The 66,411-nt window shown below is 47.8% G+C and overlaps 1 protein-coding gene and 1 pseudogene across 1 annotated transcript; one reads left to right on the top strand and one right to left on the bottom strand.

The window, feature by feature from the left end:
- Nucleotides 1-5,669: 5,669 nt before the first annotated feature.
- LOC117090908 lies at nt 5,670-57,863 on the top strand (annotated as a pseudogene).
- Nucleotides 52,038-63,628, bottom strand: LOC117090907. Its single transcript, XM_033223498.1, has 5 exons — nt 63,534-63,628; nt 62,362-62,707; nt 58,096-58,222; nt 54,713-54,938; nt 52,038-53,250 (listed from the first exon to the last, which is right to left on the bottom strand). Exons 1-5 carry the CDS (start codon nt 63,626-63,628, stop codon nt 53,247-53,249), a joined length of 798 nt encoding a protein of 265 aa, XP_033079389.1. The 3' UTR covers nt 52,038-53,246.
- Nucleotides 63,629-66,411: the final 2,783 nt, after the last annotated feature.

Raw genomic sequence — 66,411 nt, 5'->3', positions numbered from 1 at the left:
GTAGGATCCACTGAGGCCAGGAGTTTAAGACCAGCAACATAGCGAGACCTCCACCTCTACCAAAAAAAAAAAAAAAAAACGTGCGTGATGGTGCACACCTGTGGTTCTAGCTGCTCAGGAGGTTGATCACCTGATCCCAATAATTTGAAGCTGTAGTAAGTTAGAATTGCACCACGGCACTCCAGCCGGGGCAACAGAGCAAGATCCTCTCTCAAACAAAAACAAAAAACCATATCACTTAATATACTATTGTTGTTGGTCAAGTATCAGATTTTGTTTAAAAATTAAATTTTTTTTTTTTTTTTGAGATGGAGTCTCGCTCTGTCGCCCAGGCTGGAGTGCAGTGGCGTGGTCTCAGCTCACTGCAAGCTCCGCCTCCCAGGTTCACACCATTCACCTGCCTCAGCCTTCTGAGTAGCTGGGACTACAGGCGCCCGCCACCACGCCTGGCTAATATTTGGTATTTTTAGTAGAGACGGGGTTTCACCGTGTTAGTCAGGATGGTCTCCATCTCCTGACCTCGTGATCCGCCCACCTTGGCTTCCCAAAGTGCTGGGATTACAGGTAAATACTCATTTTTATCAAAGGTGTACAGGCATACAGCTCTAAGAGTCAGAAATTAACAAGGCTTAGAACAAAACCCAGCAATCCCCTACCTTGCCCTTCTCCACCCTGGTCCCTGCTCCTTGGAGGTTACTGTGTTTATGTTTTAGCTCATTCTTCTAGATTGTGTGAAAGACAGGGAGATGTCCTACTGTGGAAGACAAGGATAATCTCAGTATAATTATTGTGATAGTGAGGCCAGGCATGGTGGCTCGTGACTTATCCCATATTTTTGGGAGGCCAAGGCGCGCAGATCACTTGAGGCCAGGTGTTGAAGGCCAGCCTGGCCAACACAGTGAAACCCCGTCTCTACTAAAAAATATATAAATTAGTCAGTTGTAGTGTTGCACACCTGTAGTCCCAGCTACTCAGGAGGGTGAGGCACAAGAATTGCTTGAATCTGGGAGGTGGAGGTTGCAGTGAGCTGAGATCACACCACTGCACTCCAACCTGGGCAACAGAGGTAGACTCGCTCAAGAAAAAATTATTGTGATAGTGGGCTACATAGTACAATAGTGTATATATTTAGTATTCTTCCTGGTTTTTGGCCCAGAGCTTCTAAAACCCTTGTAATATCCTGAGCGATAGGAACATCATTGGTTATAATATTTGGTCTTAGGTTTCAATACCTGACACAAGAGCTTCTAAGACTTTTGGAATCTCTGGGGTGATAGGAGTGTCTTTTGTATGATCATGAGATGACAGGTGGCTTCGGGCCCCTGGACAGGTTCAGGATTAGGGCTGGTTGCCAGAAAGATGAGTCATGAGTAAAGAGTTGGACATATCAGCCCCACCCCTACCTCTGGGAGGGGAGACGAGACAGGCTGGAGATTGAGCTAGTCATGGGTGGCCAATGACTTAATCATGTCTATGTTATGAAAACTCCATAAAACCCTCTAAATACTGGGTTTGGAGAGCTTCTGCTTTAGTGAACTTAGTTGGTGCTGGGGTGGTGGCACTTCCAGGGATGGCATGGGAGCCCCGAGCTCTCTGCCCCGTGGTGTGCCCTGTGCATCTCTTGCATTTGGCTGTTCCTGTGTTCTCTTCTTTGTAATAAACCAGTAAGAGTAAGTAAGTGCCAAGCACTTTGCGTCTGTCACCTCTCTTACTTTTTCAGCAACACTGTGTGGCAGATAATGTCCTCATTTTGCCGGTGACAAAATGAGATTGATGCATTGAGTAACTTGCTCAAGGTCACATAATAAGTGGAATTGAAGCTCTGACTCTGAAGCCTGTGCTTTTAACCAGCATGCTGCATACACGGCCTCTTTATTTGTTAGGAGTTTTGGTGTCTCTAGGGCCTGACACCAAGTTGATCGTTGTGGCCTAGAGCTGTTATAACGGAGCTTTTAGTGGCCCTGCTGAGAACAGAGCCAGCACCTCCGGATTGGCAGGGCAGGGGCTGTTCCTGCTGGGAGCTGCAGGCCACTCTCTGTGGCCCTTGGCTGATCTTGCTCATCCACTCCCTCCCTCATTCAGTAGTTCCTGAGTGCCGCCTCTGTGTGGAGAAGGAGGCAGCCTTCCAGCCCAGGTGGGCCTGCAGGTACACACAGGGAGAGGCAGGTGTGCACTGAACTGGCTGTAGGCTGGGTCAGTGTGGCTCCACAGGTGGCGATAGAATGCTCTGGGACTGCAGAGGGAACACGTGCTTGTGAAAGGGAGGAAGGAGGCGGGCACCGCAGAGGAGGTGTACTTGAGTTAGACTTTGAGGGAGGACTTGGATTTCCACAGTGGAACCGAGCAGCTTAGGCTTTCTCAGCAGCTGAAGATTACAGCCAGCCAGACTCAAATGCTCAGCTTTTCCTGCATGCTGATTTTTAGGACAGTGCAGTAAGTTTTCAACAGAGATAAAGCAGTCATCTCCGTGTCATTCATGTTCTGCAAATCCTGTGTGTAGTTTTCGATCCTTAGCAGATGGGGGCAGCCTGGGTCATAAGAGAAGAGCTTGTGTGTCCACTTGTTTGGACATCAGTCAGGTGTGGCACGGGGCAGTGATCACTGCCTGCCCCTGAGGAACTCAGTTGTACTTTTATGTGGAGAGGACAAAGAAAGCTGTTGTACAGGGGGCAGGAGACATTTCACCTGCAAAGCAAGGCACAGAATGCATAGTCTGTACCCTGCATGAGAAACCTAGCAGAACTGTGGGCTGATTCCCACCCCTGCCTCCCCTCCTGAGAGCGAACCGTCCATTGTACCACGGTGGAAGGCATTTCTGAAGCCTCTGCAATCGGAGTGATCTGTTAGTTGCCCACTGAGCCTTAGGGGCAGCAACCAGGTGGTGTGGCCGAAACACAGGCCTTGGCCAGACCTGGTTGGGCATGTTGGTTCTGCCACTGATTGTGAATTACAAAACCTTGGAGAAGTCATTGTCTTTCTCTGTGCCTCTCATGTAAGATGGGGAACACTGTGGCCATTGCAGAAAAGCCAGATAGATGGAGCGAGTATGAAGTGCTTTGTATGTGTGTGTCATACGGTGAATGAAATGGCACTGATTGACATTATTGATAGTAATAACAGGTTTCATTCAGGAATAAAACTGGTAAAGTAGGCCAGGTGCGGTGACTCACGCCTGTAATCCCAGCACTTTGGGAGGCCGAGACGGGTGGATCACGAGGTCAGGAGTTTGAGACCAGCCTGGCCAATATGGTGAAACCCCATCTTTACTAAAAATACAAAAATTAGCTGGGTATGGTGGCATGCCTGTAGTCCCAGCTACTTGGGAGGCTGAAGCAGGAGAATTGTTTGAACCCGGGAGGCAGAGGTTGCAGTGAGCCAAGATGGCATCACTGCACTCCAGCCTGGGTGACAGAGTGAAACTCCGTCTCAAAAAAAAAAAACCTGGTAAAGTATTTTACCCAGCCTGGGTACGTGTGGTAGAGCCGAATGAAAGCTTAGAAAAAGATGACTTGAGAACTAGCCCAGCAGAGGAATCAGGTGGGATGTGTTGTTACTGAGTAAGTGAAATTTGCACCTGCTTTCTCCCAGGCCTCGCTGAGTTGTGTACAACAGAGAGCTCAGGTGTTGGGGGCAGTTGACCGGTTGAAGAATGCATTGCTATTATGTGAGGAACATTGGGCTTTGAAAAAGCAGAACTGGGCCAGGGCGGTGGCTCAAGCCTGTAATCCCAGCACTTTGGGAGGCCGAGACGGGCGGATCACGAGGTCAGGAGATCGAGACCATCCTGGCTAACACGGTGAAACCCCGTCTCTACTAAAAAATACAAAAAAAAAAACTAGCCGGGTGAGGTGGCGGGCACCTGTAGTCCCAGCTACTCGGGAGGCTGAGGCAAGAGAATGGCGTAAACCTGGGAGGTGGAGCTTGCAGTGAGCTGAGATCCGGCCACTGCACTTCAGCCTGGGTGACAGAGCGAGACTCCGTCTCAAAAAAAAAAAAAAGAAAAAGCAGAAGTGGATCCACGTTCCTGCTTGGTAACTCTATCATCTAGTTTGTAAAGGGGAATACAGTTCACTGAAAAATTCTTATGACAGTGGGGAAAGGATTGGGGGGTCTGCATTGGTTTGTGTCATATAGATCATGTGAAAGAGCATTTAGGCTGGAGGGAGACTTTTCATCTCTATAACTTTACTTTCACAGAACAATTCCATCATGATTTGAAGATTTTTGAGTCAAACTACATTGTTCTGCTATGTTTTTGGGGCAAATTTATACATACAATTGGCTTAAATATTTTAGATGATACAAGAATATATGGTGGGGTAAAAAGCTGAAATTTGCATTCCCCCTTCTGTAAAAGTAACCAGTGTGAATAGTTAAGTCTGTATTCCAGCTTTTTTTTTTTTTTTTTGAGATGGAGTCTCACTCTGTCGCCCAGGCTGGAGTACAGTGGCCGGATCTCAGCTCACTGCAAGCTCTGCCTCCTGGGGTCACGCCATTCTCCTGCCTCAGCCTCCCGAGTAGCTGGGACTACAGGCGCCGCCACCTCGCCCGGCTAGTTTTTTGTATTTTTTTAGTAGAGACGGGGTTTCACCATGTTAGGCAGGGTGGTCTCGATCTCCTGACCTCGTGATCCGCCCGTCTCGGCCTCCCAAAGTGCTGGGATTACAGGCTTGAGCCACCGCGCCCGGCCTCCAGCTATTTTGTATATTAGAAATATACTGTCAATATATGAGTGTGTATATTCATATATGTTACACAAACACATTTTTAGAGATGGAATATTGCTGTGTTATGCCCAGACCGTTTATTCCCCGAAGAAGACCTCCAGAGTCAAAGCCAAGCGGCAAGGATCTTTACTGCAAGTTCGAACTTGGTCCCTCCGTTCCACAACATACAAGAGGGCCCCGAACAATGCCTGCACTCGCTTTTTATAGCCCAATGTAAATGGGACTTTTAAGGTTACAGAGGAACAAGGGAATTCTGTAAGTTACAGCATTACAATTGGTTAACATATTATGTTATACATTTAGCAGTGATCTATTGGTTCCCGTGCTTTCAGTAAAACTACAAACAGCTGTGTCGTTATCAGGATTTTTCCAGTGGCGTTTTCTAAAGTTGAGATATATGATGGGACGTGTTTGTACTGGGCTCAGGAAGTTGAGAGATATGGGAGATATATGGTGTTTGTACTGGGCCCAGGAAACTGAGAGATATATGTTGTTTGTACTGGGCCCAGGAAATTGAGAGATATATGTTGTTTGTACTGGGCCCAGGACTGAGGAATGTGCCTGATTTCTTTCAGCTGTGTTGCCCATGCTAGTCTCAAACTGCTGAGCTCAAGTGACACTCTGGCCTCAGCCTCCCAAAGTTTTGGAATTACAGGCATGAGCCACCGTGCCTGGCCTGCATGAGTGTATTTACTAATTGCTAAGTTACTCTGTTCAATACGTGTCTGTTGAACTTCTCCATGTGCCAAGCATTGTTCTGAATACCTTATATGCACTAATTCACTTAATTTTTAGAGCAGCTCTATTATTGTGGTCCTTTTACAGTGAGGAAACTGAACCACAGAGAGGCTGGGGACGTTGTGTAACATCACACAGCAAGTGCTGTTGGAATTGAGGTTTGAACCCAGACAGTGGCTTCAGATCTCTTAGCTGTTATCATAGATGGCACACCCAAACCTGAGGGCCACCTCCCAAGCCTTGCCTTCGGGCTCGCCTGAGCTCTGCGAGAGCCGTGTATGTGAGGTTTTTTTTTTTTTTTTTAAGCTGAGTCTTTCTTTGTGCCCCAGGCTGGACTGCAGTGGCACGATCTCGGCTCACTGCAAGCTCCGCCCCCTGGGTTCACGCCATTCTCCTGCCTCAGCCTCCTGAGTAGCTGGGACTACAGGCGCCCGCCACCACGCCCGGCTAGTTTTTTGTATCTTTTGGTAGAGACGGGGTTTCACGGTGTTAGCCAGGATGGTCTCGATCTCCTGACCTCGTGATCCGCCCGCCTCGGCCTCCCAAAGTGCTGGGATTACAGGTGTGAGCCACCGCGCCCGGCCAAATTTCTTTCCTCTTTAAGAACACAAGTCTTGGCCGGCGCGGTGGCTCAAGCCTGTAATCCCAGCACTTTGGGAGGCCGAGACGGGATCACGAGGTCAGGAGATCGAGACCATCCTGGCTAACACGGTGAAACCCCGTCTCTACTAAAAAATACAAAAAACGAGTCGGGCGAGGTGGCGGGCGCCTGTAGTCCCAGCTACTCCGGAGGCTGAGGCCGGAGAATGGCGTAAACGCGGGAGGCAGAGCTTGCAGTGAGCTGAGATCCGGCCACTGCACTCCAGCCTGGCGACAGAGGGAGACTCCGTCTCAAAAAAAAAAAAAAAAAAAAAAGACACAAGTCTTGGAATTGTCCCAGACCCTGGTAGGACCTCTTGAGGCCCCAAAACAGGGATTCTTCAAGCCTGCCCCAAGGCCAGATCAGATCTCTGATTTAGCTACTTGGGAGGTAGACGTGGAAGAGAGTAATTTTGCCAGAACAAAAAGTCAGGATGACTAGGCTAACTCGGCCAGATGCGGTGGCTCATACCTGTAATCCCAGCAGTTTGGGAGGCCGAGGCAGGTGGATCACCTGAGGTCGGGAGTTTGAGAGCAGCCTGGACAACAAGTTGAAACTCCATCCCTACTAAAAATATAAAAATTAGCTGGGTGTGGTGGCGGGCGCCTGTAATCCCAGGTACTTGGGAGGCCAAGGCAGGAGAATTGCTTGAACCCAGGAGGCAGAGGTGGCAGTGAGCTAAGATTGCGCCACTGCACTCCAGCTTGGATGACAGAATGAGACCCTGTCTCAAAAAGAAAAAAAAGAAAAAAAGAATGAAGGGGAAGGGGAATGGCTGGGCTGACTCATCCTAGGGAAGAGGCCCTACAGCAGCCATAGGACCTTGGCCAGGTGGGTGGAAAAGAAGGAAGGAAGAGCTTCACCCATGGCGGTGACCTGGACTGCAGAAACCACACTAAACAGTCCACATATTGGAGCTTGGCCACCCCATTTGCTTCTCTTCTCCTTGGGTAGAGGGTGTGGGGAACTTTCTACCCTGGAGGCTGAGCAGCGCAGCTTCTAACCAGGGTAGGCATTTGTCTGTCCCTGGGAATACAAACAACATTTTCATAACCAGCCCAAATACTCCTGAACAGCTTTTTGTAGGGCGGGGCGGGGCAGGGCAGAGGGTCATTTTGACTCATAGGTACCTTTTCCACTTTCACTGCTGACAACTGTGTTACAGATTCAAGTTTTGTTTTTGATACTGAAGAGGGCTTAAGAGAGTGAGCTATTATGGCACATCTAAGTCTGCTAAAATAGAACCGCAGGGTAGTGTAGGAAAATCTCTTCTAAATTATGGATCATATATGGTGAACGTTAGAAGCCATGCGTACCTAAGTTGAAAAATCAAAACTTGTCTTGTATTTGGGTGACCCCGGTAAGTCTGAATACCACTGCACCTTGTGTGAACACAGGATGCTGAGGTGTAGGGATCAACAGGCTTTTTCTGGATGTCTTGGGCTTCTCCCTTGGAGTAAAGTGAGGCAGCAGTAGGAGCGCACAGCTATTGGGCCCCTAATATTTGTCAGCTGTTTTACATGTGGGATTCCATTTAATGCAATCTTGGAGGTAAAATTATTTTATTGAAGATGAAGATAGAGGCTTACAGAAGTTAAGATTATTCAAGGTCATGTCATTTTTTTGTTTTTTTTTTTGAAGAGTTTTGCTCTTCTTGCCCAGGCTGGAGTGCAATGGTGCGATCTCGGCTCACCACAACCTCTGCTTCCCAGGTTCAAGTGATTCTCCTGCCTCAGCCTCCTGAGTAGCTGGAATGACAGGCATGCGCCACCACGCCAGGCTGATTTTGTATTTTTAGTAGGGATGGGGTTTTTCCATGTTGGTTAGGATGGTCTTGAACTCCCAACCTCGGGTGATCCGCCCGACTCGGCCTCCCAAAGTGCTGGGATTACAGGTGTGAGTCACCACGCCTGGCCAAGGCCATGTAATCTCTTAAGTGGAAAGATGAAATACTTGATGAACTCAGAAGTTTGACTTCAAGGCCCTTGATCTTTCCATAACACGTGGTTCCTTCCCTGGTTGGTGGGGAGTGACTGAAGGACTCAAGGAAGTTGTGTTTTGTGGAAAGAGGACCTGAGGGGTGTATGGTCTTTCCACGCTTGGAGTCTGCCATGCTGGGCTTCTGAATTGTATAGCTTGGCCATATAGAGAGAAGCCCCTCGTTTAAGACTTATTCTTTGGGGGAAATAAAGGAAGGCCACCCACATGAGACAGGCAGAGGCGAGTTTCTCAGAGCTGCTGTGGCAAGGGAGTCGGCACCGTCACTTGCGTGTGGCCGAGACTGACATGTAAGTGAGTGGCGGATGAGGAGTGGGGACGCTTCAGGATGGAAAAGAACAGCTCCCAGTGGAGGCTGTTGTGGGGGCTGGAGGCGGCTGTGCAGAAGTGGGGTGTCCTATGTGATTGGTTAGGGGTGTATTTGGCTTTCTCTGAATGATCCTACCTGGGAAAGAGGTGCCAAAATTAGGTGGCTGTTAGTTTTGAGTCAAGTCCTGGCCACGTGGGGCAGAGTTGTGATTTAGTTTCTGTGTTGTTGAGAGAGCAGTCTGGCTTCCTGTCTGATGTACTAGCCTGGCTGGCCTCCTGGCTGTTTACTGTAGATAAGGGATTGGTTTCCTGGGTGGGCAGCTACCGGTTGTGGTCTGAGTTCTGTCTTTATACATATGATCAGGCATGGTCTGTTTGTATATTCAGTCCCTCATTTTTCTTGTCAGTAAAAATATCAAATGACAAATTGGATACATTGGGAACTTTTTAGATGTCTGTGTCCCCTGGAGGAAGTTTTCACGTTCACATTTAATCAGAATGAAGATAAACAATTGGGCCATTTATCTTGAAGATTTAAAACAGGAAATCTTCAACAATACTACCTAGGCACCATTGCTTCTCTGTCCATCGTTAGGGAATGTGTTTTTATCCACCGCTGGCTCATCATCCACCAGTTTGTGGTTGATCCAGTTATCTATACGTCTTGTCTGGTGTGCATCTTATTGTTTGCTAGTGTTAGCTTTCCCCTTCATCAGTGTAGTTTATTTGTGTAGCCTCTGTTGGTAGGAAGTTATTTGTGGAATTTGTGAATGGAAGGGACCTTGGAGGTCTGCTAGGTCAGCCTAGTGATTTTAGAGATAAATGGAAATACAGGGAAATGTTCCAGCTTTTCTGTTGGCAAAACCAGGAATAGAAAGCAGTGTTCTTTGTGCCATGATGTCATTGAAAGACAGCTCAATGTGGGCCTAAAATGCAGAGTGACTAACTTCCATTTATCTCTGCTTCTGACTCTTGTTATCAGACATTTTAAATTGACCTTAATGTGTTAGCAGAAATATGAGAAGTCCTGACTTGTTTACATATAAGGTACTTCTTCGCCTACTCATTTGGTTGTTTCTTCAACAGGATTGAAAAGACATTGTTATAAACTGAATGTTTATGTCTCCCCCAGATTCTTGTACTGGAGCCCTCACTGCCAGTGTGATGGTATTAGGGGATAGGACCATTGGGAGGTGATTAGGGTTAGATGAGGTCATGAGCGTGGGCCCTGGTCTGACTGGATTAGTGTCCTTAGAAGAAGAGAAACCAGGCCAGGTGTGCTGGCTCACACCTGTAATCCCAGCACTTTGGGAGGCCGAGTGGGCAGATCACGAGGTCAGGAGATTGAGACCATCCTGACACCCTGTTTCTACTAAAAATACAAAAATTAGTTGGGTGTGGTGGCACGTGCCTGTAATCCCAGCCACTCGGGAGGCTGAGGCAGCAGAGTTGCTTGAACCAGGGAGTTGGAGGTTGCAGTGAGCTGAGATTCTGCCACTGCACTCCAGCCTGGTGTCAGAGCGAGACTCGTCTCAAAAAAAAAAGAAGAGGAGAAAGCAGAGAGTTCCACTGCCCTGGTGTGAGGAAACAAGAAGAAAGGTGGCTGTCTGCAAGCCAGGAAGAGGTCCCTGTCCCAGAACTGAGTTGGCCGACACCTTGATCTTGGACAAATAAACTAATTTTTAAACCACACAGCCTATGGTGTTTTTTATGGTATTTGCCTATGGTATTATGGCCATCTGATTTGACTGATACAGAGATGGTTCCAGAATAATGTAGCCTGTATTTAAGTTGGTGATGCCATGAAAATAAATGTGGTAGTTCATTCCTTTATATAAAGCTAGCGCTGTGAGCCCAGGGCCTTTGCTTACGTCTTAGTTGAGTCTTGTCTTCTTATAATAGCTTCTTAATTTTTCTTTTCGCCTCTAATTTATATTATATATCTGGATTAAATCATATATGGTATGATTTTATACTTCATGTCTATACAAACTTGTAGTGATTTTATTTCATTTTATTTTATTTTTGAGACATGCCCTTGCTCAGTTGCTCAGGCTGGAATGCAGGCGTGCCATCACAGCTCACTGTAACCCTAAATTCCTGGGCTCAAGTGATCCTCCTGCCTCAGCCTCCTGAGTAGCTGGGACTACAGGTTTGCTATCCTGCCTAGCTAATTTTTAAATTTTTTGTAAGGACAGAGTCTTGCTGTGTTGTCCAGAGTGGTTTCAAACTCCTGGCCTTAAGCAGTCCTCTCGCCGCAGCCTCTCAAAGCACTGGATTACAGGCATGAGCCGCCGCACCCGGCCCAGTGATTTTTTGTTGTTAAGATCAAGGACGTGTTCCCTGGCTTGGCATTCAAGGCTCATGATCAGGGCGTGATATGCAAGTTTGGGTTTCAGTGTTTCCATTCCCGCCATCAGCCTTGCACTCCAGCTTGTTGCCTAAGCCCTGTTCTGAAGCCCAGCCTGAGAACTGCACTTAGAATCTGCACCTTCTCATCTCTTCATCTTCTTCGCCTATGTTCTTATCTCCATCTGGGATATCTTCTCCACACTTCTGCCTCTTTAAATCTTCTCCATCCTTCAAGACTTGAAATACTCGCTTCCTTTACATGATCCCCGCTCTGACATCCAAGCTAGAATAAATCTTTCTTCCTTTGAACTCTGATAGTGCTTAATGTTTTTCATCCTTTGATTATACAGCAATCCTGTGTGTTAGATATTATTCTTCCCCCAGTTTTTCATAGTTACTTTGAAAATATTTACTGTAGTCATATATTTTGAATATGTAATATGAGCGGCATTCAAAAGGTCCTGGAGAGTGAAAGGAAGTCCTACTCCCATCATTGCCCTGTGACCACTGTTGCCAGTTTTTGTTTGTTTGTTTTTCTTTTTTTTTTTTTTTTTTGAGATGGAGTCTCCCTCTGTCGCCGAGGCTGGAGTGCAGTGGCCGGATCTCAGCTCACTGCAAGCTCCGCCTCCCAGGTTTAGGCCATTCTCCTGCCTCAGCCTCCGGAGTAGCTGGGACTACAGGCGTCTGCCATTCGCCCGGCTAGTTTTTTGTATTTTTTAGTAGAGACGGGGTTTCACCGTGTTAGCCAGGATGGTCTCGATCTCCTGACCTTGTGATCCACCCGTCTCGGCCTCCCAAAGTGCTGGGATTACAGGCTTGAGCCACCGCGCCCAGTTGTTTGTTTGTTTTTCCAAGACAGAGTCTTGCTCTGTCACCAGGCTGGCGTGATGATCTCAGCTCACTACAACCTCCACCTCCTGGGTTCAAGCGATTCTCCTGCCTCAAACTCCTGAGTAGCTGGGACTACAGGCGTGCACCACCACACCCAGATAATTTTTGTATTTTTAGTAGAGACGGGGTTTCATCATGTTGGTCAGGATGGTCTGGATATCTTGGCCTCATGATCCACCTGCCTCAGCCTCTCAGTGCTGGGATTACACGCGTGAGCCACTGTGCCTAGCCTATGTGTCTTCTTTTTAAAAACATAGATGTTGGCATAAGATAAACACTATTCTCCACCAGTTCCACACTGGTAAGTATTTAGGTTGTTCCCGACCGTTTGGATTAATCAATGCTGAGTTGTATGTAATTCTTGCATATTTGCGTGAATATGTTCATAGGATGCATTGCTAAAAATGGAATTGTGGGATCCAGGGTTCTGCACATTTTAAATGTTGATGGGTGTTGCTGGATTCCCTTCTGTTAGGGCCATACTGTTATCTCACTGTCAACGTGTAAGGGCGCCTATTTCTATTTCCTTGCCAACAGTTTCTTCTCAGCTGTTTTGTTTGACATCACACACACACACACAAATAGCCCCCTTGTTCCAAAAACGTGGACATTTTACATTTCTTTTTTTTTTTTGAAATGGAGTCTTGCTCTGTCACCCAGACTGGAGTGCTGTGGCTGGATCTCAGCTCACTACAAGCTCCGCCTTTGGGTTCACGCCATTCTCCTGCCTCAGGAGCCGGGTAGCTGGGACTACAGGCGCTGCCACCTCGCCTGGCTAGTTTTTTTTTTTTGTAGCTTTTAGCAGAGACGGGGTTTCACCGTGTTAGCCAGGATAGTCTCGATCTCCGGACCTCGTGATCTGCCCGTCTCGGCCTCCCGAAGTGCTGGGATTACAGGCTTGAGCCACCGCGCCCGGCCGACATTTTACATTTCTACTTAAAGTGTGCACACACTGACTGAAGCTCTGTGTTGCAGTGATGTGTGCTGCTAGGATTGTGGCTCTGTTTCGAATTTGCTAGCCAGGCTATGACTTTCCAGTCAGGTATTTTTTGTTCTGTTCATGTTGTTGCTGCCATTGGGCCGGGGTAACCTGTGTGAATTTCCCTCCACTGCCCAGCCAGATTCCTTTCCGGTGGACGGGCTTAGTGTCTCATCAGGCAGCTCTGTTTCCTGGTGATCTGGGCCGTGTCTCATCCGGCAGCCCTGTTTCCAGGTGATCTGGGCCGAGTGTCTCATCCGGCAGCCCTGTGTCCGGGTGATCTGGGCCGAGTGTCTCATCCGGCAGCCCTGTTTCCAGGTGATCTGGGCCGAGTGTCTCATCCGGCAGCCTTGTTTCCTAGTGATCTGGGCTGAGTGTCTCATCTGGCAGCCCTGCTTCCTGGTGATCTGGGCTGAGTGTCTCATCCGGCAGCCCTCTTGCCTGGTGATCTGGGCTGAGTGGCTCCATGAGAAGTTGCACCCATCTTCTGCAGTAGTGCATTTTTCACAGCAAGCAAAACATTTTCACCACGTTTCTAGTGGGACAGGCACTAGCTCTTTTCTGGGCATCAGGAGACCTGGCTTTGTTCTGGCTCAAGCAACAGCTGGTGAGTTACCAAAGACAAGTCGCATCTGGCCTCTGGTCCTTTGCTTTATAAGTAGAATCACAGTCCGAGTGGGCATCACTGTCCTGGTCTCTTTGTGATGCTGAGTGTTGTGGGGATGATGGCTGAGTGTCAGGGTACATTTCCACCACTAGGGGATTACAGGCCAGCCAAAGACACAGGAGGAAAGCTAATAGCCCCGGGCAGGTACACAGAACCAGAGGAGTTTGGAAGGGTAGTTCCAAGCTCCTTGGTGTGATTGATGTGATCACAATAGACATTTTATCTCTAAGTCTTGGGCCATTGGACCAAGAGAAGAGAGAGCTGGTGTTGAGTTGTAGTGAGAGGTGCGTGGTTCGTGTGCCTGCTGAGCCTGGCTTGGACTCAATTGCATTGAGTCCCATTCCATTTTACCTTCTGTTTCCACCTTTTTCATGCTCCTGCTTGTTTCTCCAGAAAAAAATGCAATAAATTCCTTTCAAAAACTTTAAAAGCCATAGATGCTTATTGAAAATAGTTCAAATGATATGGAAGACAGAAAGATAGTGAGTGTTTCTCTGTTGTGTGTTTGGATGAATGTGTCTTTGGGGTAGTCACTATTAACACTGGGTATATTCCTTCCAGATCTTTTCAGTGTACCTACAAATATGTATGTACACCTGTAAAAAACAAAATAGTACCTGATAAACATTGAGTCCCCCTACTCCCACTCGCAGTCTACATGGACATCCTTTCATGGTGATACGATGAGACCTGATCGACTCCTTTTGTTCGCTGGAGTGCTAGGTAATAATAGCTACAGATAACTCACCTTCAGTGGGCATTTACCATGTGACAGGGTCTGTGCTCCAGGCAGGCTACATGAAGTGGGTCTTAAGGTTTTTTACAACAATGCTATGGGTGAACACAGGAATTGTGAACATTTTGCAAATGATAGAATTGCAGTAGAGAGAAGCAAAGCTGCTTGCTGAAACTCATGGCACGATTCCCGAGAGAGAGAGAACACTTTTAAAACAATTGTTGTTATAGTCAGGTGATTTACGATCATTTCAAGAAATAGTGCATTCAGTGAATACATTTCAGGGTCTGGTACAGTCTGGGAGCTGTTCCTGAAAATGCACTGGGCTAGAGGTAAGGGAGTGGTCCATTGGCCCTGGGCCCCTAGTGCAAGGAGGGAGGTCCCTGGGAGAGGGGGCATGGAGAGGAGGTCTCGGAACAAACCTTGCAACATCCATTTCTGCTGAGTCTGGTCCGAGGTCTGGTTCTTGACATGTACACTTTTCAGAGATACTTGGTTTTGATTTTTATCATGGCTCACCTGAGCAGCCATGGTTTGAAACTGCCTGGAGATGTGGTCTGGCAGGCCAGTGCTATGCCCATCCTTCCCGCTCCTGCAGGAGGGGAGTCAGCCTGGGACTAGAGGGCTTCGCCTGTAATCAGCTATCTCATAATAAGTGGATTTGATGCTGGTTTCGCTAGGTCAGGAAATTTCCCATTTGGAAGGAAAACTGATACTTGTTTTTGGGTTTTGCTGAGGAGCCACAGGGTTTAGAGCAGGGACTGGAAGTTTGTTGAGACACACGTGAGTGCACTCAAACATCTTCCATGAAACGTGGAAATAAAGACAGTGTTCCGGAGAGGTCCCTGGCTTTGGGATATAAATATTTCTGTAACAGAATGGCACTGGATGTCTGCTGTATTTTTTTCTCTGCTATTTTGGCAAGATTTATTTGGGTGTATGTCTCCTGTAGAGAAGGTATGACATCAGCTTTTGCCAGCAAGTATTTACAGCCGTTGGTGCCTCCTATGTGGGTCACTTTTGTGCCGTGGTTTCTTTGGGGAAATTGTAGGTCTCCTACCCAAAGCACATTGCCCATTTCAAGGTGCTCCTGGTTTCTGAACACCTGTGGCTGTGCCTTCCATATGGGTGAAGCCAGCCGAGAAAGTACCCCTCCCCAGGAGGTGGGGACTGGTGATTGCCTGAGTGAGGAGGCCGGGGATGAGCCCTGGACTAGAACTTGTGACCGGTGCTTTTCCTTCCCCTCCTCTCCCTCCTATTTTCCCACCACCCCCACTTTTTAAAAATTTCATTAAAAATTAAACAATTATTTTGGTTTCCTTTATTCGCTATTCCTTGCTAATCATATGCAGAGTGAGCCTGGGACAGTGGAAAGGAAAGTTGTACTTGGCTTCAGATGATCCTACCAGCCCCGCATTGAGGGGCTTCCGCCAGGTGGCATTGTCAAGTGGCATTGTGGAGGTTCTCCTTTGAGTCCTCAGCGTTAACCAGCAGAGGCAGATGGTATTTAGTCCTGGGTAATGTTGAGGAAGTGGAGCTTGAAGTAGCTAAGGGAACTTCCCAAAGTCACATAGGAAGTAGCAGAGTAGAACCAAACACAGATTGTCTCAGAATCAGGCAGGTTGTCTGATTCCAAAATGGGCTCTTAATTTTTGGAGGTCAAAAAGCTGAACAGACGCAGACATTTCTTTTTTTTTGAGCTAGGGTTTTGCTATGCTGCCTAGGCTGGTCTAGGCTCAAGCTGTCCTCCTGCCTTAGCGTTCTGAGTGCTGGGCTTACAGGTTTGTGTCACCAAACCCAATCGAACAGACATTTCTTGAAAGAAGACATACAAATGGCCAAAAAAGATGTGAAAAAAATGCTCAGTATCACTTATAATCAGAGAAATGCAAATCAAAACCACAGTGAGGTATCATCTCAGCTGTTAGGATGAGTATTATCAAAAAGACAAAAAATAACAAGTGCTGGCGAGGATATGGAGACAAGGGAGCTCTTACACACTGTAGGGGGTGTACACTAGAGCAGCTCGCTGGCGCGGAGTGCACACTGACATCCCAGCACTTTAGGAGGCCGAGGCGGGCAGATCACCTGATGTCAGGAGTTTGAAACCAGCCTGGCCAACATGGTGAAACCCCGTCTCTACTAAAAACACAAAAATTAGCTGGGAGTGGTGGATCACACCTGTAATCCCAGCACTGCTGGGCGGCTGAGGTGGGTGGTCACTTGAGGCTAGGAGTTCAAGACCAGCCTGGCCAAGGTGGTGAAACCCCATCTCTACTAAGAAATACAAAAATTTGCCGAGTGCAGAGGCGGGCGCCCGTAATCCCAGCTACTCGGGAGGCCAAGGCATGAGAACCACTGGAACCCGGGAGGCAGATGCTACAGTAAGCAAGCTCAGATTGCACCACTGTACTCTAGCCTGGGCAACAGTGAGACTCTGTCTGAAAGAGAAAAAAGAAAAAGAGTAAGAGTAAGCTAGGGCACCCACTATGGCAAACAGTATGGAGGTTCCTCAGAAAACTGCAAATGAAATTACAGTGTGATCCAGCAGTCCCACTACAGTGTAGATACCCAAAGAAAAGGAAATCAGTGTCTGAGGGGCATCTGCACCTCTGTGTTTCCTGCAGCACTGTTCACCATAGCCAAGACATGGAACCAGCCTTGGTGTCCAACAGCAGATGATGGATAGAGAAAATGTGGTCTTGATACACAGTGGAGTACTATTCAGCCATAACACAGGATGAAGTCCTGTTATTCTCAGCAACGTGGATGGAACTGGAAGATATTATGAAATAAGCCAGGGACAGAAAGTTACACAACAAATGTTCTCTTATGTGGAAGGCAAAAAAGAGTGGATCTCATGGAAGTTGGAAGTAGACAGAGGCTCCTAGAGGGTGAGAAGGGTGGGGGAAGAGAGAGATAGGGAGAAATTTGTTAAAGGATACAAAATTATAGCTGGATAGGAATAAGTTCTAGTGTTCTATAACATAGGATGACTATAGTTAACAAGAATATATAGTTTCAGGCTGGGCCCGGTGGCTCATGCCTGTAATCCTAGCACTTTGGGAGGCTGAGTTGGGTGGATCACCTGAGGTCAGGAGTTTGAGACCAGCCTGGCCAACGTGGTGAAACCCTGTCTCTACTAAAAATACAAAAATTAGCCGGGCATAGTGGTGGGTGCCTGTAACCCCAGCTACCAGGGAGGCCGAGGCAGGAGAATAGTTTGAACCTGGGAAGCAGATGTTGCAGTGAGCTGAGATCACACCACTGCACTCCAGCCTGGGCAACAGAGCAAGACTTTTTCTCAAAAAAAAAAAAAAATATATATATATAGTTCCAGATAATTGGAGGAAGGGTGTTGAACGTTACCAACACAAAGAAATGATAAATGTTTGAGACAGTGGATATGCTAATTACGCTGATCACATACATTACATGTATTATAACATCACTATGTGTACTCCATACATATGTACAGTACACAATTATGTGTCAATTAAAAAAGAAAAAGCTGAACTTAGATTGGAATGGCTATGAAGTAGCTAACTTTTTCATATTTTCGATAGAGACCCTAGGCATTTATTTTAAGTAAACTACCCTTGGCTTCAGGAAATGTTTAGTATTTGAATTTAGCCTTGCATTTTATATACAGAGAGGTAAAACTGTAGGCTTGCTTTAGATACAGTCACAGGGGTTTGCCGTGATGACTTTTTATGTAATAAGGGGGAAATATGCCTTAATTAATAAGCATACATGCTCATTTTTCTCCCTCGTACACATTTTTAGTTGTTGTCCAGGCATTGTGATATTATGTAAACAGTATGCGATATCTTAGGTAGGAATCAGAATTTTAAGGTAAGAATACTTAGAGTGATATATTTTTCAAACTTTCAAACTGGACATTTTACATGTCCATTATATAACTGTAATTAAATTTTCAAAAAGACAATACCTGTCTTTAATATGGATGATGCTCTAGCATTTTTTTTTCTTTTTTTTGGAGACAGGGTCTCACTTTCTCCCAGGCTGGAGTGTAGTGGTGCAATCATGGCTCACTGCAGCCTCAGCCTCCTAGGTTCGAGACACCCTCCCACTTCAGTCTCCCAAGTAGCTGGGACCACAGGTGTACAACACCACGCCCAGCTAACGTTTAAAATTTTTTGCAGAGACAGGACCTCCCTCTGTTGCTCAGGCTGGTCTGGAATTCCTGGGTTCAAGTGATTCTCCTGCTTCATCCTCCCAAAGTACTGTGATTGCAGGCATGTGCCACTGCCTGGCCCCATATAAGTGGGATGATGACTTTAGCCTAGGAGTTCCACATCAGCCTGGGTAACATAGCACAAGATCCTGTCTCTACAAAATCTAAAAACATTAACTGGTCATGGTGACACCTGCCTGTGGTCCCAGCTACTCCAGGAGGCTGAGGCAGGAGGATAACTTGCCCAGGAGTTGAGGCTGCAGTGAGCTCTGATCTTGTCATTACATTCCAGCCTGGGTGACAGAGTGAGACCGTGTCTCTTAAAAAGTTACTGGCTACCTGATTATTCATAGGAAAAAAACCTGAACTCTGATCTAAACCTCATACCTCGTACAAAAATTACTCAAAATGGATCATGGACTAAAATGGAAAATGGAAAATAAAGATGAAGAGAGGAGCTGGAGACTGGGAGAAACTATTTGCAAATCACATGTCTGATAAAGGACTCATATCTATAATATATAAAGAACTATCCAAATTCAGCAGTGAAACCAAATCATCTACTTTGAAAATGAATAAAAGACCTGAAGAGACATTTCAGATAATATACAAGCACATGAAAAAATTCTCAACATCATGAGCCATCAGAAAAAATGCACACTAAAGTCACATCACTATACACCTATCAGAATGCCTAAAATAAAAAGTAGTAACAAGGCCAGTGCTGGTGAGGGTGTGGGGAAACGGGATCACTCACACTTGGCTGGTGGGAATGGAAGATGGTACAGCCATTCTGGAAAACAGCTTGACAGTTTCTTAAAAAACTAAACGTGCAAATGCCATAGGATGCAGCACTCACATTCATGGGCAGTTATCCCAGAGAAATGAAGACTTATGTTCACACAAAAGCCTTTATATATCTGTTCATAGTGGCATTATTTATAAAGGCCAGAAACTGGAAACAGGCCGGAGACTGCTCAGCAGGTGAATGGTTAAACAAACTGGTGCACTCAGGCCCCAGATACCACTCTGCAGTAGTTCATGACATCCTTGTTCACCCGTCTTTCAAACTAGAAACCACCATCATCCTTAATCCCCTTTTCTCCATCCTGGGTCTGAGTGGACTTCATTTTGCATTTCTTTCCAATGCATTTTCCCTCTGTCCTTTCTGGTTGTGCCTCATGCCTCATTTGAACTGTTGTGAGAGCCATTGTTTCTCTGTCTCATCATGGAATCCTTTCTACACTTCATGCCCTGCTTGCCATTGGAACAATCTTTCAAAACATGAACAAATAACTTAAAAGAATATCCCAGGTAGCCTTCCAAATAAGTCTAAGCTTTCTGTTAGAAGTTTTACTTCTTGTCTATAAGGGACCCCAGGACTCTAGAGAGACGGATTTGCTGTCTGCATTTTAAGATCAGGCAGAAATCCCTGGAGGGGCCCGTGTGGAATAGTGGTACAAATACTGGTTCTAGAATCAGAAGCCCTCATATCCTGGTTCTAACACTAGCTGGATGTTCTTGGGAAAGTTTTGGTTTCAAACCTCAGTATGAGGAAGTATACTCAAGGGATGACACAGGGCTGCTGGGAGGAGCGGATGAGGGGCGTGGTGAAAATGCTGTGTAATCCGTGAAGCACGTCGTATGTGTGAGAAGTGGAGCTGTGTGGATAGCGGTTCTGGAATCATTGTATGAAAACGATGGAAAGCACATTCGTAGTTCTGCCTGATGATACCACTGAGAGCCTGTGTTGTACATGCCTGCAACATGGGTGAGGCCCAGGTCAGTACAGCTCACGGTTTGGTTTTCATGCAGATAGAAAGGCCCGAGAGGACCCTTTCCCCCTCCAGCTGTAGGAAGGAGGTGGCTGTCTCCTGCCTATATTTGGTGGGATTGTCTGTGGCTCCTTGGGGACAAGAATGCAGGGAGTGGGGGAAGAAAGCCGGCCTGACTGCTCGCTAGTCAGCCTTCCCCCAGGGAGGAGTGGAGGGGTCATTTCCTGGTAACTTGCCAAATTTTTCTTAAGCCATCTGCTCTTAGAAATGACCAGCATGACAAGTGAAAGACCCATTAGAGACAGATGGGCTGTGTGTCCTGTGCATTTATGGCTTTGTGGCCTCAGAGCTGCCGGGACTTCATAGCTTTCTGGGGAATGCTGGGTCAGCCATGGGGCTGAAAATAGTGAGAGGAAGAAAATTCCCCCTCGCTGCTCTGGTCTGGGAGTGATTACTGAGGAGAGCGGCATGGAGGGCCCAGTCGTGGGGTCCCTTTGAAGCACACCCTCATCACAGTGGGAATGCGGGTCTCAACCTCCCTAGGCCTCTGTGATTTTTGTCTGTCACATACTCACCTCCATCAGGGATGTCTATGGTGATGAGATGAGGGAGCATCATAGCACATGTGGCACTTAGTAGGCTTGTGGTGAGTGGACGCTGGCATCAGTGGAACAGGAGACTGGGCGCTGCATGTGGACGCACTCACGTGCTGGTGGCATGGGTGGACAGAGGAGAGGGACGCTCTGCAGTTCTCCTGTTGGTCTGTCACCCCGCTGTTGTGAGCAGAATCCGTGAGTGTATTCTGTTGCCTGCTCACACAGAAGGCTGATTGCTCAATTTTCTGCTTCCACTTTTGATTTCTTAAGAATGGAAAAAGGAATACTTCAGTGACTTTTCTGGTTGATGGCATACATTCCTTGATATCACCTTAATGCTTTTTAATTTCTATGTATTTTGGATGTTGGAGCTTGCCTGACATCTGTGTTTTTATACCTCACCCTCTCGCGTAACTGTTGGCCACACCAGGACCAGAGAGAAGTGACCAGACCGATTGGTAGCAGGGCTAGGACTGGAATTCCCCAGGCTTTTAATGCCCAGCAGGCTCGGTTTTCTGTTTTGCACTGCTCTTCCCTATTTTGACAACTGTTAGGACAGTGGATGTGAAATGTAGCTGGGCACTTTTTGGGGTGTGCTAGGAGTGTGGCAGATGCCTCAGACTGGCATTTTCCACTGGTTCTGAATTCTCATGGCTCAGAGTCAGTCTCTAGGCTACTGACCGGGAAGATACAGGAAGTTGTTTTGTATGGCAAACTATGCCAGGGCATTTTTTTTCACCCGGCAATTTATTTGGTTTGGACTGGAATAAATCTCTGATATTGGTTTCTTTGCCAATATTATTAGGGAGTGGAGCCTGACTGGTTAACTTAGCCCGATTCGTAGTGCTTAGAATCTCAGTGAGTGTGTGTTGAACTGAGCGGAAGTGTGAGAGCATCTTGGACAGTGGTTTGCAAACCTAGCTACATCTGGGGACGGGCTGTGAAAAAAGCATGCGTGCTTACTCCAGACCAATTGAAATAGAATCTGCAAGAATAGAGCTTGGGCAGCTATAGTGCTGTTAAAAACCCCCAGGTGGTTCGGATATACTGTAAAGGTTGAGAACCACTGCTCCACAGCGAATTGGTGTCCTGGATCATAAATGTGCCTTATGCTTTCACCAGCTTAGAATGGTTCTTGTGCTTTAGAACTGAAAAAAAGTTATGCAAATAAATGTGGAAATAGCCAAATGCCGCATCCTGTTACTACCTGCCATGAAGTATATTTACCAGTTATTCACTCTATTCTGATCTCTACCCATTCCACCGTTTCTTCATGGAACAATAATTTGGCAGTTGGTTATGCAGAACCAGAGTAAGTCTAGTTTGATTGGCGGGAGACGATTTTGGGTATGAAGTACTCTTTAGGCATTTATTGAACTCTTGTTTGTATCACCTCTGTGCTGGACCGTTTATAAAATATACTTCTTTAAGCAAGGCCTATGGACTCAGGCTGCCTGGGTTTTGCTAACTAGCTGTGTCATTTGGGGCAAGTTTTTAAGCTTATATAAACCTGACTTTCATCTATGAAATGGGATGACAAGGGGTCATTATCATCTCACAGGATCGTGCAAATGTGTGTGTAAAGTGCTTAGTTGGGTGCCTAACACATAGCAACTACTCAGTAAAGTTATTATTACACCATCATCATCATATTTAAATGTAAATATTAAGAGTAAATAAATTTGTAAAAGGTACTATACCCTTACCCCTTGAACCAAAGACTACTTTAGTTTTAAGTGTTTGGGTTAATTTATCACTTAAATATTGGCCTCTTGAATACCTTGAATTTCAATTGAACGTAGCCAGAGGATTTCATAATTGGACCGTTGCCTCTGGAAGTTGGAGCTTTGGTTTCACTTCCTACACTAAGCATGTGGCTGTACGCACCTTTATGGTGACTTCTGGGACTGGGGAATCAAAGCTTCATTCGCTTCTTTGGAAGAGATCATCTTGTGCTATATGAAGCACTCAGACTTCATTAACTATGTACCATCCAGACAAGACCAGGTGCTTCCCATGGCAGCCTGTCCTTTTTTTAGCTCTCTCATCAATCTAGCCTGTTCCTTCTATTCCTCTTTATACTAGAACTTGTCTTTGAACAAGGAATGTTGTTTTGTCACTGCCAGGTCCCCAGCAATTAGTAATGCCTAGCACATACTAGGTGCCTCCTGAATGTGAATAGGTGATCATCTAGCAGAACACAAGATAAATGCGTGGGTTGAGATTTAAGCTGTGTGGTATGAATGCTGCATTGGCAAACTTATTAAATCAATTTTCTTAATACAAGTTTAACCTGTCTTAGTAATTGTCTTAGTTCAGTAATCATTTACTGAGTGTCTTCTAGGCCAGACATTGGGAACAGAAAGGTAATAATATATGATTCCTGCCTCATGCACAGGAAGTCTATTGCGATGGACAGACACGTGCCAATGGCTGCCATGGAATATGGTGAGTATTAAGATAAAGGGGAACCCTGTGTGCCCTTGGAGCATAGAGCAGGGCTTGTGTTCTGGGAACATGGGCTCCATTTGAAAACACAATTTAAATTATTTTCTTTTTTTCTTTTTTTTTGAGACAGAGTCTTGCTGTGTTGTCCAGGCTGGAGTACAGTGGTGTGATCTTGGCTCACTGCAACGTGCTCCCCCAGGTTGAAGCCATTCTCGTGCCTCAGCCTCCCGAGTAGCTGGGATAACAGGTGTGTGCCACCACGCCGGCTAATTTTTGCATTTTTAGTAGAGATGGAGTTTCCATGCTGGCCGAGCTGGTCTTGAACTCCTGACATCAGGTGATCCTCCCGCCTCGGCCTTCCAAAATTCTGGGATTATAGGCATGTATGTGTTCACCCTTTTAAATATCTGTGGGTAGCACATAACTTTAAATGGGTACTATTTAAACTATTGAATGACTTTAGTATGGATTGAATGACTTTGCTCGGGCCTCGTTTTTAATTTCCTTCATTAGAGGGGGGGAAAAAAATGCAGGTTGAATATCCCTCATCCAAACTGCTTGGAACCAGAAGTGTCTCAGTTTTCAAAAATATTTTTGGATTTTTGAATATTTGTATTATACTTGCTGGTTGAGCATCCTGAATTCAAAAATCCAGAATCTGAGCTGCTTCAATGAACATTTCATTGAGCGTCACGTCAGCACTCAAAAAGTTGTGAATTTTGGAGTTTCTGGTTAGGGAGACTCATCCTACATAGGTGTTGGATTGTTGCAGGAGTTCTGGACCAGAGGCTAGGTGACTAGGCTCTGGTTTTCGCTTTGTTACTAAACAGCCTGTTTTCTTCCGTAAGCTCAGCTTTAGATCCCCCGGTTGTCAAAGAAGGGGATGGGCCATCTGACTTTTAAGGCTTCGTTAGTTCTGACTTGGAGACACCTGGCTTCAGTTCATCTTCCTTAGGAGTGAACAAAGAATATGGGAATTTTGAAATTGTTAGTTAACAGTTACAGGGTTGTTGCAGCCTGGTTTTGGGTAAAGGTCATCTTTAGTGAGCCCGGGGAGAAGCACTGGTTTAGCTGTCAGCTGAGTAGGGTAAGCGGTCCTCTTAATTTTCCTCTGTTTTAATGAAAGCATTGTTAAGGGTCACAGCGTTAGTGGAGCTGGCTGGACAGAGGAGGGGAACTCACTGTTACAGGTTATATTGAATGTCTTTTCAGTCACTAAATGCTTTTTATGATATGGTTTTCAGGATTTCAGTGTTGTATGATTTCTCTGTGTTAAGCACAGGAAATTTAACATCAACAAAAAGGAATGCTCTTTCTTTTGTTTTTCTTTGAGATGGAGTTTCGCTTTTGTTGCCGAGGCTGGAGTGCAGTGGCATGATCTCAGCTCACTGCAACCTCGGTGTCCTGAGTTCAAGCGATTTTCCTGCCTCAGTCTCCTGAGTAGTTGGGATTACAGGTCCCCGCCAGCATGTCCGGCTAATTTTTGTATTTTTAGTACAGATGGGGCTTCGCTATATTGGCCAGGCTGTTCTTTTTTTTTTTTTTTTTTTTTTTTTTTAGACGGAGTCTCCCTCTGTCGCCTGGGCTGGAGTGCAGTGGCTGGACCTGCAAACTCCGCCTCCCGGGTTACGCCATTCTCCTGCCTCAGCTCCCCGAGTAGCTGGGACTACAGGCGCCCGCCACCTCACCCGGCTAGTTTTTTGTATTTTTTTTTTAGTAGAGACGGGGTTTCACCATGTTAGCCAGGATGGTCTCGATCTCCTGACCTCGTGATCCACCCGCCTCGGCCTCCCAAAGTGCTGGGATTACAGGCTTCAGCCACCGCGCCTGGCCTTCTGTTCTTGAACATCTGACCTCAGGTGATCCTCCTGCCTCAGCTTCCCAAAGTGCTGGGATTACAGGCGTGAGCCGCCACGCCCGGCCTTGAATGTTCTTTCTATGGGAATCTACAAAAGCCAGCTTTGGAGTCTAGTGGCAGAAAACCTCTTCTTCATTGTTTAGCTGTGCTGTGAGCTTGGAGGGCTTCAAGCCCAGCTGAAAAAGCTGTAGTATTTTCTGTCAGTTGGCTGTCTTGGAGAACTTAATGAACACTGGGCTGGAGTGATACTGTCAGAGTTCATGAGCTGTTTGAGGCTCTCGAAGCCTAGATACTGGGGTTGCCCGAATACATCGGCTGGACTCACTATTTCTCTCGGGAGTAAGGGTGTGGAAAATGCTGTGGTCTTAACTCTGCTCTTAATTTTACAGTGCTGTTATTAATGGTAAGAATGATTTCATACGTTTGTATTTTGCTTCGTAATTCACAGAGAATTTTAAAATCCATTATCTGATTTTATTTCCTCAGCAGTTCCGTGAAAAAGGCAGAGCAGTTTTCATATCTTCTGTTTTCTCGTGATTCTCTTGTGGCTCACAGAAGCTAAGAGCCTTCACCAAGGTTATAGGGTGAATGAGTCGCAGAGCTGGGAGTAGAGGCTCAGGTTTCTAGGGACCCCGTTTCTTCCTCGAATAGCTCGCTCTGGTGGAGCTATGCTCAGGTAACTGCGCATGCTGCGTTTGGTCTTTTGTAAATCCCTGCCCCATTTCAGGGGAGGTTCTTGGGAGGCTTCTATTCATTTTGGAGCATTTAAGTATCTTGTTCTCTCTCCCTCCTCCCACATGCATGGGCATTTCTGCAGGCCCCCAGGCTGGCCCTTGTGCGTGGGGGCGTCTCCTGCCTCCACGTTGTTTGCATGCCCCTTCTGAAGGTGCTCTTCCCCGCATGGAGCCCCCTCGTGCCTGCCTCCACACTGCAGGCTGTTCCGTAAATGTTACTGACTCAGCATCGTTGTTTTTTAGAAATGGGACGGGCTATGGATGCCAAGTTCTTTTCTGTGTGAAGGCTGCGATTGTATCATCTTGCCTTCCCCATGTGTGCTCCTTGAGTGTGTCACTGTGCTGCGATCATCTGTGTTCCCTAGGGTGCCTCCCTTGGAGTCCCGGCCGTAGCAGACATGCAGTCAGTGCTCATGGCCTAAATGAGAGGAAGGCCAGCAGAGCCATTAAATCTGGAAAATGACAAGTGAGGGAAAGGAATTTTTATTTAAGGCATGTGAAAAAGAAATCTTTTTAGAAAAGTTGACCTGTTTCTCAACTGGAGTTGAATTTCAGCTCAGAAAAGCAGCTGTGTGCCCAGAGGGCTTTGGGATTTCAGTTTGTGACAGATGAATTGAATTTGTTGTTGTATGAATGTATTATCCTTTTGTGGTTTTATTAGGCCTTTCTCCCAAATGGAATTGATTTTTCTATAAAAGTCACACTTCCTTTTTGAGAAGTGTAACACTAATTATATGGGACGGTCTCCCAAAAGATTACCTGCCAGGAACCAAACACACTGCCTCAGACTCATGGCCCCTGGTTTCTGCCTGTGCAGCTGCAGGGCAGAGAGGCACGCTCGAGCTGAAATCAAGACGCATGTCTGCATCTTCTCTTTCTTGATTGCTGTTCCGTCTCTGAGCTGGCCTGTCTTCAACGTCTAGGAGCTTGGTGGGTGTAGACACATTACGGTATGGAGGAGGGATATGGTGTTGCAACAGCCAGGAGACTCGCTGAAGTCTCTGTTCTCTTCCTGCTCACTGCTCTGACTTTGTATAAGTCACCTTTGTAGGGCTGTGCACAGTGGTTTACACCTGTAATCCCAGCACTTTGGGAGGCTGACCTGGGAGGATCTCTTGAGCCCAGAGTTTGGAACCAGTCTGGGCAACATGGTGAAACCCCATCCCTAGAAAAAATCAAAATTAAAAAATTAGCCAGATGTGGTGGCTCATGTCTGTAATCCCAGCTAGTGGAGAGGCTGAGGTGTGAGGATCACTTGAGCCAGGGACTGAGTCGAGGCTGCAGTGAACCATCATCACACCACTGCACTCCAGCCTGGTCAGAGCAAGACCTTGTCTCAAAAAACACAAAAACAAACAAAAACCCATTTGTAATAGTGGCAGTAGTTAACTTTTGAAAGTTTGGAGAAAAGTTCCTAAATAACCTGTGACCATGGACAACTTACTTAGCCTTTCTCTGCCTTAGTTTCCTCATCTATGAAAAATGAGAGAATGTGGTACTGATCTTACAGGATTTCAACGAGAACCAAACGAGATCAAACTCAGAGCCTGGCACATCGTGAGTGCGCACTCAATGCTATTATTTCAACATTTTAGAGGAAAAAGAATGCTAATGGGTCATTATGGCTAAACATAGTCCATCACTGGCGTTACTCATGGTATTGGAAGGAACTTGAATTCCATATAGATAGTGTGATGGAGAAAGTATTTTGGACATTGACAGTATTTATTCAAAGAACAAAGGACGTGTCTGTCCTGTGTGGAGAGCCGTTTCTGCTTGTTTCTTTAAATGCTATGGGAAAAGCAGCCGACCCTGTGCTCTCTGCCGGACAGCTTCAGTCTCCGTGTATTGATTTGGCCAATTGTCGCTCACTGTTATCATGGCAGCAGCAATTGAAGGGACAGCTTCTCTTGATTTGCATTTTTGGGTGTTTGTGCTCTTTATAGACAAGTAAGACATGGAAGCCTGTTTATGGCAAGCTGGCAAATTCAGCAAAACATGGAAAACCCTGTTAGCACAGTTTGCACGTGTGCAGGCACAGAGCAGCCAAATGAACACACACGTTTTCATATATTTGAAAAACTCTCAAAAAAAAAAAAAAACATTAAACCTTTGCCAGATGGCTTATAGAGCTAGAGCTTTATCTTTGAAGTACATGAGTATGGCTGTCAGACATCTGAAATCCGAAGCCATCTTAAAACATCATTTTGATGCTACCCCCTACCCGCCCTTTTTTTCCATTTGTAAGGGACAACGATCCAGGAAGTACAGTATCAGCTTACAAAGGCTTTTGTTACAATTAATCGTTCATGTTCTTTCTTTTGGTATCTTATTCTCTGTTTACATTTTATTTTTATTTTTTATTTTTTGGAGACAGAGTCTTGCTCTGTCACCCAGGCTGGAGTGCAGTGGTGTGATCTCGGCTCACTCCAACCTCTGCTTCCCAGGTTCAAGGCATTCTTGTGCCTCAACTTCCTGAGTAACTGGGATTACAGGCGTGTGCCACCACGTCCAGCTAATTTTTCTGTTTTTGTAGAGACAGGGTTTCGCCGTGCTGGTCAGGGTGATCTTGAACTCCTGAAGTCAGGTGATCTGCTGCCTCAGTCTCCCAAAGAGCTGAGATTACAGGTGTGAGCCACAGCACCCGGCCGCTGTTTCCATTTTGTAACGCTAGCGTCACCCCAGTGTACGGTGGCTAGGGGTATTCTTTCCTGTTTCCTGCTGTATTTTCCTCTACAGCATTGATCACTCTTTAACATACTTTTTGGTTGTCTGTCTCTACCTACAAAAATATATGTTCTCTGTTGTATCACTGGTGCCTGGCACGTAGGTAGTTAGTCAACATTTGTTGAATGAATGAATGAATGAATGGGCTGAAAGAACCTTATTCTTCTTTCTTCTGTCACTTCACACCAAATGCTTTTGGAAAATGCTATGTGAACAGGGATCGTAAGCAGGAGAGGTTACACACATTGCTGTGGGATAGCCCATCACCCTCAGATACTTGTCTGGAAGGAGGTGGAGTACTTGAGTAGAAATGATACAAGATAACTTCTTCAGGAAATCAGCCAAGTGTCACCGCTTTTCACATAGGCGTGTGATGTTTGCGTATGTGTGTATGAAGAGCTGTCGTGGCCTAGAATCACGGGCCTTTAGATCCCTTGTACAGATAGAAAAGTAAAGGCCGAGGCCCAGGAGTGCTGCAGGCCACCGAGGTAAGAGTCCCTGTCTGCCCTTCTCAGTATTAGGTCATTTCTCACTGCACTCCCCTCTTTACTGCTAAAGCCACCTTCCCTGACTCTGAATGTGTAACCACGAGGGAGAAAATGTACTCCACGCTCACAGTTTGTGGAGAAAAGACCCAGCAGCTGAAAATCATGTTCACAAAGTTTGTACCTAGAAAAAGTGGCCATTTCTATCATGTCTTTAAATGTCCCTGTTTCTCATACATTTTATAAACAAGACAGTAGAAGGAGATTTGGGAACAGCAACGTTAGAACAAGGGGGGAAAAATCAAACCTAGAGCACTCTAGTTTCTGTTTTCTTCTCAGTTTAGGGCTGAGGCATTTTAGCTTCCTGTCTAAGGGACCGCTCAAATCTGATTAGAAGCCATTGTGGGCTGGTAATTATCCATAATGTTAGGAAGACAGATGCTGCACCAACTCTGTTCTCTAAAAGCAGACTTATTAATTTTAAATTTGCATGGGAGGAGAAGCAGATGGCGAGGTGGGATAAGCGTTCAGATGCTTGGTCATTGATAGCTTTTTACTTCCACGTATCACATGGGGATTTGGGACCCGGGAAGCCTGCTGAGAACTGATGACCATCTGTCCCCTAAACAGCTGGGATCTTTTTCATCCTGAGCTCAGAAAGATTGCTCCTACTGCACCCAGGGAAGACGGGTTGTTGGCTGGTTAGAAATCATGGTAGGTTATTTTCTCCACCCGTAGTTCGCAGTTGGAAAGCAGACCTATGAAAATGTTGTCTTCTCTATTGTATTTCAAATCTGGGTGTTTAAAAAATGATATAAGCAAATTAAGCATTTCTTTAATGGTAGTTGTGTGTGTTCTTGATGCGAATGAGAGGTGCATTCCCTTGTAAAATCCCTGGGACTTTATAGGATGATGTGAGCCTTAGAACCGAAGTTGGTTTTCTAGATGATCATGTAGACATGATGCTGAGCACTAGACAAAGATGATGATTGAAACGATTTTAAAAAATTTTGTCTGAGTTCAGATTTTACACCAATATTTAGAAAATCAGCAAAAGAACTTGGAGCAATGTTCTCAGGCATCCAGTTCAGCCCCCTGCCCACATTGTCATAAAATCCGAGTGTGCCTACAGGGAGGCACATTCCTTTCTGTTCTCATCACAGGTCCTTCCCTGGCTCTGCACCTGCCTGTCATGCGCGTCCCTATGAAGAGACCACCAAACAGACTTTGTGTCAGCAATAAAGCTTTTTAATCACCTGGGTGCGGGCGGGCTGAGTCTGAAAAGAGAGTCAGCAAAGGGAGATAAGGGTGGGGCCATTTAATAGGATTTGGGTAGGTAAAGGAAAATTACAGTCAAAAGGGGGTTGTTCTCTGGTGGGCCGGAGTGGGGGTTCACAAGAAGCTCAGTGGGGGAGCTTTTTGAGCCAGGATGAGCCAGGAAAAGCAATTTCACAAGATAATATAATCGCTTAAGGCAAGGGCCGGCCATTTTCACCTCTTTTGTGGTAGAATGTCATCAATTAAGGGGGACAGCGCATTTGCACTTCTTTTGTGATTCTTCAGCTACTTCTGGCCATCTGGGCATATACGTGCAAGTCACAGGGGATGGAATGGCTTGGATTGGGCTCAGAGCCCTGACATTACCCTCTTCCCTACCTTCCTTACCTTTTCCCTCCTGTGCGGCTCTCTCACAAAGTGAATGGCCTCAGCCACAGCTTCTCTGCAGCTGCATCAGACTGTTGCAACAGGAGTGGTGGCTGCTGCAGGGCGTGCTGTCCCCTCGGAGCCCAGTCTTGCTTGACGCTGCAGCCTGGTGATCATTTTGCACAAAAAGTATGTAATTCTACAGAATGAGAGCCAACATGCTGGGGATGGGGTGTCTTTATCACGGTGCTCTGCATATTTTAATCTTGGGTAGAAAGTATGGAAAAGTATGTGATACCTGTGGTTTGATGTCAGAAGGACGTTGGGAACTTCATGTCGACTGAGGATGTTAAGGTGCAACAGGCACACCGACTTCATTAAATGAGACTTCCCCATCTCCCTGCCAGGCACGCACAGGTGTATGGCCACATTTTACGTGTTATCCTTATCTAGAGTGCGCCTTGTTGTCATGCTTAAAGCTACATGATGGTATTCTGCCTCATAGAGTAGGTCCCAAACCGCATTCAACACAGAAATGTACTCTTGCTATTATACATAGAAAGTGCTTTCATATACCAAGTGGGAGAGCAGTCCTAAAATCTGGGCTGGAATCACAGAAGGAAGGCATTGGAAAGCAACAGATTCCCTAGTCCAAAGCTGGTTTTTGATGAACCTAGAAACAGGACCAAGAGAAGTGAATTTGCCTAAGGCCCTGACAGTATCTCACGGTAGCATTTGAACCTAACAGTTTCTTGACCTATTTCTTTAAAAGATTAGTCATGCTTCCTCTGATTCCTGTATAAACATATTCCTCACTCATTCTTTTGTTTCCATGAATTATTGCGGTGCTACCATGTAACAGTATTTGAGTCAAAATGTGGCAGTGTTTATCCCTTTCCAAGGTTTTCAGTTGCACAGTTTGTCAAAGTTGTGCTAACAGTTTCTTGTTGGTTGCAAGGTGTCCTTTCAGAAGCCAATCGTGTGGTGTATTTATTTTGATTGTTGGAGGTAGTTTGGTAAGAACCTACTTCGAGTGGCTGGCGTGGCCCTGGGGGACAGTGACAGCTGCCTGCTTCATGGGCAGAGATGAAGTAATTGCTTCCTGGGAAGTACCATCCTCCTGGCCACACTCTCCAGCCCATTTCGTTTGTGTTGGCTTCCTCGCATCTGCACGTTTCTGGCTTCATGTGAGTCTCCTTTATTTGAGCATATGACTTCAGGCTGTGGGGAAGAATGGCCATTTTAGCACAGAGATGCACACAAAGGAACAACTGGCTCAATGTGAGTGAAGACATTCTTGGGGGGTTTCATTTCTTTTATTCTGTAACAGGCAGTCTGGGAAGCATTCTGGACACGTGGCCTGCGCTGTCACAGTTCCTCCTTGCAGGATCGCAGATGTTTGGAGATTGTAGTGATAACCGTTATCATTGAGAATGTCATTCTCGCAGGCTCTAATAAGTCAGGATTTATTCAGTGTTAATTTCTGAAAGACAACTGTATTTCCAGCCAAATCCATGTTAGATATTTCTCCTGGCAGTGTTGCTGGGGCTATTCCCGTGGCTTAGTCTTAGGGAAGCACACGCCTTTGAATACTGCTGAAGCTGTGAGGACCCAAAGCGCACCGGAGTACTTTTGCCATAAGGGGTGTTAGTCACTGATACATGTCTCAGTCAGACCTGATGGATTCTTGACCCCTTCCTTTTTTAATTTTTTAATTTTAATTTTAATTTCTGTTTTTTAAGAGCACAACCTCTCAGGTGGCCACCATGAATCTCTGGTGTTTTCAGTTGGCTGCAGCCTATTTGCCATCTCTGGTTCAAACATATTGGAAGGCTGATGATGCTTCCCTGGGTTGTTCTTCTGCTGTGTGACCTCCGCGCCCGCAGGGTTCAAGACTGTCAGAGCTGGGAGCCCCCTTCACAACTACCAGGGTTTCCGGAACCTCCTTTATCTAGCCCTGGGGATGGAAGAGATGTCATCATAGGTGGAGGCTTATTAGGTTTACATGCCATTGATAACGAATGAGGAGGTTTTCTTTTATATAAAGGGGAACTTCTTATAATGTGCTTTAGTAGGTAAAGAAGCTTTTGAGGTTTGCTTTCTCTGGAAAGATAATTTGTGATCCTGCCCTTGCTTTCAACAAAAATATAATTTGCATACCAGTGCATGTTGTGTTACTGAGGACTGGCTGACAAATGGTTCTTAACTCATCATTCACTCAGTCACACTTTCTTGAATGGCATATGTGTGCCAGCTGTAGTAGGAACTTGCAAGGCTCTAGGACTAACCCTTATGAAACGGGGGTCCTGGGGGAAGCAAATGCATATAACTATAAACGTTTGAGGGGATATCAGAGGGGGCGCCTATAGGTGCAAAACTTCCTTCATTCATTGTCCCATCTAGGAGGTTTTGTGTCTTAGCAGCGTGTTCCATAGCAACACATCCCTCTATCAAAATATTCATCATATTATTTTGAAATTCTCTGCTTACGTATGTGTTTTTCCGACTAAGTTTAGAACTGGTGAAGGACAGGCTATGGGGTATGTATTATCTATATCTACACACACACATATATCTCTATATATATACATTACCATTGTAAATATATAATATATATTTATATATATAGACACATATATATTTCTCCCTCTCTATATATACACACACACCACACACATATATATACACACACACATATATATACACACACACATATATATGAAATACACACACGCTTCTACTGCCAAGCACAGAAAGTCAAAACTAGGCAAGAGTTCTGTTAGTGTTTATGAAAAAATAGATGTTGTTAGTTAAGAGTGTCCTTAAGTTGCCAGGGGAAAGACAGGATGGATTCACAAAGGAAGATAGCGTTTTGTTTTGTTTTTTCCTTTGTTTAACTCTTGAATTTGAAATAATCCAGACTTACTGAAAAGTTGCAAAAATAGTACAGAGAATTCCCGTATGGTCTTCCCTCAGGTTCCCCAAGCATTTCACCCCATTTGTACTTTCTCTTTCTCTCTCTGTGGATATAATTTTTTTTTTTTTCTGGAATGTTTGAGAGTGGAAGGTAGAATGCAGGGCAGGGTGAAAGGTGGAAGGAGAGAGGTGGGTTGGGAGGCTTTTTTTTTTTTTAACCTTCTGAGATGGAGTTTCGCTCTTGTCACCCAGGCTGCAGTGCAACGGCACGATCTCGGCTTCTAACCTCTGCCTTCTGAGTTCAAGTGATTCTCCTGCTTCAGCCTCCCGAATAGCTGGGATTACAGGCACCCACCACCATGCTCCGCTAATTTTTTGTATTTTTAGTAGAGGGCTTTCATCACGTTGGCCAGGCTGGTCTTGAATTTCTGACGTCTGATGATCCACCTGCCTTGGCCTACCAAAGTGCTTGGGATTACAGGCATAAGCCACTGTGCCTGGCGATTGGGAGGCTTTTGCAGTAACCCAGAGCACTATGATTGAGGGCTGGACCTGTTGGAAATGATGAGGAAGGTGAGAAGTGGTTAGGTCTGGCATATATTTTGAAAGGAGAGTTTAAATGGGTTGGATGACAAGAGAGAGAAAAAGAAGTTTTAAGGATGATGTCAAGGATTTTGGCCTGAGTAACTGGAAGACGAGAGATGCTGTTATTGGGATCGGGAAGACTATGGCAGGAGTGGGTTATAGCAGGGATTATCGAAAGTGTGTTTTGGTCATGCTAAATTTGAGGTCTAAAAAGAGATGTCAAGAAGTGTTGGCTGGGCGTGGTGGCTCACGCCTGTTATTACAGCACTTTGGGAGGCTGAGGCGGGCAGATCACCTGAGGTCAAGAGTTCGAGACCAGCCTGATAAGTATTAAAATCGATCATTGATGTTTACTAATTAATTATATTATTACTCCTAATACCACAGAGGGTGTACACCTACCTGTGATGTCGTTCCTAATATCCAGGGACAGAGAGCATGATTTTAGTTTTAATATTGCAGTAGGTGTACACTCACCCTGTGACACTGATCCTAATATCCAGGGGGGTAGAGGATGACATGACTCCCAACATAGCAATGAACGGACAGCCACCCACTGATATTGCTCCTAATATTCACGGAAGAAACCTTTGCTATTACTCCCAATATCGCAGGGTGGATACAGCTCTTCTGTGATATGGTTCCTAGTATCCGGAGGGGGAGAGGATGATAATAATTCCAGTATCGCAGGCTGTGTTGCCCTGCCCTGTGATATTGTTATTAATATCCTGGAAGGGAGAGGATGATATGACACCCCCTAGAGTAAGAGGCGTACACCTAGCCTGGGATATTGTTCCTAATATCCATGGAGAGGAGAGACTATATTACTCCCAATATGGCAGGGGGTGAACATCCACCCTGTGATATTCTTCTTAATATCTCAAGGCTGAGAGGTTGATATGACTCCCAGTATCGCAGACACTGTACACCCCCGTGTGATACTCTTCCTGATATCCGGAAGGGGAGAAGATGGTATTAATCCCCATATCGCAGGAGGTGAACACCCACTCTGTGATATCTTTCCTAGTATGCAGGGGGAGAGGGGATAATATTATTCCAATATTGCAGAAGATGTACACGCTCCCCCCGTGATATTGTCCTTAATATTCCAAGGCACAGAAGACGATGTTACTCCCAATATCGCAGAAAGTGTACACCCCCCAGTGGTGTTGTTCCCATGGTCCAGGAGGGAAGAGGATGATATTACTTTCAACCCCTGAGCCCTGCAATGCTCTCACCTTGCAACACCGACACCCAGCTCAACCTGACATAGGACCAGAGGTGCTGGCTGGGGGTGTTCATTGCTTCTCTTTTCTCTCTTGCCAGACTCAGTAGAGGAAGCTGAGACCGCTTCTGGCTTTGGGAGAGGTCAGTGAGCCTGTGCGTTTGGAGCCTGGTTGCATGAGAGAAGCATGTGTGGGAACGCCAGGGCCTGGCTTTGAACCGCATTCCCCCAACATGATGCCGAGTGTGGCAGACATGACACTTGGCTTTGCTCTCTCAGGGTTCCATCTGCGACAGGGGCTACTTGTGTCCCTGGCCTCATCAACTCAGGCTGAAGGCGGCCCTGGTCCTGAGCAGAGGGGCTTTGTGAAGCAGAAATAGATGGCCTGGTACAGGGGCCGAGCCTGGCCAGGACTTTGGCCCTGGGAGTTGTAAAGAAGGCCGGCCTCTACCATGAGCATCTGCACCAAGCTGTGCCCATGTCACAGTGTGCTCGGCGTCTGCCCTGGCACAGGTGCATGGCCTGTCTGCGCTCAGGCTCCCCGCCTATGGGGCCCAGGTTCACAGAGGTGTGAAAGAGACAAGCACAGTGCAGGGGCCTCTGAGCCCAGTCAGCCTCGCTTCGATGCTGGGAGGCTGACATCTTCCATTTTGTCTTCTGCCCAGGCCAGCTGCGGACCGTCCAGCAGCTGTGCTACTTTTACAGCGTCGTCATGCCCAGCGAGGCCCAGTGTGTCCTCTACCACGAGTTCCAGCTCTCCCTGGCCTGCAAGGTGACCGACAAAGTGCTGGGGGACAGTTCCTGGAGACCATCAGTCAGCTCTACCTGTCCCTGGGCACTGAGCGGTGAGGGCTGGCTTTGCAGTGGTGGGAGTGGGGAGCAGGGAAAGGGGGCTGGGGGATGCAGGGCAGGGAGGAGGGCACAGGGAAGCTGGCCCAGGGCCCCATCAGCCCCTTCCCTTTTGATCATTTGGTTCCTTGGCATCAGATGCTTTGAGCTGGTGGGCCTGGGGTCGTCCCAGGGCTGCTGCTGGCCTGTGAGTCCCAGCTTGAGCCTCCCTTGTTGGGTCAAAGGTCATCTCAACCCCAGCAGAGGCAGTACGTGCACTCTGGGCTGTTCTTCCTACTATGGTGGCTTTTGTCATCTGACCTCTGCCTGCCCCGAGTCTTCACTCCTGGCCTTCATCTGTCCCCTTAAATGTGACCACAGCAGCCACCTGTGGCTTCTCTCCTACAGCAGACAGAGCCATTGTGTCATCTGCTTCCCTGGGGCACAGGGTTTCAAGGTCTCACATCCCATAGGTGGCCCACTCGGCTTTCCCCGAGCATCCTGACCTGGTGGGGTAACCGTGGCCCTGGCCACCCCACGCACAGCTCCCGGTGACATTGCTGTAGTCATACCCCCTCGAGTGTCAGACTTACCGAGAGAGCAGGGAAGGAGCCAGATTCCATGGGGACCCGGGAGACTGGCTCCAGTCTTGGCCTCAGGTTCACAGAAGGAAAATGGGCCAGTGTGCTGGAGCCATGCTTCTCAAAGTGTAGTCCCTGGACCAGCAGAGCAGCATCTATGTCACCTAGGAGCTTGTGGCAAGTGGGAGTTCTAGGTCCTGCCCCAGGTCTGTGGAGCCGGAAGCTCTGGGGGCAGGGCCAGCAAGCTATACAGACAGGCCTCTGAGTGACTGTGATGCCGGCACACCTTGAGAACCATCGCCCTAGATAGCCTCTGAACACTAACGGCTCCTGGTGCGTCTGGAGAAGACACAGGCCATGTCTGGGAGGCAGGGGAGATGGACTAGCACACTCCTCCTGCCACAGGGCAGCATGATGCTCGATTCCCTCAGAAGGATGTCCTTCATCTTTTCCATGCCGTGTGTGTTCACCTTGGCCCTCCCAGCAGCCTGGGAAGGGCAGAACACTGCACACACAAGAGGGCCGTTCTCAGTCCCCACATTCCAGATTCATCTGTCACCAGACCCACGGGAGGAGGCAGACTTGTTCCAGGAGGATGAGAGCCCTTGTTCTGACACCTGTGTCTGATTCCAGGGCCTACAGATCCACTCTGGACTACACCAAATGAAGTCTGGGGATGTTCATTGACCTCCAGAAGAAAGAGGAGGCACATGCCTGGCTGCAAGCAGGGAAGATCTACTACATCCTGTGGCAGAGGGAGCTGGTGGACCTGTACATCCAGGTGTGTGGCAAGGGAGGCAGGAGGGCCTCTGTACTGTTCACTCTCTGTCCATCCATCCATCCATTCATCCTTCCAACATCTATTTACCTGTTCATCCTTCCATCCATCCATCCATTATCCATTCATCCATTCTTCCATCATCTTTACATACACCTGTGGGTCCTTCCATCCATCCATCCATCATCCATCTGTCCATTCATCCATTCTTTTATCATCGATCTATTCACCCGTCTATCCATCCATTCACCTGTCATCCACCGATCCATTCATCCTTCCATCCATCCATCATCCATTCATCCATCCATCCATTCTTTCGTCATCTTCCCATACACCTGTGGGTCCTTCCATCCATTCATCCATCCATCCTTCCATCATCCATCCATTCACCTGTTCGTCTTTCCACCCACCCATCCATCCATCCACCCACCCATCATCCATCCCTCTGTCTATCCATCCATCATCCATCCATTCACCTGTCCATCCATCCTTTCACCTTTTCGTCCATCCATCCATCCTTCCATCATCTATCCAACTGTTTATCCTTCTATCCATCCATCATCCATCCTTCATCTGTTCATCTCTTCATCCATACATTCACCTGCTTGTCCATCCAGCCATCCTTCCATCCATCTTTCCATTATCCATCCATTCAGCTGTTCATCCTTCTATCCATCCAACCATCTTGCATCCATCCATGATCCATCCTTTCACCTGCCCATCCATCCATCATCCATGCTTTTATCATCCATCCATCCATCCATTCACCTGTTCATCCATCTTTCCATCCATCCTTCCATCATCCATCCACTCACCTATTCTTCCATCCATGCATCATTCATCCATCCACCCACCAATCTATTAATCCATCCCTCCATTCATCTGTCCATTTGTTTATCCATACATTCATCTATCCACTATCTATCCATCCATATGTACATACATCATCTACCCTCCATCCATCCATACATTATCTACTCACTCATACATAGACATACACACATCATTCCAACCATGCACCCACCCATCCATCCATCTGTCCATCCATGTGCCTATACATCTGCTCATCCATCCATCTACTCATTCCTAAGCCACTGCTGAGCACCTGTTGTGTGCCTTTTCCCTCCCTCCAACTGGTTCCCTCACATCCTCCCCCAGTGGCCAGCATCTTCTTCCTGAGGGCAGAGGCGTGGCCCCTCACAGTGCCTAGCACCTGCTGGTATACAGTACATGCTCAAAGAATGGGACCACTCAGTTAACACACAGAAGAACGTGCTCCAAGCGACACGTGGTACATCTCCTTACAAAATGAATCTATCATAGCGGCTGTTTTCAGAGGCTTTCCCAAACAGTGTGATCTGGAACAAATTGTGAAGCCCACGAGCCTGGTGAAGCTTTCATTATTGAGCACCTGCTGTATACCTCCTTGAGCTGAGGAGAAGGATCAAGAGCTCATGGCCAAGAGGGGACCAGGCCCACCCACAAACACTGTTGATGTGTGGCCCTGAGCTGCGGCAGGGATGTGGCAACGCAGAAAGGACCAGGGATGGGTTCCCAGCAATCTGGGGGCCACGGAGACTGTTTGAGTGCAGGGGTGTGGGCTAGGGCTAGCCCTGGTGGTAGGATTCACAGGTGTCGGGCTCACTGGGCTGCAGCTGCTCAGTCACCTCCTGGCACTCGGGTGCATCAGTTCATTGTCCTCATGCCAGGGGTGGGGCAGCCCTAATGCACAGGTCTGAAAAATGCTCAGGTGTACCTGCAGTGTGTGAGAGGAAGGAGGTTGGTGAAGGTGGGTGTGGCCACCTCCCAGGTGTGGGTTTTGAGGGAACTTCTGCCTCCTTTCAGGTGGCACAGAATGTGGTCCTGTATACAGGCGACTCCAACCTGGGGTGGAGCTGTTTGAGGCAGCTGGAGACATCTTCTTCAATGGGCCCTGAGAGCGGGAGAAAGCCGTGTCCTTCTACCAGGTGAGCTGGCCTGTGGGCTGATGTGGGTGGGCTCGGGGGGCACCTGGAGGGCTGAGGCACAGGTGTGGCAGGGCAGAGGCCTCCCACCTGGAGGCAGGGCCACCCATGCACATGCTTAGTTTCCCAGTGGTCTCACCGGGAATGATATTGACAGTGCCCCTGCCCGGGACAAACGCTTGGGGCCTGGACATGACTATGGCCCTACCCTTGCCTAGTGATCTCACCGGGAATGATATTGACCGTGCCCCTGCCCGGGACAAACGCTCGGGTCTGGACATGACAGTGGCTCTACCCTTTGCACCTGATGATCTCAAGCAACCATGAGTGGGAAGTCCTGTCCCCATCTTCCAGATGAGGAAGCTGAGGCTCAGAGAAGCACAGGGACATGTCAAAGGACACACAGCATGTCAGTGGGAGACCGAGGGCCAGGGCCCAGATCTGCATGCACCCCAAAACGGGGACGGCTTCTCCCTTCCTCTGAGCTCACGGTGTGGCTCAGCTCTGGGCACAGACAAATGTGTTTTTAGCGCAGAGAGGAGTGCTGGCTTCCCCCCAGTCAGACCCCCCGGTGCCCTAGTGGGAGAGGCTGGTCTGAGGCTGCCAGGTGTAGCTGGATGGGCGTCAGATGACTCTTCAGCCCCCAACTTGGGTGTCTGAACCATGCGTTATCCCAGAGCACAGAGCTCTGTGGAGGTGCACGGGTAACTGGGGTGTGGGAAGCTCCAAGCACATGTTTGAGCTCTGAGGACGGCGCTGGGCAAGGTGGAAGCCTGACCCCACTGCCTGTGTGGTAGGACCGGGTCCTGCCCCTGGCAGTGACTACGGGCAACTGCAAGGTGAGCCGCAGCTGTGCAACAAGCCGGTGGCACTGCTGGAAATGCTGGAGGAGCTCCAGGAGGGCTTGGAATTTGCCCACATGGCCCTAGCTGTCAGCATCACTCTGGGTAAGTCCCCTGAGCGCCCGCCCTGCCAGGACCCACACTTTGCCAGAGCCGAGCCTCCATGTCTGCAGGGCAGGAGCTGAAACAGCTGCTGGATTTTCCTGGTCTCCTGTCCAGGCAGGCAGATCCGCCCAGCTGGCTTCCCTGTCTGGCCGTGGGGCACAGCCTGAGGTCTCTCACGTAGCGCAGAGCTCCCTACCTGACTGAGCTCTGCTTCCTCTCTCTCTTCCCGCTGCTGACCACAAGGGCCACCCAGTGTGCCCTCTGCCTTCCAGACATGCCAGGCATCTCGGTCCCTGTATGTGCCAGGCTGAGTGGCACAGTCCCTTTGTCTTGTGCCCTTTCCACCCTCATCAACCACACAACTCTCTGGCTGATGTAATGCCAGTTCCCCTTCCAGCAGCCTGCCCCTTAAGGCCGGGCATCCCCTGGTGCTGTGCCAGGTCGTCTGTCCTCCTCCAGAGACAGGGAACCCTGGGCAGGCCGCATGCCACAGCGCCTTGTGCCCTGGGGCCCAGTACACAGTAGGTGTGCAGCTGTGTGGGAATGCATTGAATGCAGGCTCCACGGCACTCGCCCTGCAAAGGGGAGGACATCAGAGACAGCCTAGGTGGGTTTGCGCAACTGTGGGGGGACCTGGAGCTCAGGCACGCAGTGACGCCCCAAGATAAGGGGCTCTGATCGTGACACACCCAGGAGGAGTTGGATGTCACGTCTGTGGGTTGCATGGAGCCGGGGTGCCCGGGAACACCTGGACTGCATGGCTTTTGGGCTCCCCTGGTTAAAACCAGTGAGCAAAGGCAGGTGGCTATGTGTAGGCACAAAGCTGGGCCATCCAAGCCCGACTTTGCCAAAGCCTCACAGTAGACAGGGGCAGGCCTTATTAGTTCTGCTTTACAGATGGGAAAGGGAGTCTGGGAACCCGGAAGGGACTGGCCAGAGCTGCCCAGGTGACTGCAGGTGCCTGGAAGCAAGCCAGGTACTGCCCGGGGTCTGAATACCTGCTCCTGAGGGGCCTGTGCCTGACTGCCCCAGGGAGCCACGTCCTCACACCTGCAGCTTTGGCCTACACCCCAGGGGACAGGCTGCACGAGCGTCTGGCCTACTACCGGCTGGCCGATGGCAAGCTGGCAGAGCACTTCTACCTCAAGGCCCTGTAGCTCTGCAACTCGCCGCTGGAGTTCAACGAGGAGACCCTCTACTCCGTGAAGGTGTACCTGGTGCTCAGTGACATCATCGTCTACAACTTGAAGGTGGGTGGGGAGGGACAGGACTGAAGGTGGGTGGGGAGGGGCAGTGCTCTGGGTGTTCCCGACCCCCTTGGAGTGGGATCTCCACAGACCCCAGGGGTCTGGGTTCCAGCCTTCCTTAGGAATGGCCCAGTGGCTTCCCTGGAGCTCTGCACCGAGCTCGAGGAGCCGGCAAGGTTAGCAGATACAATCCAGCTCCCAAGCTGGCCAGGCCCCACCCTCAAGAACTCAGTCTCAACCAGGGAGGCTGACACATGAGTGGGCAATGGTGGCTTCTGGGTAAAGAAGGGGGATTGTAGTCAGGGGGACCCTCCTGGAGCAGGTGACACCAAACTGCATTTAACAAAGAAAACAGGGTCGAGAGAAGGACATTTTGGAGGACGGCATCATCCTCACATTGAATCCACGTTGCAAGATCCAACCCAAATCCCAGTGCCTCCTCTAGGAAGCCTGCCCATGGTGCCAGCCTGCACTGAGCAACTCCTTCCTGGAGTCCCGAGACACCTTGAATCTTCACATCACCCAGGAAGGGTGGGGTGGGACCGGTGTCTTACCATCGAGTTCACAGACAGGGGATCCCCAGCTCACGGCAGGTGCAGTGGGGCGGGGCCCCAGCTAGCCAGGCTGAGACCTTGCTGGGTCAGGTCTGTCTCGAGGGGAGGTGCTGTGCTCCCTCTGCTCCCAGCCCTGCAGGGGTGGAGAGCTGGGACTGGCAGACTCAGACCTGGGGTGTCTCCACCCTCTGCCCAGCAGGAACCCGCCCCTCCTCCGCATCGCACCGGCACCGCGTCAGTGCTCCTTATGGGCTCAGGGGCCAGGGCGCTCCAGTCCAGGGGCCGAGATCTTGGGGGCCTTAGAACAACATGAGGAGCTGGGGCAGCCCTAAGACCCCGCCCCGTATCCCTCACCACAGGCCCGGGCTGCCCGGGAGGCCCCCACCCAGTGCTGGCAACACCTGGTGGTCAGAAGCGGTCCCTGTGGCCTCCCAAGTCCCAGCCAGACAGGGAGGTGCCAGGTGTCAGGCCCAGAGGGACGCTGATCACCGCTCAGGGGCTCGCCTGGGACCAAGGGACGGGCCTCCCAGAAGTGGCCCTTTATCTCTCTTGGTTAAGCCTGCCGCCCACTCTGCCTGCCCAGCAAGAAGGAAACGGCCAAGTAGTACCCGAGAGGCCAAAGTCCATGGTTGGGGTCGAGGGGCAGAGGTCTCCTTCACCTCCTTCTCGAGCCCTCTGGGCCTCATTGTGACGGTGCTGTCAGTGCAGGCCAGCTTCCCACAGGGAGGCCCCCTCGGAATTCCCCAAGGACAGCTGTCTTTCCAAGGCCACACCCTCCTCCTTGTATAGGAGGCTCTGGACCCGGGGCCCAGAGGATTGGGAGAGAAAGCTGGGCTGGATGGGGCCTGGAAGGCTGGCAGAGAGGCAGGGGTAAATGGGCATCCTTGTCGATTGCCTCTAAAATGGGGTCCCCTTTAGTCTCCACGTGAGAGTGAGCCCTGGAATAGGGTGGATTAGGTGTGTCCTGGCTCAGCCTGCCACTCACTAGCTGCTGCACACACTACAGGCACATGGAAATGCACATGCAAATAGACGCGCACACAGGCACACGCACAGTCAGGCACACAGGCGCACACACAACCACATACACAGGTACACATGCACAGGCACAGGTACACATGCACATACACAGGTACACATGCACACGCACAGGTACACATGCACACGCACAGGCACACGCAGACATGCTTTGGCTGGCTGCTTCCTGTTTAGTTGGGATGCCCCCACCCCTTCAGGAAGCCCTTGCCTCCCACCCCTGGCTGAGTCAGGGGCCTCCTGGGCCCCCCACAGGCTCCTGGGCTTCCCTCTGCCACAGCCCGGCTCACCTTTCTGGTCAGTGTTCAGTCCCAGGTCCCTCAGACTGAGAGCAAGGATGTTAGGCTCAGCCATGCACCCAGCACAGTCCAGTGTTCGGCTGGTCCGGGGGGCATTGGATGAGCAGTGGCGGTGACTCGGGGCCTTCTCACCCCCCTGTTCGGGGGGGGGGCGGGGCAGTGCGGGAATGGACTGCTGCATCTTGGACTTTGTCCTTGGCCCTGGGAGCCGTCTTGGAGAGGGACAGGCCAGGCCTGGGTCTTAGGTCCCTTGGGTATCCCCCATGTGGAGGAGACGCCTGAGGAGAAGCCGGCGGGGAGATGGGTGGGTCAAGGTGGAGGTCTGGGAGGCAGCATCCCAACCCTGGGATGGTGAGTTTGAGCCAAAGATGCATTGAAAATGGGAGTGGATGTCTGGGGAGTCACACACTGTCAATATTTCAGGGAACATTGCCAGGGAGGACACCTGTGAGATGGTTTTGTACCTGGCCTGGCAATGGTCAGCATGGACAGGGGCCAGAGGGGAGCCCGGGTCACTCAACGCTGTGCCCCTGCTGTGGCTTGGAACCATGGGTCCTGCATGGAACTCTCAGAGCAGGCAGGATCTGCCCTGTCCTCAGCCCATGGGGAAAGCATCCACTGCCTGCAGAGAAGGGTGGGACTGGGGCAAGAGGCTTGGGGTGAGTGGAGCATAGGGACAGTCAGGAAGGCTTCCAGGGGTTTCAGGGTTGTCCCCACCTCCTGCAGCTGAGACCACAGCAGTGTCACAGGCTTCGGGGCTCATGGGGTGAGCCAGCATTGGCTGGACATGTGAAATGACCTGGAGATGGGAGCAGCCTCTGGGAAGACAGGCTCCGAGTCCCCCTTTTGCTGAGCATGGCCTGTCCCCTTCAGGAACGGTTTGATGCAGCCAGGTACTACCAGCTGGTACTGGCAGCCGCCGTGGACCTGGGCAACAAGAAGGGCACAGCTGAAGGCCTACACGTGGCTGGCCACCATCTCCCACAACTTCCTCCTGGACTGCGAGAAGTCGCTCTTCTTCTAGCAGAAGGCCAGGACCTTCACCACAGTGCTCAATGTCTGCAGGGTCAACCTGCCTCCTCTGCCACTCTGTGGGTGGGCCCCCTGGTTGGCCCCAGCCACCCTCGCTGAGGACAGCATCCGATGGAGTGGGTTTTGTGCAAGGAGGATGGTCTCTTGCCTCTCCTGGTGTCTCCCGTGACTCATTTTCTGGGAAATGGAGGTATGAAAGCAGGGGTCAAATAGCAATAAAGGGTTTTTTTGCAATAACATACTGAAGTCCCCAGGGCATCCTTCCCTGTGTGCTTCCTGGGCGGTGTCTAGGGGCCAGCTCCTTCCCTGGTGGCAGCCCTCTGATCTTGGGGATGAGAAGGACCCTGAGTCCAACAGACCTGGGTCAGGTCACCATGAGCCTCGGTTTCCTTGGCAGCCAGAGGGGAGATGGTGGTGGAACTCCCTGGGCAGCTCCCTGCTCTCCTTGCTCAGAGCTTTTGCTGTAGGTCTCGTGCCGCCCTTGCCTTTATCCTTCAGGCCACTGTGCCCGGATGTGGGGGCTGCTAGTGCCCCTGTTCGCCATTGAAGAAACAGAGGCACAGAGAGGTTCGGTGTCTCGCCCACCGTCACACAGCAGGTAGGGGCAGAGACACAGAGCCCAGTACACTGACCACCACACGACCCTGCCAGCTTGCTGCCAGGAAGGTGTCCCCCATTAGGACCCAAGGTCAGCTCCTGGACCTCTCTTGTGGTGTCAGGAGAGCCACAGGCCAGTGAGGGTGGCCCCAGGGATCCCTCACTCAGTGTCCTCTGCTCCCAGACTTGGTTGGGCCGAGCCTGGCCAGTCCCACCTCTGGCCACTGGTCAGCCCTGCGGGAAGTGAGATGCAGGGATCTCCGCCTGTGTAGACGCTGCTACCCAGTATTGAAAGCCTTATCTGGGCTGCCCCCTATGCCGTCCCCACAGGCCCCCTCCCCTTCCGGCCCCCGGCCCTCATCCCAGTCCCTGGAATCCCAGGTTTTCCTTCTTGGAATCTCTTGGCCCCAGGGAACACAGCTCATACGGTCTCTTTGCCAGTTTACGGCAAGGAAACCGAGGTTCAGAGACTGTGGGTGTCCCACGTGATTCTCACATACACTACATTCTCCCAGGCACCTCTTTTCAACACTTTAAATGAGGTGACATTCACATCGCATGCAATTAACTATTTCAACGCGAATAATGTGGTGGCATTTGTGCACTCACAGTCCTGTGCAACCACTCACGCCATGTAGTTTCAAAACGTGTTCATCTCCCCAGAAGAAACCTGCCATCCTCACTAAGCTGTTACCCCTCCTTGGTATCCCCCAAGCCCCTCATTTAATGGAAGGGGAAACAGAGGCCCAGAGAGAGACTTGCCAGTGGGTGGAGCTCTGATTATAAGGAATCAGGCACCCATCTGCTGCTTCAGTCCTGGGTTGGTTTTCCACTCAGCAGAGGTGACACAGCCAGGAGGTTCTGGGACCCCATGCTTGCAGCCAGAGCTCTGCCCCGAGCTTCCCCACCAGGGGGCAGCAGAGAGCTTTCCAGAACCAGCCGCGGGGCTGGCCGGAAGCAGCGGCCAGAAGCAGCGGGTCAGAGCTGCTGACAAACCTCACGTGGACCCCAGATCGCTGTCTCTGTGGGTTGGGCTTGGGAACTGGAGAGGAGGCCGCATGATTGGAAACATGAAGACAGCACGACCTGGCTGGAGGAGCGGGAAGCGCCGTCACGTTTACTGAGGACACAGACCTCCTGCCCACTGGGACGGGCCTGCAGCCATTCTTCTCGGGGTGGGGTCCGCAGGTCCGGGTTGCTCTCGGCCCCCGACCTGCCTCAGAGTCCAGGGCCTTTGGATCTGTGCCTCCCCATCTCCACCCACCCTGGCTGGTGCCATGAGGGGCCTGGATCCTGGGATCCTGTTCCTCTTGGGCAGTAGAGACTGGGGGACCAGAGGAGATGATGGGTCTTCAAGCCCCACATTCAAACCCCAGCCCACCACTGACAGTCTGGGAGTTCGGGGTGAGGGAGTTGATGTCTCTGAGCCCCCGTTTTATCACCACTAAAATGAGACCGACATACTTGGGCAGAGTGCCAACCCCAGGGCTAACAGAGGCCTGTTTCCTACTGCCAATACCTCTTATTCCTAGGAACAGCTCCAACAACCACACACTAGGGAACACTCAACCCAGGCCAACTTGTCAGAGGCACGTGAGCCAGAGCGACTCCATCTTGAATGGGGCCTCGTTAAAGGGAGGCCAAGACCTGCTGGGCCGCATTCCCAGGAGGCTAGGCATTCTTAGTCACAGGATGAGATAGGAGGTCGGCACAAGATACAGCTCATAAAGACCTTGCTGATAAAGCAGGTTGCACTAAAGTCGGCCAAAGCCCACCAAACCCAAGATGGCCACGAGAGTGACCTCTGATTGTCTTCACGGCTCATTATGTGCTAATTATAATGCATTAGCTGCTACAAAACACTCCCACCAGCGCCACGACAGTTTACAGATACCATGGCAACATCTGGAGGTTGGGCTACATGGTCTCAGAAGGGAGGGCAGAAACTCTCAGTTTCGGGAATTGCCCACTCCTTTCCTGGAACACTCATGAATAGTACAACCCTTGTTTAGCGTATGATCAAGAAATAACCATGAAAATGGGCAACCAGCAGCCTTTGGGGCCACTCTGCGTATGGAGCAGCTTTTTTTTTTTTTTGAGACGAAGTCTCGCTCTGTTGGCCGAACTGGAATGCAGTGGCGTGATCTTGGCTCACTACAACCTCTGCCTCCTGCGTTCAAGCGATTCTCCTGCCTCAACCTTCCTAGTAGCTGGGATTACAGGCACCTGCCACCACTCCCAGTTAATTTTTTGTATTTCAGCGAAGACAGGGTTTTGCCATGTTGGACCAGGCTGGTCTCAAACTTCTCACCTCAGGTGATCCACCTGCCTCGGCATCCAAAAGTTATACGATTACAGGACTGAGCCACTGAGCCCAGAGTAGCCATTCTTTTGTTCCTTTTCTTTCCTAATAAACTCGTTTTCAGTTTATGGACTTGCCCCGAATTCTTTCTTCTGTGAGATCCAAGAAACCTCTCTTGGGGTCTGGATCGGGACCCCTTTCCAGTAACAAACTTGCGTAACCTCTCAGACCCTTCGTCTCTTCATCTGTAACCAAAGACAAAGCCTCCCCTGAGGTTCCAAAAGTGAGGACAGAACGCATGGGAAACGAGGGGCACAGAGTTGGTGTGCAGAACCAATATGACAGACTGGGTGTCAAGCCACCGTCATACTGGAAGTAATATCATGCTCTCCCCCACAAGTTATGAGGAACAATATCACAGGGAGGTGTGTGCCTTCTCCGGTAGTGGGAGTAGTATCATCATCTCTTCCTTTAGATGACAGCAACAATGTTACAGGGTGGGTGTACAACCCTTGTGTTTTTGGAAGCAATGTCATTCTCTCTTCTTCTAGGTTTTAAGATTCATATCACAGGTGGGGTGTACACCCCTTGTTATATTGGATGGAATCTCATCTTCTTTCAACTTGTATCTTTAGAACAATATCCCATGGGGGCTGTCCATCCCTTCAACATTGGTACTAAGACCATCTTCTCCTTTCCTGGATATAAGAAACAATATCACAGGAGGGGTGTACACCCCTTGCAATATTGGTAGTAATATCATCTCTCCCCTGTGGTCATTAAGGACAAAATCCCAGGGTGGCTGTATTGGGAGTAATATCATCCATTCACCCCCTGGATAAGAGGAACCATATCAGTGAAGAGGTGTCCACCCCCTTCGATATTGTCAGCCATGTCATCTTTTTCCTGCCTGGATATTAGGAACGATACCCCGGGGTTGAGGGCAGTGTACACCCACTGCGATCTCGAAAGTAAAATCAGCCTCTTTCCCACTGGATATTAGGAACTATATCACAGGTGTGTGTGCACCTTCTGGGATATTGGGAGTACTATCAGCCTCTACCCTGCTGCATATTAGGAACAATATAAAGGGGGCAGAGTGGTTACAACCCCTGCAATATTGAAAGCAATATTCTTCCCTTTCCCCTGTACACTAGGAACTATATCACAGGGGTCTGTACACCTTCAGCGATATTGGGATTCATGTTATCGTCTCCCCCACTGAATGTCAAAAACAATATCACAGAAGGGTGTACACCCCCTGCGATATGGCCAGTAATATCATTGTCTCTAACTTTGGATACTAGGAACAACATCACAGAGGGTGTGAACACTGCCCCGCAGTATTAGGCATAATGTTATCCTTTCTTCCCCTTATCCTTTCTTCCCCTGGATATTAGGAGCGATATCCCTGGTCGTGGGAAGTGGAGTACATTAAGAACAATATCACTGGGTGGGTGTACATCCCCTGCGATATTGGGTGTAGTATCATCCTCTCTTTTCTAGGATATTAAGAACAGTATCACAGGAGGGGTGTACAGCCACAGTCACTGCATTATTGGGAGCAATAGCATCTTCTCCCCCTCTCGATATAAGGAACAATATCCCAGTGTGTCTGTACATCCCCTGCGATATTGGGCGTAATATCGTCGTCTCCCAACGTGGATATTGGGCATAGAGTCACAGGGGGGTGTACACCTTCTTCGATATTGGGAGCAATATCATCCTCTCCCCTCAGGATTGTAGGCAAAATATCAAAGGGGTTTTACAACTCGTGCGATATGGGCAGTAATATCATCCTCTCCCCACCTAGATGTTAGGAACTATATCACAGGTGGCTGTACACTTCTTGCGATATTGGGAGTCATATCATTGTCTCCCATCGTGGATATTAAGAACAATATTACAAAGTAGGGGTACACCCCCTACGATATTGAGAGAAATATGCTCTCTCCTTCGGGATCTTAGGAACAATATCGCAGGAGGTGTGTACAACCCCTGTGATATTGGGAGTCATATCATCCTCTCCCCCTGAATAAAAAACAATATCACAGGAGGATGTACACCCCCTGTGATATTGGGAGTCATATCATTTTCTCTCCCTCTGGATATTCAGAACAATATCACAGTGAGTACACCCCCTGCGATATTGCCACTGGTATCATCGCCTCCCTCCCAGGACATAGGGAACAATATCACAAGGAGGTATACACCCCCTGCAATATGGGGAGTAATATCTTCCTCTCCCCCGCTGGCTATTAGGAACAATGGCACAGAAGGGGTGTACACCCCCTGCTCTATTGGGGGTGATATCCTCTCCGTTCCTGGATATTAGGAACAATATCACTAGGGAGTGTACACCTCCTGCAATATTGAGACTGATATCATCCTCTCGCCCTCTGGATAGTAGCAATCATATCACAGAGGGGATGTACACCCACTGCGAAATCGGAAGAAATATCATCCGCTCGACCTTTGGATGTTAGGGACAGTATCACGGGGGAGGTCTACACACCCTGCAACATTGGGAGTCATACCATCCTCTCCCACCCAGGATATAAGAAACAAGACGACCGAGGGGATGTACACTCACTGCGACAGGTTCAATAATGTTATCCTCTACCCCCTGGCTATTAGGAATAACATCATAGAGGGGTGTACACTTTCTTCGATGTTGGGAGTAATATCATCCTCTCCCCGCCGGATATCAGGAACAAATCTATTAATTATTAATATTAATAAATATAATAAAAATTAATAATCATCGATATTAATAATCACAATAAAGATAGTAAAAATTAATACTGGTTAAAAATGTTAACGAATAGGATTAATAATTAATAGTAAAATCCCTATTAATAAAATAATATCAGCAATTAATGTTGCTTAAATCAAAACTAAGAGATGTTGGTAATAAAATAGTGATTAATATTAAGAACTGATAATATTGTTAAATGACATTAATATTAATTTTAAGCTTGCAAAATCATATATGTAAAATAGTTATCCATAATTAATAATGGTATCCTGTTAATTGTCATTGATAATTATTAAAATTGATCAATGTTTAATAATTAATCACATTATTACTCCTAATATCACAGGGGGTGTACACTTACCTGTGATGTCGTTCCTAATATCCAGTGACGGAGAGCATGCTATTAGTTTTAAAATCGTAGTAGGTGTACACTCATGCTGTGACACTGACCCTAATATCTAGTGGGATGGAGTATGACATGACTCTCAACATAGCAAATAGTCTATAAACGTCAGTTATATATAGTTGACTGAGGATGCCGATTCAATTGTGTCCTTACTGATTTTCTGGCTACTGAATTGGTCCATTTCTGATAAAGGGGTGTTAACGTCTCCAACTATACTAGTGGGTTAATTACTTCTCCTTGAAGTGTATCAGTTTTTCCTTTGGCATTCTGATGCTTTGTTAGCAAAAATACATTTCAGGATTGTTACATCTTCTTGGAGAACTGACCCCTTTATTACGTAATCATCATCTCTGGTAACTTTCCTTGATGTAAAGCCGACTCTGTCTGAAATTAGTATCACCACTTCCATTTTTCAAAATGAGTGTTGGCCGGGTACGGTGGCTCACGCCTGTAATCCCAGCACTTTAGGTGGCCAAGGCGGGATGATCACCTGAGGTCAGGAGTTCAAGACCGGCCTGGCCAACATGGTGAAATCCCATCTGTACAAGAATAGAAAAAAAATAAATTACCCGGGCATGACGACAAATGCCTGTAATCCCAGCTACTCAGGAGGCTGAGGGAGAATCACTTGAACCTGGGAAGCAGAGGTTGCAGTGAGATGAGATTAGGCCATTGCACACCAAAAAAATAGTGTTAACATTTATATCTTTTTCCATCCCTTTACTGTTGATCTATATGTATGTCTTTATATCTAAAGTGGATTTCTTCTAGACAATATATAGTTCGGTGCATTTGGACTGACATTGAAAGTAATGATATACAGTTGAATTAACATCTACCATATTTGTTACTATTTTCTATTTGTTGCCCTTGTTCTTTGTTTTTGTCTTTCACTTTTTTTTCCTTGTGGTCTTAATTGAGCATTTTCTATGATTTATTTTCTTTCCTTTCTTAGCATATCAGTTACTTTTTTTTTTTTTTTTTTTAAGTGTCTGCCTTGGAATTTTCAATATAAATTTACAAGTAACCCAAGTCCACTTTCAAATGACACTACACTGGTTTCTTGATAATGCAAGCACACTATAATAACAAAATAATCCTAATTCCTAATTGCTCCCTCCCATCCCTTGGGTATCACTGCTCTCATTCATTTCACTTATATTTAAGTGTGTGTGTATGACATATACATAAGCATATAATACAGTATATTTACTGTCGCTATTACGAATGAACTGTTATGTTAGATCTATTAAGAAAAATGAAAGATTTTCTTCTACCTTCACTATTTCTTCTTTAATGCTTTTTGTTTTTCTATTTATTTTTTTAAACAGACAAGGTCTTTCTCTGTTGCCCAGGCTGGAGTGGAGTAGCATCATTATAGCTCACCGCAGCCTTGAACGGGATCCTGGGCTCAAGAACTGACCCGTCTCAGCCTCTCAAAGTAGCTGGCACTATAGGTGTCGGCCACCACGTTTGGCTTCTTTTTAATGAGACAGTCTCACTACGTTGCCCAGGCTGGTCTCAACTAAGCAGCTTCCAGCTGTTTTCCGATCTTTGCCTCCCAGAGTGTTAGGATGACAGGTGTGAGCCCTGTAAACAGACTGTGCTCTTCCTTTCTTTGTGCACAGCTGAGTTACTGACCTCTACTATTTTCTCTAAAGAACTTTGAACATTTTTTGTAAGGCAGGTCTACCGGCAACAAATTTTGCAATTTTTGTCAGAGAAGATCTTTACTTTTTCTTCACTTTTGAAAGATCATTTCACAGAGTATAGACTTCTAGGTTAATAGAATTTGTTTCCTCTCAATAGTTCAAATACTTCACTCCACTTCTTGCTTTCATGGTTTTTGAGGGGAAGTTGAATATAATTCTTATCTTTGATCCTCCATAGGGAAGGAGATTACTCTGGTTTCTTTGGTTTTTAATCTTTGAGTCACCATAGTTTGAATATTTTATGCCCAAGTAGAGTTTATTTTTGTTTTGTTTTTGTCATCGTCATTTTTACATTTATCCTTCTTGGTGTTTTTTGAGCTTCCTGGATCTATGGTTTGGTGTCTGGCTTTAATCTGAGGAAATTCAGCTATTACTGTTACAAATATTTCTTCTGTTCCTCTTTCTTCCCCCTTGCCTTACCGTTATGCATATTTTATGCCTCTGTGGACGTCCCATAGTGCTTGGATACTCTGTTCTTTTTTGCTTTTCATTTCTGGGGGTTGGAGTTGGGTATTTCCCTTTCCCCCAGGTCAGAAGGCTCTGATAAAATCCCACCAGGTTAGTCTCTAGTTAACTAGCTTCTCTGGAAGGTAGACCTAGTGAAGAGTGCACCTACATATTGAAAAATGATTCCTATTCTCTTTCCCCTGTAGTAAATATGAGGGGATTTTTCTCTGATGTTTACTTCGAGAACCTGGTTGAGCTTCTGATGATACAACTCACAAAAGCATGAGACCCATATGCACAGGCCTCCTGGAGGTTTCAACTCTCAGACGTGGCCACACCTCACTGCAGCAATTTGTCAATTCCAGTTCAGGTATTCCAATCCCAGCGTGGGTTCCTTGGAGCATTGTGCTCCAGTGTACAGTGATTCTCCGCTTTACCTGTCCAGCCAATCTGGGGACAGTGGCTTGCCTGTGACCTCACGTCTCTTGCAGGTTTAAGAAGAACTGCTGATTTTTCAGTTTGCTCAGCTTTTTACCTGTGAGGAGGGAGTGACAATTCTCAAGATTATCATGTATGGAACCTGAAATTCCCCAACTCCATTATAGTAAAAAGAGTCTTCCCTTCCTCTGGCTCAAGAATTAAAATATTTTCGTTCTTTGACACATTGTAATTTGAGTCCCTAAATATTTATAATTGTAGATTTAAAAACTCGGTCTTCTGCTGTATCAGACATCTAGACGGGCATTTTCCAACAGGATTATGAGAGTCCTCTTATAGAACTTGAAACCTTCCTTGTAGCCTCATATAAATATATAAACAGGTACAATTCATTTTACTAGTATATTTTTAACTCAAAATGCTCATACTATACTTTTTTTTTTTTTTTTTTTGAGACGGAGTCTCGCTCTGTCCCCCCGGGCTGGAGTGCAGTGGCCGGATCTCAGCTCACTGCAAGCTCCGCCTCCCAGGTTTACCGCCATTCTCCTGCCTCAGCCTCCCGAGTAGCTGGGACTACAGGAGCCCGCCACCTCACCCAGCTAGTTTTTTGTATTTTTTAGTAGAGACGGGGTTTCACAGTGTTAGCCAGGATGGTCTCGATCTCCTGACCTCATGATCCGCCCGTCTTGGCCTCCCAAAGTGATGGGATTACAGGCTTGAGCCACCGCGCCCGGCCTCATACAATACTTTCAATAAGAAATACAAATAGGCCGGGTGAGGTGGCTCACATCTGCAATCCCAGCACTTTGGGAGGCTGAGGCGGGTGGATCACGAGATCAGGAGATCGAGACCATCCTGGCTAACACGATGAAACCCCGTCTCTCCTAAAAATACAAAAAATTAGCCAGGCGTAGCAACGGGCAGCTACTTGGGAGGCTGAGGCAGGAGAATGGCATGAACCCGGGAGGCGGAGATTACAGTGAGCCCAGATCGCGCCACTGCACTCTAGCCTGAGCAACAGAGCAAGACTCCATCTCAAAAAATAAATAAATAAATAAATAAATACAAATACAGTATTTTCTATTTTTCATATTAACTGGCATGTCTTTCACGCAGCAAATCCAGTTCAGACCGGGCGCAATTCATGTGCTCAGCCGCCGCATGTGGTGAGTGACAGAGACCATCCTGCATGTGTGTGCACTTTTTACTGCCTTTTTCTTGAGCACAGATTCTACCTCCTGTTTCTCTGTGTATGCAGTCATTATTTGCTGAGTATTACACATTGTAGGTAACATGTTGAGCACACTCAGGATCCCTAACCTTCCTCTGAAGCTTTCCAGCTCTTGTTTTAGCAGGTAGCACAGGCACTGCTGGGTCATCGTGACATGGGCAGGCTTGGACTGATTCGCTGCTGGTGTGGATCTGTGGAGAGCTCCCATCCTGCACCCACTCCGATATCCCCCTCCTGGAGGTGGTAGGGTGGCCATGCTCCGCCCACACCTGAGCTCTCTCTGATCTTCCCATCCCGGACGTGGTAGGGTGATATGCTCTGCCCACACCTGAGCTCTCTCCAATCTCCGCCTCCTGGACGTGGTAGGGTGGCCATGCTCAGCTCACATCTGAGCTCTCTCCGAGCTCCGCTTTCTGGACTCGGTAGAGTGGCCATGCTCCACCCACACCTGCGCTCTCCGTGCCACGATCTGCAGGTGTACTCCAGAGAACAAGTGTACTCTCGGTGCGTCTCATTCATTCTCCTGGCCTTGCCCTCAGTTCTGGTTGGCACAGCTGTGGTCACAGACTAAAAACAGCCACCTCATTCGTTCTGTGCAGCTTTACAGTTGTTTATGGCAGATGTGTGATTTGGGTCCCTGTTCCCTCATCATGGCTAGAACAAGTTTTGGCAAATTATTCTTATATCTTTACATTTGAAAACTAAAGGAAAGTTTCACCCATAGAATATTAGTGTTGCCACAATCCTAATGAGTGTTTCTCCAGAAACTATGATCCAGGTCAGCAGCCAGTCATTTTATAGAAGATAAACTTCAAGAACATTCTCTGAAGGGCAGTGAAACTGAGTAAGATCTAATCACTGTTACCAGCAACCAAGAAAAATAGGTAAGAAAATGCAACCAAGATTTGGATCAAGTAACCACGCTAATAAACATGCAAACTATCGCTAAGCACAAAATAGGCTGGGAGTAAAAACATAAACATAAAAAATATTTATGATATTGACATTTATGATTTTACAAAACTGCCCTATGTGATATCAAGAGGACTCCTGATGAAAATTTACAAAGGATGTTTTATGGTTTATATAAAAATGTTAGTCAAATAAATCCAAATATTTCACAAAAATAACATTTCAAATAATATTCTTTTATATTTTGCAGACAATGAAGTTATTCATCATGCATGACCCAGTAACATTTCTTAGCGGTTGGATTCAATACGAGAAATAAGCAAAGAATCGCACTGCTTCTTCCATTTCAAAGTCATGTCTCTTATAAAAAGTGGTCAAGAAAAATGCCTGTTGCCTTACATACTGGTTAGTGCCAAAAATTTGGTTTACAATATTTCAAGTGGGTTATCCTCTTACATCCATGTTGTTAGTTTCACAAAGAACACATACAAATGCAATTTTTTTTACCGTAAGTTTTTGCAAATTATAATCATAAACTAAAGAAATAGGATTAAGCGTATTATTTTTTGAGATAGGGTCTAGTTCTGTTGCCCAGGCTGGAGTGCAGTGGCACGATCATGGCTCACTGCAGCCTCAACCTCCCCCGGCCCAGGTGATTCTCCCACCCCAGCCTCCCGAGCAGCTGGGTGGGACCACAGGCACACACCACCATGCCCGGCTGATTTCTGTAGGGATGGGCTTTGGAATGTTGCCCAGGCTAGTCTCAAATGCTGGGACTCAAGCAATCTGGCTGCCTTGGCTTCCCAAAGTGCAGAGGTTACAGGCGTGAGCCACCACACCTGGCCTAATCATTTTTAAAGAGTCTCTATGTATTATTGTTATTTTTTTCCTAATTGACATGGGGGTCTTGCTCTGTTGCCCCGGCTGGAGTGCAGTGGTATCATCTCAGCTGACAGCAACCTCTGCCTCCCGGGCTCAAGTGATTCTCCCACCTCAGCCTCCCAAGTAGCTGGGACTACAGGTGTACACCACCGGGCTCAGCTAATTTTTTGTACTTATGGTGGAGACAAGTTGTACAAAAGACATTTCTGTACATTTTGCCATGTTGTCCAGGCTGGCCTTGAACCCTTGGGCTCAAGCCATACACCTGCCCTGGACTCCCAAAGTGCTGGAGTTATAGGCATGAGCTACCGTGCCCAGCCCTTAATTATGTGCTGTGACTTAATATTAAAATAAAGAAAGGGAGGAACCCAAGGGAGCACGTTGGCAGAAAGGGCTCCCTTGCCAACAACCTTGCTAGCAAGGTCTTCACTCCCTTGCCTGCTGGCACTGCTTTCTTTAGAAGAACATGCTATGTGTCAATGAAAAACAAGAACAACATAGGAACACCCTGTCTCTACAAAAACTTAAAACTTAGCTGGGTGTGGTGGCGAGCACCTGTGGTCCCAGCTGCTTGAGGCTGAAGTGGGAGGACCGCTTGAGCCCAGGTGGTCACAACTGCAGTGAGCCAAGAGCTACCATCATGATGCTGAATTCCAACCTTGGTAACAGAACAAGACCTTGTCTCAAAACAAAAAGCAACGAAAACCCAAAATGATGCACTCTAAGTTCTGTCCTATAAATTCCACTACCTTCATTTGTAAAGGTACGTCAAGGTGAAACTCAGGAGCTGCTTGCAGTCATGTGGACATACGCTTGACCTCAGCTCTGATCTGAAGCACGTCCTTCTGTCTCACTGCTTGCCAAGACTAAGCTAAACTTCAGAATAAAAATACTCCCCAAAATGTTGTACATTTTCAACTATTCACATTGTACCTTGAGTTTCTCTTGTATTGGAGGAAAAACGTGGTGTCATTTAAAGTGATATGTATCTTCAACGTGGGATGTAAGGTGATTCAGGTCCTTTGAGAAGACAAGCTTGCAACAATGACATAAATAATGTTGGAATCAAAATCACAGAACCTAAACACCAAATAGCGTAGGTTCAATCCGTGTCTCTAACAAGTATCTGGATAACTAAACTTTCTGCTTTACTTGGGTGTAAAGATCATGAAATGTAGTTTATAATTATTTGGGGAGAGAAAATAGAGAATTGGGGTAGTTATGTAAAATTCAAGATTAAAGAAAAGCAGTAGTATATAGCAGAAATATAAATTGGCTATTACCTTCAGTCATTTAGATCAGGGGTTGGCAGGTCTGTGCACCAAATCTGGTCCGTTGTTCTTGTAAATCAAGTTTTCTGGGTCCACAGCCATATGCACTTGCTATCACCCATGGCTGAGGGCAGAGTTGAGTGGTTGTGAGAGACCTTATGGCCTGCAGGAACTAAAATACTAGCTGGCACCTTGCACACAAAGTTTATGACCTGATTCGGGTAACTGCCTAAACTGTCCAATTCGCTTGTTCTAAAACAATCCAACAATATATCACACTTGTCTGAAGATTTGAGAACACGCATGCACCAGCCTAATCAGAAGAAAAGTCCAATTCCACCCAGAGGGTTACAAACTCTTCCCTTTTCCCTATAAAGAATTAAATGAATAAAACTGTGTGAGATTTTACTGGTATGTATCATATGTATGAGTCTTGATGAAAAGTTAAAAAATGTGTATTTATACAGATACATAATGTTACTTTTCCTTCCACGTTTAACTCATACACTGTTTTTGGACTTCTGGTTCACAAAATCTACATTTCTGCACCATGATTTTGAAGGCAAAATCCCAACTGCTGGGCTAGTGGTCAATTCTGAGGCGCCCAACATGTTCAGGAGGCAGTGTCAGGGAGCGTGTGCCTTACCTGGAGGGGTGTAGGTGTCCATGGAGATCTGCACGTCCAGGGACCTGCGTTTGGAAGGCATAGGCACCGGCCATCTTACGCTCTTTGGGTTTGGCCAGAGCCACCTGGACAGCTTCCGTGTGGACATCTGAAACAGAGAGCTCAGTCACTCAGGGCTCAGCTGAGGTCCCAGAGGCCAAGCTGCACCCTCCTCTCTGTCCCCACAACACGGTTCATCCACCTTCTGATACTCACCAACAGATGGGGGGGTGAGAAAAGAAAATCAGTGTTTACAATTCCAGTGAAGACATTAAAATTTATTCACAGACTTTTAATTATTCATTTTATTACCGCAGAATCCATATCCACAAGAAAACACTGGCTGTAAACTGCACTGAGATTTTTCTTTTTAGGGTGAATGGACCTTGATCTTTGGAGATTCTTTGTAGGTCACACGTTTGAGCCTCCAAATCCTTTCACTGTACCGCTGAGAGGCGTGTGCACGCCTCACACCCCAACTCACACAGCCATGGTCGCAGCTCAGCTCAACACCAGCCATGGGCCAGGACTGTGTTGGCTATGGATATGGTTTGGCTGTGTCCTCACCCAAATCTCAACTTGAATTGTACGCCCAGAATTCCCATATGTTGTGGGAGGGACCTAGGGAGAGGTCATTGAATCACTGGGGCCCATCTTTCCTGTGCTATTCTTGTGATAGTGAATAAGTCTCATGAGATCCGATGGTTTATCAGGGGTTTCCGCTTTTGCTTCTACCTCGTTTTCTCTTGCTGCTGACATGTAAGAAGTGCCTTTCGCCTCCCACCATGATTCTGAGGCCTCCCCAGCCATGCATTCCACACATTCACTGAATGCCTCCTCTGTAAGTCCCTATGGGCTGGGGATGCAGTGGTGATAAGGCAGACAGTCTCATGGCATCTCATGCAGGCCACTTCTTAAGGGATGAGACAGGTGATAGATGGAATTAAAGCAGAGACAGATGCAGCGGGAACTTCAAACTGTGAAGCCAGGGAAGAACCCTCTTAACACAAAATCAGAACAACAGGAATGAACCATACTGGCTGTCAAGATGAGAATCTTCGAGACACAGGCAAAAACCCGCTCAAAGGCCCTAAACTGTCAGTGAGAACGGTGTTAGCAGAATAAAACCACCACCACCACCACCAAAAATGGCCAGCGTAAGTGAAGAAGGGTTGGAGCAGTTTTCTCTGAAGCTGCGAGAATGATCCCACTGAAAGGGAATCAGACATGGCTTTCCGGCTTAAACGCCCCACGCTGCCACCTGAGACAGGACCCAGACCCGCAGCATCATGCCCACAAGCAGCTCATCGCACTGCTTGGTCTTGGTCAGCCTTTGTGCACACTTCTCTCTCTACCTAGATAAAGAGCCTGGTCATCTGGCCACTATTTCTAATTCCCAGGTCAAAAACCACAATGTGACTGACTTGGCTCATGGCCGAAAACTGAAGGGATCAATGAGGTGACAGTCCACTCACTTCCACAAATCGCTTTTTGTTTTACATATTCTCCGTTTTAAACTTTTTGGATGTAATTTCAAATACACAGAAAATCTGCAAGACCAGCGTAGTGAATTCCCACATAACTTACCAGGCTCAACTTTGGCCCAACTGCTCCTATCTTACATCACTGCTTTCCCCCCTTCCCCATGAATTTTCTAAGTCAAATGAAAATAAATTTCAGATACTATGTCCTTCCATACCTAAATGTTTCAATGTATTTCCTAAACACAAGGATATGCTCTCACATTCATTTTCCTCAAGATCAGGAAATTAAACTGTCATATACAAATTCACTTTTAAATGGTGCCATCTGCCTCCATAATTTTCTTACGTTGTCTTCCTATTTGAAGATCCAATCCAGGATCATGAATTGATTTGTCATGTGATTTTTACCCGTCCAGAATCCAAGTTTCTCAGCTTTTGTGTTTCTTGAAATTGCAAATGTTAAAGAATACAGTTCAGTTATTTTACAGCTTGTCCTTTATTTTGGTATCTTCCAGACTAGACTCAAGAGTATGCATTTTAGCAGGGACACGGCAGAGTCTGTCCTGTGTGACAATGTTAACATCGGCAACACAGTGAAGGTGGTGCTTAAGTTCCTCCAAAGCAAAGACGCTACTTCTCGCGTTGAAATTAAGATTTGGGAGGAGACACCATGACACTATGTGCATATTCTGTTTTCCATGAATTCTTCACTACTAGTTTTAGCATCCACTGATTTCCTGTCATTCCTTCTAAATCATTAGATCTTCCATATTCACTGAAAAATAATTATTTCATCTTTCAGCATTCATTTACATATGTTGATATGTACTCATGGAGTCTGGCTTGGTGGGTTATGATTCACAGTTACAGTGGTTTGTTGTGTTACTCAACTGGTTCCAGATCTGATACCTGATTCCCCAGCCCTTGGACCAAGGCTCCTTCTAGTGAAGAACGGTGTTTGGAAGCTAAGACTGGGCACCGGGTGCTGCTGGGCATTGCTGGCAAGCAGAACACACAACATGCCTGTACACACATGTACACTCACACCCATGCACAGGCACTTGTGTCCCTGTCTACATCCGTCAGGAGCCACCAGCTTATACTGGTACCTCCTGCTGCAACCAAATCCCACATGATCCATTCCAGGCTTTGGCCTTTTCTTATTTCTACCTCTCTTGCCAAGAAAGAAACCTGGCTCCTGTCACACTCAATATATTCACTAATTTATTAAGCTTATTTGCTTAAGCCTGGAGATACAGCAATGCTTTCAGAATTGCTATCTAATACCACTGTGAAAAAGCTATCGAGTTCAGTGTTCATTTGTAATTATTTTTTCATTGTTTTTTGGAAGGGAGGGAGCACAAAGTACACACAGTGAGATGTTCAGATCTTAAGTACACTTGGCGCGTTTTGATAAATGGAAATCTATTACCCTAATCAAATCTTTTGCCTCAAAGTTCCCACAAGTCCCCTCCCAGTCTGCACAGGCACCACGCGGCTCTGGTGCCCGTGCAGCCGGGGCCTGGGGGCGGATCCTCGGGCTCAGAGTGCCCAGTCCCTCAGGCCCTCTGTGTGTCCCCTTACTCCCTGCTCCCTGGCGTTAATGCCCTCCATCCTCGATTTCCTGATAGGCAAAAGGGGGTTAATTCTAAGAGTGCTAACCGAACTGGATCACTTAACACAGCCTCCGGCCCAGAATACCCCTTGATCAATGACAGGTATTGCTGCGCTGTTACCATTGCGTTGGGTCCAGATTTCCTGTGAGCCCTTTAGGCTCTTTGCCGTAAAGACCACTCAATGGTCCGGTCCAGGCCTGTCTGTGGCAGACGGACACGTGAGTGGCCAATGCACACGTGTGATGCTGAATGGGATCGTGCAAAGCTGGCCCTGCGTATTTTGGTCAACGTAAGGAAAAAGCCGCCCATGCTTGCTTGCTGCCGCCCTGCGGTGTCCAGAAGGAGCCGCTTAAAGGCAAGTGCGCCGCACCTACCTTCTTGGAAGGAGATGGCAAGACTAGATTGGCTGGAGCTGGGAAGTTGTGCGCTACAAATCAGGGCTGAGTAACCCAGGCAAGGCATCACTCGAAACACATGCTGGAGGGCAGCTAATCCGACCTGACCGTCCACCTCCAGGGTCAGCCACCGGGTTCCTCTTGATGTGTCAGCCTGATCACCCCTCACAGAATAAATGAGCCTTTGACTTCAGCCTGTCCTAGGTACAACACACGACTCCCACCTCCCACGTCTTGAACCAGCCTGTTCCGGGGATTGCTGTGGAGGTAGAGGAGCAGGCCCAAGACATCTAGTGGCATTTCCTGGCAAGGACACTCACCATGCTTGACCATAAAACTAGAGGTCAATTGGTTTTTCGGAGGGACTGTAATTTACTTGTGGCACGCATGGATACTGATTGACCCAGGGAGGTGCACGGAGGAGGCTGAAGGAAAACCCGTCGTGACTGCGCCAGGCATTCCCGCACACACGGACATCTTCAGACTCCGGCGGCGTCCTAGTCTTACAATCAAACGGAAGCCCAGAGAAACTAGGGAGCTTGTCCAAGACCAGCAACAAGTATGTGGGGCAGCTGGCATTCAACTAAGTCCTTCCCTGGATCCATCCGCGCTTCTCCCCGCCCCCACTCCCACCAGCCCGCCATGGCCCCCGATAGACACAGCAGGTCTGAACATCTGGCACCCCAAAAGCAGAGTAGGGAGCAGAGCAGGCTTCCCCAGTGGAACTCACATGCAGCCCACTCCCCTTCTTGCCGAATGCCTTGGGACTCTGTGCGGTAAGGTCTGCAGATGTGGCCTCACTCTGCGCCAGGAGATCGGGGGTGGCAGGCAGCGTTTTGGAGAGTGCTCCTCCAGACAGGAGACAGGCATCTGACAGGACTCGCCGGCTGATCCATGAGACACAGGACACCTGAGAGAAGGGCCGACAAACCCCACAAAGTCGCTCCTAGCCTGGAGGAGCTCCTGGCGGGCTCCTCCCAGCCCACGCTTCCGACAAGTCTTGCTGCAGCCTGTGGCGCTCGTCAGGCGCGAGGAAGTTTCCCAGGGCAGGAGCTCTCGTTGCACAGCAAAAGCGGCACAGGTGATGCAGCAGGGCGTACTTCAGCCCAGGGCTCAGGAACCACGGGGTGCAGCGCAGGCCTGCAGCAAACCAGACACATCAGAAGCCAAGCTCCCACCTTTTACATTCAGTGACATTAAACGGAGGGAGTTATCTGTAGCAATGGTCCTCCTGGGGGACCCGTACAGCACGCATGACCACCGACACTGACCACGAGTCCTTCCTAGGTCCTGGGGGCTACCCGACTTCACACGCACCGTTCCATGCACAAATCTATGCGGGGCAGTTGTTAGCCCCAGCTTAGAGATGAGGAAAATGCTGCTGGAAAAGCTAAGTGAGAAAATCAGACTTCAGCACACCTGCCATCTCCAAGACCCCTACTATTCTATGTGCTAGGGTCTCAAGGGTTGGGTGTGTGGCATTTTAAGTGACTAATCATAGGCGGTTTTCTTCTCTCCTACACTTGTTTAGCCTGAAACGTGCACGTACACGCTCTGCTGCAGGTGCACTGCCGTATGTGGACCAGCAACGCTCTTTCCTGCCTCGGGTTCTCCTCTCTGCCTTCCGGAAAGCTCTCGCCTGCTTTACAGCCATGCCAGGTAGGCCTGGTCAGCCGGACAGTCAAATTCCTACAGTGTCAGAGCTAAGTGCTGGCTGAGACTTTAACAGCGAAGACAGCGGAGTAATGGGGATAAACTGAATAAAGCTGTATTGAACGCAGATGAAAGTCTAGAAGCAAAAGAAGCTGACACCCCTAAGAGAGCAGGCGATTGCCTCTCACTATGATGTTAATAGCAGCTTGCTGTTTCCAGTGCCTCCGTGTGCCAGGGTTTCCAGTCAGCGTTTGTATCTGCTCCTGGGCTACCTGATCAAAGCTCTGCAGAGATCAGGGATATCTAAATTGACCCAGTATCTGCAGCCTGGCTGCTCAGATGCCATGGTGTGGAACGGCCACGACATCGCTTAGTCATACCGGGCACAAGCATGTCACTTGCCACTCCTGTCTTTCTATTTCATCAAACCTTCTTTTCTCCTGTATATTGACCATAGCAAAGTCTTTAGCCTTCAAGATGCATTTGAAACATCAACTTGCTTTGTTCAAGAGGTTTAAGACACACTTACGTCTTTCTTGCCATGCTCAACACACTGGTGTTTCTGGAACAAAAGCCTTGGCCTGCCCCAGTGAACATTCACACTGAGCATACTGTCTCGAGGCTGCTTGGCCAGCCAGCAGGGGGCAGGAGAGAGCCGCAGGGGCCGCGTGGGGTCCCTGCAAACCCGCCTCACTCCCTCAATCAAGCGCGGTGCCTCCTGCCAATCCAGCGGCTTCCTCCAAGGGGAAGAGGCCTCTTCAGCTGTCACCGCACTGATTTCAGGCGGCTCAGCCAATGAGGCAACAGATTCAACAGAGTCCCATGTTGTTAAACAAAAACTTCTGTTACCAGGCAACCTTAAGGTCAGATTCAACGTAAAATAACCAACAACATTGTTTCCAAACCAACATGCTACTAGTGCCTTATCCTTCAATGCTGCTTAAACACGGAAAAGTATGAGGAAAAAAGAGCATGGCACTTACTTCTTAAAAAGTAACCCCTCTTCCAGGTTCATTTTACCCATATCATAAAGACTTAGAACTGTAGATTCCCTACAGGAACGTGGAATGGGGGTGGATACCCACGCTGACCCAGCCTCCCCCCAGGTCAGTCACCCCCCCACCACGGGGTTTACACCCCTCCAAGCCCTGTCACCTCATTGAGGAAAGGTGGTGTCTCTGAGCTCTCTTCGCAGGAAGCACCCAAACGGGAGCTAGAGACACAGACACACCCACAACTGCTTTGAAATCCTGAATATATTTAAGGATTTCATTATTAGTTTTTTAAAACGGTAAGAACAAAGTAAGCCTGGTTTTAACCTCTCTGCCACAATAACACCGTGTACATCTGTCTTTTACTGTTTGTTCCTTCTCCAGCAGCTCCTGCCTGGCTGGCCGACTGCAGAAGAAGAGACTCTGGTACTCCCGGGAGGCCCTCGGTAAAAGCGTGAACAGCACGATCACGTCTCAGGACGCGGCACATGTTAGGGTCGCCCACAGACCGCCATTCCCAATGCCTAGAAGGCACTGAACGAGCCTCATGCTCCTTGTAAATGTCAACCTTCCTAAGCTATGTTGTGTTGAAAATTTTTAACTGCAGTCCACACATACTTCTTTGTTTGTGTCTTGCTTTTATCCTAGACGAATATTTTTACGGAAAATTAAGCTTGCAAGGTTGAAGGGTTTTCTGAAAGTCGACTCCTAATCCTGGAAGGAAAAAAAAAATGGGCCAGATGTGGTGCTCACGCCTGTAATCCCAGCAGTTTGGGAGGTTGAGGCCAGCAGATTGCTTGAGCCCAGGAGCTTGAGACTAGCCTGGAAAACATGGCAAGACCCTGTCTCTACTAAAAATACCAAAAAAAAAAAAAAAAAAAAGAAAGAAAAGAAAAGAAAAAAAGAAAAGATGGATTTGGTGACATGTGTCTAGTCCCAGCTACTCAGAAGCTGAGGTGGGAGGATCACCTGAGCCCAGGATGTGAAGGCTGCAGTCAGCCAAGATTTGCATCACTGCACTGAAGCTTGGGCGACAGAGGGAAAACACCGTCTCAAAAAAACAAAAAGTAAAAACAACTGTATAAATAATCATAGAAGGGAGCTGGCCGGGCGCGGTGACTCACACCTGTAATCCCAGCACTTTGAGAGGTCGGGGTGGGCAGATCACCTGAGGTCAGGAGCTTGAGGCCAGCCTGGCCAATATGGCAAAACCTCATCTCTAATAAAAATACAAAAATTAGTGGGGCATGGTGGTGGGTGCTTGTAATCCCAGCTACTGGGGAGGCTGAGGCAGGAGAATCACTTCAACCCGGGAGGCGGAAGTTGCAGTGGGCTGAGATTTGCACCAGTGCACTCCAGCCTGGGCAACAAGAGCGAGAGTCCACTTCAAAAATAAAAATAGGCTGGGCGCGGTGGCTCAAGCCTGTAATCCCAGCACTTTGGGAGGCCGAGAAGGGCGGATCACTAGGTCAGGAGATCGAGACCATCCTGGCTAACACGGTGAAACCCCATCTCTACTAAAAATACAAAAAAATAGCTGGGCGATGTGGCGGGAGCCTCTAGTCCCAGCTACCGGTAGGTTGAGGCAGGAGAATGGCATAAACCCGGGAGGCGGAGCTTGCAGTGAGCCGAGATCCGGCCACTGCGCTCCAGCCTGGGCAACAGAGCCAGACTCCGTCTCAAAAATAAATAAATAAATAAAAAATAAAAATAAAAATGGAGGGAGCTAATATTTTTCATTTATGGGAAGGGAGAAGAACATTCAGTATCTGTACCTCTCACGCACACATCTGCAGTGGTGCCCTAAAGTATTCAAGACACACGTTCCTACAAAGATAGCTGAAAACTACTCACCAAGTTACATGCTAAAAGCACATGCATTGTAAGAATGCTACATGATATTTTTTAAGCATCTGTATCCAATACTTTAGCATACTGGCAGTTTTCCCTTCAGGTGCTGTATACCTAAATTATTACATGTTTAGTCATTCATTTTAGAATTTATGACTTGCTTTAGACAAAAAATATATTTAAACATAGCTACTAAATTAATGACTTAGAGGAAAAGTTACTAAGTTAACTTGGAAGTTAAACTTTGCAAACTGAATTTGTTGGACCTCATGCAAGCTAGATGATCAGTTTTTAAAATTATTTGTTG

The sequence above is a fragment of the Trachypithecus francoisi genome, unplaced genomic scaffold, assembly GCF_009764315.1.
Source record: "Trachypithecus francoisi isolate TF-2019V2 unplaced genomic scaffold, Tfra_2.0 Lachesis_group11, whole genome shotgun sequence".
NCBI classification, from domain to species: domain Eukaryota; kingdom Metazoa; phylum Chordata; class Mammalia; order Primates; family Cercopithecidae; genus Trachypithecus; species Trachypithecus francoisi.
The sequence above is the reverse complement of the archived record's forward strand: the minus strand, read 5'-3'. Positions and strand labels throughout refer to the sequence as shown.

Excerpts from the sequence above, each read along its gene's own strand:
- LOC117090907 (XM_033223498.1), bottom strand. The coding sequence starts at position 63,628 with ATGTCGTGGCCGTTCCACACCATGGCATCTGAGCAGCCAGGCTGCAGA. Across the intron at positions 62,708-63,533 it reads CTCTGCAGAGCTTTGATCAG|TACGCCCTGCTGCATCACCT; the intron begins GTAGCCCAGGAG and ends CCTGGGCTGAAG. Across the intron at positions 58,223-62,361 it reads ACAGAGTCCCAAGGCATTCG|ATGTCCACACGGAAGCTGTC; the intron begins GCAAGAAGGGGA and ends TCTCTGTTTCAG.